This window comes from Chlorocebus sabaeus, chromosome 8 (assembly GCF_047675955.1).
Source record: "Chlorocebus sabaeus isolate Y175 chromosome 8, mChlSab1.0.hap1, whole genome shotgun sequence".
Taxonomy (NCBI): Eukaryota; Metazoa; Chordata; class Mammalia; order Primates; family Cercopithecidae; genus Chlorocebus; species Chlorocebus sabaeus.
In genome coordinates, this window is record NC_132911.1 from 47,838,823 (window position 1) to 47,909,381 (window position 70,559).

The window sequence follows — 70,559 nt, forward strand, 5'->3', positions numbered from 1 at the left end:
CTGGAAAGAAGCTTTGTGAGAAACTGCTCAGTGATCTCTTATTCATCTCACAGAGTTACATCTTCCCCATCGAGAAGCGTTTCGCTAAGACTGTTCTTCTGGAATTGGCAAAGGGATAATTGGAAGCCCATAGAGGGCTATGGTGAAAAAGGAAATATCTTCCGTTAAAAACTGGAAAGAAGCTTTCTGAGAAACTGCTCTGCGTTCTGTTAAATCATCTCACAGAGTTACATCTTCCCCATCGAGAAGCATTTCGCTAAGGCTGTTCTTCTGGAATTGGCAAAGGGATATTTGGAAGCCCATAGAGGGCTATGGTGAAAAAGGAAATATCTTCCGTTCAAAACTGGAAAGAAGCTTTCTGAGAAACTGCTCTGTGTTCTGTTAAATCATCTCTCAGAGTTACATCTTCCCCTTCAAGAAGCGTTTGGCTAAGGCTGTTCTTGTGGAATTGGCAAAGGGATATTTGGAAGCCCATAGAGGGCTATGGTGAAAAAGGAAATATCTTCCGTTCAAAACTGGAAAGAAGCTTTCTGAGAAACTGCTCTGTGTTCTGTTATTTCATCTCACAGAGTTACATCTTTCCCTTCAAGAAGCCTTTCGCTAAGTCTGTGCTTGTGGAATTGGCAAAGGGATATTTGGAAGCCCATAGAGGGCTATGGTGAAAAAGGAAATATCTTCCGTTCAAAAATGGAAAGAAGCTTTCTGAGAAACTGCTCTGTGTTCTGTTAAATCATCTCACAGAGTTACATCTTCCCCATCAAGAAGCGTTTCGCTAAGGCTGCTCTTGTGGAATTGGCAAAGGGATATTTGGAAGCCCATAGGGGGCTATGGTGAAAAAGGAAATATCTTCCGTTCAAAACTGGAAAGAGGCATTCTGAGAAACTGATCTGTGTTCTGTTAATTCATCTCACAGAGTTACATCTTTCCTTTCAAGAAGCCTTTCGCTAAGGCTGTTCTTGTGGAATTGGCAAAAGGATATTTGGAAGCCCATAGAAGGCTATGGTGAAAAAGGAAATATCTTCCGTTCAAAACTGGAAAGTAGCTTTCTGAGAAACTGCTCTGTGTTCTGTTAATTCATCTCACAGAGTTAAATCTTTCCCTTCAAGAAGCCTTTCTCTAAGGCTGTTCTTGTGGAATTGGCAAAGGGATATTTGGACGCCTAGAGTGGGCTATGGTGAAAAAGGAAATATCTTCCGTTCAAAACTGGAAAGAAGTTTTCTTAATAACTGCTCTGTGTTATGTTAATTCATCTCACAGAGTTACATCTTTCCCTTCAAGAAGCCTTTCGCTAAGGCTGTTGTTGTGGAATTGGCAAAGGGATAATTGGAAGCCCATAGAGGGCTATGGTGAAAAAGGAAATATCTTCCGTTAAAAACTGGAAAGAAGCTTTCTGAGAAACTGCTCTGTGTTCTGTTAAATCATCTCACAGAGTTACATCTTCCCCATCGAGAAGCGTTTCGCTAAGACTGTTCTTCTGGAATTGGCAAAGGGATATTTGGAAGTCCATAGAGGGCTATGGTGAAAAAGGAAATATCTTCCGTTGAAAACTGGAAAGAAGCTTTCTGAGAAACTGCTCTGTGTTCTGTTAATTCGTCTCACAGAGTTACATCTTTCCCTTCAAGAAAACTTTCGCTAAGGCTGTTCTTGTTTAATTGGGAAAGGGATATTTGGAAGCCCATAGAGGGCTATGGTGAAAAAGGAAATATCTTCCTTTCAAAACTGGAAAGAAGCTTTCTGAGAAACTGCTCTGTGTTCTGTTAAATCATCTCACAGAGTTACATCTTCCCCATCGAGAAGCGTTTCGCTAAGACAGTTCTTCTGGAATTGGCAAAGGGATATTTGGAAGCCCATAGAGGGCTAAGGTGAAAAAGGAAATATCTTCCCTTCAAAACTGGAAAGAAGTTTTCTGAGAAACTGCTCTGTGTTCTGTTAATTCATCTCACAGAGTTACATCTTTCCCTTCAAGAAGCCTTTCGCTAAGGCTGTTCTTGTGGAATTGGCAAAGGGATATTTCGAAGCCCATAGAGGGCAATGGTGAAAACGGAAATATCTTTCGTTCAAAACTGGAAAGAAGCTTTCTGAGAAACTGCTCTGTGTTCTGTTAATTCATCTCACGGAGTTACATCTTTCCTTTCAAGAAGCCTTTCTCTAAGGCTGTTCTTGTGGAATTGGCAAAGGGATATTTGGAAGCCCATAGAGGGCTATGGTGAAAAAGGAAATATCTTCCGTTCAAAACTGGAAAGAAGCTTTCTGAGAAACGGCTCTGTGTTCTGTTAATTCATCTCACAGAGTTACATCTTTCACTTCAAGAAGCCTTTCGCTAAGGCTGTTCTTGTGGAATTGGCAAAGGGATATTTGGACGCCCATAGTGGGCTATGGTGAAAAAGGAAATATCTTCCGTTCAAAACTGGAAAGAAGCTTTCTGAGAAACTGCTCTGTGTTATGTTAATTCATCTCACAGAGTTATATCTTTCCCTTCAAGAAGCCTTTCGCTAAGGCTGTTCTTGTGGAATTGGCAAAGGGATAATTGGAAGCCCATAGAGGGATATGGTGAAAAAGGAAATATCTTCCGTTAAAAACTGGAAATAAGCTTTCTGAGAAAATGCTCTGTGTTCTGTTAAATCATGTCACAGAGTTAAATCTTCCCCATCGAGAAGCGTTTCACCTAGACTGTTCTTCTGGAATTGGCAAAGGGATATTTGGAAGCCCATAGAGGGCTATGGTGAAAAAGGAAATATCTTCCGTTCAAAACTGGAAAGAAGCTTTCTGAGAAACTGCTCTGTGTTCTGTTAATTCGTCCCACAGAGTTACATCTTTCCCTTCAAGAAGCCTTTCGCTAAGGCTGTTCTTGTGGAATTGGCAAAGGGATATTTGGAAGCCCATAGAGGGCTATGATGAAAAAGGAAATATCTTCCGTTCAAAACTGGAAAGAAGCTTTCTGAGAAACTGCTCTGTGTTCTGTTAAATCATCTCACAGAGTTACATCTTCCCCATCGAGAAGCGTTTCGCTAAGACTGTTCTTCTGGAATTGGCAAAGGGATATTTGGAAGCCCATAGAGGGCTATGGTGAAAAAGGAAATATCTTCCGTTCAAAACTGGAAAGAAGCTTTCTGAGAAACTGCTCTGTGTTCTGTTAATTCGTCTCACAGAGTTACATCTTTCCCTTCAAGAAACCTTTCGCTAAGGCTGTTCTTGTGGAAATGGCAAAGGGATATTTGGAAGCCCATAGAGGGCTATGGTGAAAAAGGAAATATCTTCCGTCCAAAACTGGAAAGAAGCTTTCTGAGAAACTGCTCTGTGTTCTGTTAATTCATCTCACAGAGTTACATCTTTCCCTTCAAGAAGCCTTTCGCTAAGGCTGTTCTTGTGGAATTGGCAAAGGGATATTTGGAAGCCCATAGAGGGCTAAGGTGAAAAAGGAAATATCTTCCCTTCAAAACTGGAAAGAAGTTTTCTGAGAAACTGCTCTGTGTTCTGTTAATTCATCTCACAGAGTTACATCTTTCCCTTCAAGAAGCCTTTCGCTAAGGCTGTTCTTGTGGAATTGGCAAAGGGATATTTCGAAGCCCATAGAGGGCAATGGTGAAAACGGAAATATCTTTCGTTCAAAACTGGAAAGAAGCTTTCTGAGAAACTGCTCTGTGTTCTGTTAATTCATCTCACGGAGTTACATCTTTCCTTTCAAGAAGCCTTTCTCTAAGGCTGTTCTTGTGGAATTGGCAAAGGGATATTTGGAAGCCCATAGAGGGCTATGGTGAAAAAGGAAATATCTTCCGTTCAAAACTGGAAAGAAGCTTTCTGAGAAACGGCTCTGTGTTCTGTTAATTCATCTCACAGAGTTACATCTTTCACTTCAAGAAGCCTTTCGCTAAGGCTGTTCTTGTGGAATTGGCAAAGGGATATTTGGACGCCCATAGTGGGCTATGGTGAAAAAGGAAATATCTTCCGTTCAAAACTGGAAAGAAGCTTTCTGAGAAACTGCTCTGTGTTATGTTAATTCATCTCACAGAGTTATATCTTTCCCTTCAAGAAGCCTTTCGCTAAGGCTGTTCTTGTGGAATTGGCAAAGGGATAATTGGAAGCCCATAGAGGGATATGGTGAAAAAGGAAATATCTTCCGTTAAAAACTGGAAATAAGCTTTCTGAGAAAATGCTCTGTGTTCTGTTAAATCATGTCACAGAGTTACATCTTCCCCATCGAGAAGCGTTTCACCTAGACTGTTCTTCTGGAATTGGCAAAGGGATATTTGGAAGCCCATAGAGGGCTATGGTGAAAAAGGAAATATCTTCCGTTCAAAACTGGAAAGAAGCTTTCTGAGAAACTGCTCTGTGTTCTGTTAATTCGTCTCACAGAGTTACATCTTTCCCTTCAAGAACCCTTTCGCTAAGGCTGTTCTTGTGGAATTGGCAAAGGGATATTTGGAAGCCCATAGAGGGCTATGATGAAAAAGGAAATATCTTCCGTTCAAAACTGGAAAGAAGCTTTCTGAGAAACTGCTCTGTGTTCTGTTAAATCATCTCACAGAGTTACATCTTCCCCATCGAGAAGCGTTTCGCTAAGACTGTTCTTCTGGAATTGGCAAAGGGATATTTGGAAGCCCATAGAGGGCTATGGTGAAAAAGGAAATATCTTCCGTTCAAAACTGGAAAGAAGCTTTCTGAGAAACTGCTCTGTGTTCTGTTAATTCATCTCACAGAGTTACATCTTTCCCTTAAAGAAGCCTTTCGCTTAGGCTGTTCTTGTGGAATTGGCAAGGGGATATTTGGAAGCCCATAGAGGGCAATGGTGAAAACGGAAATATCTTTCGTTCAAAACTGGAAAGAAGCTTTCTGAGAAACGGCTCTGTGTTCTGTTAATTCATCTCACAGAGTTACATCTTTCCTTTCAAGAAGCCTTTCGCTAAGGCTGTTCTTGTGGAATTGGAAAAGGGATATTTGGAAGCCCCTAGAGGGCTATGGTGAAAAAGGAAATATCTTCCGTCCAAAACTGGAAAGAAGCTTTCTCAGAAACTGCTCTGTGTTCTGTTAATTCATCTCACAGAGTTACATCTTTCCCTTCAAGAAGCCTTTCGCTAAGGCTGTTCTTGTGGAATTCGCAAAGTGATATTTGGACGCACTTAGAGGGCTAAGGTGAAAAAGGAAATATCTTCGTTCAAAACTGGAAAGAAGCTCTCTGAGAAACTGCTCTGAGTTCTGTTAATTCATCTCACAGAGTTACATCTTTCCCTTCAAGAAGCCTTTCGCTAAGGCTGTTCTTGTGGAATTCCCAAAGGGATATTTGGACGCCCATAGAGGGCCATGGTGAAAAAGGAAATATCTTCCGTTCAAAATTGGAAAGAAGCTTTCTGAGAAACTGCTCCGTGTTCTGTTAATTCATCTCACAGTGTTACATCTTCTCCTTCAGGAAGCGTTTCGCTAAGGCAGTTCTTGTGGAATTGGCAAAGGGATATTTAGAAGCCCCTAGAGGGCTATGGTGAAAAAGGAAATATCTTCCGTTCAAAACTGGAAAGAAGCTTTCTGAGAAACTGCTCTGTGTTCTGTTAATTCATCTCACAGAGTTACATCTTCCCCTTCAGGAAGCGTTTCGCTAAGGCTGTTCTTGTGGAATTGGCAAAGGGATATTTAGAAGCCCCTAGAGGGCTATGGTGAAAAAGGAAATATCTTCCGTTCAAAACTGGAAAGAAGCTTTCTGAGAAACTGCTCTGTGTTCTGTTAATTCATCTCACAGAGTTACATCTTTCCCTTCAAAAAGCCTTTCGCTAAGCCTGTTCTTGTGGAATTGGCAAAGGGATATTTGGAGGCCCATAGAGGGCTATGGTGAAAAAGGAAATATCTTCCATTCAAAACTGGAAAGAAGCTTTCTGAGAAACAGCCCTGTGTTCTCTTATTCATCTCACAGAGTTACATCTTTCACTTCAGGAAGCCTTTCGCTAAGGCTGTTCTTGTGGAATTTTCAAAGTGATATTTGGAAGCCCATAGAGGGCCTCGGTGAAAAAGGAAGTATCTTCCGTTCAAAACTGGAAAGAAGCTTTCTGAGAAACTGCTCTGTGTTCTCTTAATTCATCTAACAGAGTTACATCTTTCCCTTCAAGAATGCTTTCGCTAAGGCTGTTCTTGAGGAATTGGCAAAGGGATATTTGGAAGCCCATTGAGGGCTATGGTGAAAAAGGAAATATCTTCCGTTCAAAACTGGAAAGAAGCTTTCTGAGAAACTGCTCTGTGTTCTGTTAAATCATCTCTCTGAGTTACATCTTCCCCTTCAAGAAGCGTTTGGCTAAGGCTGTTCTTGTGGAATTGGCAAAGGGATATTTGGAAGCCCATAGAGGGCTAATGTGAAAAAGAAAATATCTTCCGTTCAAAACTGGAAAGAAGTTTTCTGAGAAACTGCTCTGTGTTCTGTTAATTCATCTCACAGAGTTACATCTTTCCCTTCAAGAAGCCTTTCGCTAAGGCTGTTCTTGTGGAAATGGCAAAGGGATATTTGGAAGCCCATAGAGGGCTATGGTGAAAAAGGAAATATCTTCCGTTCAAAACTGGAAAGAAGCTTTCTGAGAAACTGCTCTGTGTTCTGTTAATTCATCTCACAGAGTTACATCTTTCACTTCAAGAAGCCTTTCGCTAAGGCTGTTCTTGTGGAATTGGCAAAGGGATATTTGGACGCCCATAGTGGGCTATGGTGAAAAAGGAAATATCTTCCGTTCAAAACTGGAAAGAAGCTTTCTGAGAAACTGCTATGTGTTATGTTAATTCATCTCACAGAGTTATATCTTTCCCTTCAAGAAGCCTTTCGCTAAGGCTGTTCTTGTGGAATTGGCAAAGGGATAATTGGAAGCCCATAGAGGGCTATGGTGAAAAAGGAAATATCTTCCGTTCAAAACTGGAAAGAAGCTTTCTGAGAAACTGCTCTGTGTTCTGTTAAATCATCTCACAGAGTTACATCTTCCCCATCGAGAAGCGTTTCGCTAAGACTGTTCTTCTGGAATTGGCAAAGGGATATTTGGAAGCCCATAGAGGGCTAAGGTGAAAAAGGAAATATCTTCCGTTCAAAATTGGAAGGAAGCTTTCTGAGAACCTGCTCTGTGTTCTGTTAATTCATCTCACAGAGTTACATCTTTCACTTCAAGAAGCCTTTCGCTAAGGCTGTTCTTGAGGAATTTTCAAAGTGATATTTGGAAGCCCATGGAGGGCCATGGTGAAAAAGGAAGTATCTTCCGTTCAAAACTGGAAAGAAGCTTTCTGAGAAACTGCTCTGTGTTCTGTTAATTCATCTCACAGAGTTACATCTTTCCCTTCAAGAATGCTTTCGCTAAGGCTGTTCTTGTGGAATTCGCAAAGTGATATTTGGACGCACTTAGAGGGCTAAGGTGAAAAAGGAAATATCTTCCGTTCAAAACTGGAAGGAAGCTTTCTGAGAACCTGCTCTGTGTTCTGGTAATTCATCTCACAGAGTTACATCTTTCCCTTCAAGAAGCCTTTCGCTAAGGGTGTTCTTGTGGAATTCTCAAAGGGATATTTGGACGACCATAGAGGGCTATGGTGAAAAAGGAAATATCTTCCGTTCAAAACTGGAAAGAAGCTTTGTGAGAAACTGCTTAGTGATCTCTTATTCATCTCACAGAGTTACATCTTCCCCATCGAGAAGCGTTTCGCTAAGACTGTTCTTCTGGAATTGGCAAAGGGATAATTGGAAGCCCATAGAGGGCTATGGTGAAAAAGGAAATATCTTCCGTTAAAAACTGGAAAGAAGCTTTCTGAGAAACTGCTCTGCGTTCTGTTAAATCATCTCACAGAGTTACATCTTCCCCATCGAGATGCGTTTCGCTAAGGCTGTTCTTCTGGAATTGGCAAAGGGATATTTGGAAGCCCATAGAGGGCTATGGTGAAAAAGGAAATATCTTCCGTTCAAAACTGGAAAGAAGCTTTCTGAGAAACTGCTCTGTGTTCTGTTAAATCATCTCTCAGAGTTACATCTTCCCCTTCAAGAAGCGTTTGGCTAAGGCTGTTCTTGTGGAATTGGCAAAGGGATATTTGGAAGCCCATAGAGGGCTAGGGTGAAAAAGGAAATATCTTCCGTTCAAAACTGGAAAGAAGCTTTCTGAGAAACTGCTCTGTGTTCTGTTAATTCATCTCACAGAGTTACATCTTTCCCTTCAAGAAGCCTTTCGCTTAGACTGTTCTTCTGGAATTGGCAAAGGGATATTTGGAAGCCCATAGAGGGCTATGGTGAAAAAGGAAATATCTTCCGTTCAAAACTGGAAAGAAGCTTTCTGAGAAACTGCTCTGTGTTCTGTTAATTCGTCTCACAGAGTTACATCTTTCCTTTCAAGAAACCTTTCGCTAAGGCTGTTCTTGTGGAATTGGCAAAGGGATAATTGGAAGCCCATAGAGGGCTATGGTGAAAAAGGAAATATCTTCCGTTCAAAACTGGAAAGAAGCTTTCTGAGAAACTGCTCTGTGTTCTGTTAAATCATCTCACAGAGTTACATCTTCCCCATCGAGAAGCGTTTGGCTAAGGCTGTTCTTGTGGAATTGGCAAAGGGATATTTGGAAGCCCATAGAGGGCTAGGGTGAAAAAGGAAATATCTTCCGTTCAAAACTGGAAAGAAGCTTTCTGAGAAACTGCTCTCTGTTCTGTTAATTCATCTCACAGAGTTACATCTTTCCCTTCAAGAAGCCTATCGCTAAGGCTGTTCTCGTGGAATTGGCAAAGGGATATTTGGACGCCCATAGTGGGCTATGGTGAAAAAGGAAATATCTTCCGTTCAAAACTGGAAAGAAGCTTTCTGAGAAACTGCTCTATGTTATGTTAATTCATCTCACAGAGTTACATCTTTCCCTTCAAGAAGCGTTTGGCTATGGCTGTTCTTGTGGAATTGGCAAAGGGATATTTGGAAGCCCATAGAGGGCTAGGGTGAAAAAGGAAATATCTTCCGTTCAAAACTGGAAAGAAGCTTTCTGAGAAACTGCTCTGTGTTCTGTTATATCATCTCACAGAGTTACATCTTCCCCATCGAGAAGCGTTTCGCTAAGACTGTTCTTCTGGAATTGGCAAAGTTATATTTGGAAGCCCATAGAGGGCTAAGGTGAAAAAGGAAATATCTTCCGTTCAAAACTGGAAAGAAGCTTTCTGAGAAACTGCTCTGTGTTCTGTTATTTCATCTCACAGAGTTACATCTTTCCCTTCAAGAAGCCTTTCGCTAAGTCTGTGCTTGTGGAATTGGCAAAGGGATATTTGGAAGCCCATAGAGGGCTATGGTGAAAAAGGAAATATCTTCCGTTCAAAACTGGAAAGAAGCTTTCTGAGAAACTGCTCTGTGTTCTGTTAAATCATCTCTCAGAGTTACATCTTCCCCTTCAAGAAGCGTTTGGCTAAGGCTGTTCTTGTGGAATTGGCAAAGGGATATTTGGAAGCCCATAGAGGGCTAGGGTGAAAAAGGAAATATCTTCCGTTCAAAACTGGAAAGAAGCTTTCTGAGAAACTGCTCTGTGTTCTGTTAATTCATCTCACAGAGTTACATCTTTCCCTTCAAGAAGCCTTTCGCTTAGACTGTTCTTCTGGAATTGGCAAAGGGATATTTGGAAGCCCATAGAGGGCTATGGTGAAAAAGGAAATATCTTCCGTTCAAAACTGGAAAGAAGCTTTCTGAGAAACTGCTCTGTGTTCTGTTAATTCGTCTCACAGAGTTACATCTTTCCTTTCAAGAAACCTTTCGCTAAGGCTGTTCTTGTGGAATTGGCAAAGGGATAATTGGAAGCCCATAGAGGGCTATGGTGAAAAAGGAAATATCTTCCGTTCAAAACTGGAAAGAAGCTTTCTGAGAAACTGCTCTGTGTTCTGTTAAATCATCTCACAGAGTTACATCTTCCCCATCGAGAAGCGTTTGGCTAAGGCTGTTCTTGTGGAATTGGCAAAGGGATATTTGGAAGCCCATAGAGGGCTAGGGTGAAAAAGGAAATATCTTCCGTTCAAAACTGGAAAGAAGCTTTCTGAGAAACTGCTCTCTGTTCTGTTAATTCATCTCACAGAGTTACATCTTTCCCTTCAAGAAGCCTATCGCTAAGGCTGTTCTCGTGGAATTGGCAAAGGGATATTTGGACGCCCATAGTGGGCTATGGTGAAAAAGGAAATATCTTCCGTTCAAAACTGGAAAGAAGCTTTCTGAGAAACTGCTCTATGTTATGTTAATTCATCTCACAGAGTTACATCTTTCCCTTCAAGAAGCGTTTGGCTATGGCTGTTCTTGTGGAATTGGCAAAGGGATATTTGGAAGCCCATAGAGGGCTAGGGTGAAAAAGGAAATATCTTCCGTTCAAAACTGGAAAGAAGCTTTCTGAGAAACTGCTCTGTGTTCTGTTATATCATCTCACAGAGTTACATCTTCCCCATCGAGAAGCGTTTCGCTAAGACTGTTCTTCTGGAATTGGCAAAGTTATATTTGGAAGCCCATAGAGGGCTAAGGTGAAAAAGGAAATATCTTCCGTTCAAAACTGGAAAGAAGCTTTCTGAGAAACTGCTCTGTGTTCTGTTATTTCATCTCACAGAGTTACATCTTTCCCTTCAAGAAGCCTTTCGCTAAGTCTGTGCTTGTGGAATTGGCAAAGGGATATTTGGAAGCCCATAGAGGGCTATGGTGAAAAAGGAAATATCTTCCGTTCAAAAATGGAAAGAAGCTTTCTGAGAAACTGCTCTGTGTTCTGTTAAATCATCTCACAGAGTTACGTCTTCCCCATCAAGAAGCGTTTCGCTAAGGCTGCTCTTGTGGAATTGGCAAAGGGATATTTGGAAGCCCATAGGGGGCTATGGTGAAAAAGGAAATATCTTCCGTTCAAAAATGGAAAGAGGCATTCTGAGAAACTGATCTGTGTTCTGTTAAATCATCTCACAGAGTTACATCTTTCCCTTCAAGAAGCCTTTCGCTAAGGCTGTTCTTGTGGAATTGGCAAAGGGATATTTGGAAGCCCATAGAGGGCTATGGTGAAAAAGGAAATATCTTCCGTTCAAAACTGGAAAGAAGCTTTCTGAGAAACTGCTCTGTGTTCTGTTAATTCATCTCACAGAGTTACATCTTTCCCTTCAAGAAGCCTTTCGCTAAGGCTGTTCTTGTGTAATTGGCAAAGGGATATTTGGAAGCCCATAGAGGGCTAGGTTGAAAAAGGAAATATCTTCCGTTCAAAACTGGCAGGAAGCTTTCTGAGAAATTGCTCTGTGTTCTCTTAATTCATCTCACAGAGTTACATATTTCCCTTCAAGAAGCCTTTCGCTAAGGCTGTTCTTGTGGAATTCGCAAAGGGATATTTGGACGCCCATAGAGGGCTATGCTGAAAAAGGAAATATCTTCCTTTCAAAATTGGAAAGAAGCTTTCTGAAAAACTGCTCTGTGTTCTGTTAATTCATCGTACAGGGTTACATCTTCCCCTTCAAGAAGCGTTTCGCTAAGGCTGTTCTTGTGGAATTGGCAAAGGGATATATGGAAGCCCATAGAGGGCTATGGTGAAAAAGTAAATATCTTCAGTTCAAAACTGGAAAGAAGCTTTCTGAGAAACTGCTCTGTGTTCTGCTAATTCATCTCCCAGAGTTACATCTTTCCCTTCAAGAAGCCTTTCGCTAAGGCTGTTCTTGTGGAATTGGCAAAGGGATATTTGGAAGCCCATAGAGGGCCATGGTGAAAAAGGAAGTATCTTCCGTTCAAAACTGGAAAGAAGCTTTCTGAGAAACTGCTCTGTGTTCTGTTAATTCATCTCACTGAGTTACATCTTTCCCTTCAAGAATGCTTTCGCTAAGGCTGTTCCTGAGGAATTGGAAAAGGGATATTTGGAAGCCCATTGAGGGCTAGGGTGAAAAAGGAAATATCTTCCGTTCAAAACTGGAAAGAAGCTTTCTGAGAAACTGCTCTGTGTTCTGTTAAATCATCTCTCAGAGTTACATCTTCCCCTTCAAGAAGCGTTTGGCTAAGGCTGTTCTTGTGGAATTGGCAAAGGGATATTTGGAAGCCCATAGAGGGCTAGGGTGAAAAAGGAAATATCTTCCGTTCAAAACTGGAAAGAAGCTTTCTGAGAAACTGCTCTGTGTTCTGTTAATTCATCTCACAGAGTTACATCTTTCCCTTCAAGAAGCCTTTCGCTTAGGCTGTTCTTGTGGAATTGGCAAGGGGATATTTGGAAGCCCATAGAGGGCAATGGTGAAAACGGAAATATCTTTCGTTCAAAACTGGAAAGAAGCTTTCTGAGAAACTGCTCTGTGTTCTGTTAATTCATCTCACAGAGTTACATCTTTCCTTTCAAGAAGCCTTTCGCTAAGGCTATTCTTGTGGAATTGGCAAAGGGATATTTGGAAGCCCATAGAGGGCTATGGTGAAAAAGGAAATATCTTCCGTTCAAAACTGGAAAGAAGCTTTCTGAGAAACTGCTCTCTGTTCTGTTAATTCATCTCAGAGAGTTACCTCTTTCCCTTCAAAAAGCCTTTCGCTAAGGCTGTTCTTGTGGAATTGGCAAAGGGATATTTGGCCGCCCATAGTGGCTATGGTGAAAAAGGAAATATCTTCCGTTCAAAACTGGAAAGAAGCTTTCTGAGAAACTGCTCTGTGTTATGTTAATTCAGCTCACAGAGTTACATCTTTCCCTTCAAGAAGCCTTTCGCTATGGCTGTTCTTGTGGAATTGGCAAAGGGATAATTGGAAGCCCATAGAGGGCTATGGTGAAAAAGGAAATATCTTCCGTTAAAAACTGGAAAGAAGCTTTCTGAGAAACTGCTCTGTGTTCTGTTAAATCATCTCACAGAGTTACATCTTCCCCATCGAGAAGCGTTCCGCTAAGACTGTTCTTGTGGAATTGGCAAAGGGATATTTGGAAGCCCATAGAGGGCTATGGTGAAAAAGGAAATATCTTCCGTTCAAAACTGGAAAGAAGCTTTCTGAGAAACTGCTCTGTGTTCTGTTAATTCGTCTCACAGAGTTACATCTTTCCCTTCAAGAAACCGTTCGCTAAGGCTGTTCTTGTGGAATTGGCAAAGGGATATTTGGAAGCCCATAGAGGGCTATGGTGAAAAAGGAAATATCTTCCGTTCAAAACTGGAAAGAAGCTTTCTGAGAAACTGCTCTGTGTTCTGTTAAATCATCTCACAGAGTTACATCTTCCCCATCGAGAAGCGTTTCGCTAAGACTGTTCTTCTGGAATTGGCTAAGGGATATTTGGAAGCCCATAGAGGGCTATGGTGAAAAAGGAAATATCTTCCGTTCAAAACTGGAAAGAAGCTTTCTGAGAAACTGCTCTGTGTTCTGTTAATTCGTCTCACAGAGTTATATCTTTCCCTTCAAGAAACCTTTCGCTAAGGCTGTTCTTGTGGAATTGGCAAAGGGATATTTGGAAGCCCATAGAGGGCTATGGTGAAAAAGGAAATATCTTCCGTCCAAAACTGGAAAGAAGCTTTCTGAGAAACTGCTCTGTGTTCTCTTATTCATCTCACAGAGTTACATCTTTCACTTCAAGAAGCCTTTCGCTAAGGCTGTTCTTGTGGAATTTACAAAGTGATATTTGGAAGCCCATAGAGGGCCATGGTGAAAAAGGAAGTATCTTCCGTTCAAAACTGGAAAGAAGCTTTCTGAGAAACTGCTCTGTGTTCTGTTAATTCATCTCACAGAGTTACATCTTTCCCTTCAAGAAGCCTTTCGCTAAGGCTGTTCTTGTGGAATTGGCAAAGGGATAATTGGAAGCCCATAGAGGGCTATGGTGAAAAAGGAAATATCTTCCGTTAAAAACTGGAAGGAAGCTTTCTGAGAAACTGCTCTATGTTCTGTTAAATCATCTCACAGAGTTACATCTTCCCCATCGAGAAGCGTTTCGCTAAGACTGTTCTTCTGGAATTGGCAAAGGGATAATTGGAAGCCCATAGAGGGCTATGGTGAAAAAGGAAATATCTTCCGTTAAAAACTGGAAAGAAGCTTTCTGAGAAACTGCTCTGCGTTCTGTTAAATCATCTCACAGAGTTACATCTTCCCCATCGAGAAGCGTTTCGCTAAGACTGTTCTTCTGGAATTGGCAAAGGGATATTTGGAAGCCCATAGAGGGCTATGGTGAAAAAGGAAATATCTTCTGTTCAAAACTGGAAAGAAGCTTTCTGAGAAACTGCTCTGTGTTCTGTTATTTCATCTCACAGAGTTACATCTTTCTCTTCAAGAAGCCTTTCGCTAAGTCTGTGCTTGTGGAATTGGCAAAGGGATATTTGGAAGCCCATAGAGGGCTATGGTGAAAAAGGAAATATCTTCCGTTCAAAAATGGAAAGAAGCTTTCTGAGAAACTGCTCTGTGTTCTGTTAAATCATCTCACAGAGTTACATCTTCCCCATCAAGAAGCGTTTCGCTAAGGCTGCTCTTGTGGAATTGGCAAAGGGATATTTGGAAGCCCATAGGGGGCTATGGTGAAAAAGGAAATATCTTCCGTTCAAAAATGGAAAGAGGCATTCTGAGAAACTGATCTGTGTTCTGTTAAATCATCTCACAGAGTTACATCTTTCCCTTCAAGAAGCCTTTCGCTAAGGCTGTTCTTGTGGAATTGGCAAAGGGATATTTGGAAGCCCATAGAGGGCTATGGTGAAAAAGGAAATATCTTCCGTTCAAAACTGGAAAGAAGCTTTCTGAGAAACTGCTCTGTGTTCTGTTAATTCATCTCACAGAGTTACATCTTTCCCTTCAAGAAGCCTTTCGCTTAGGCTGTTCTTGTGGAATTGGCAAGGGGATATTTGGAAGCCCATGGAGGGCAATGGTGAAAACGGAAATATCTTTCGTTCAAAACTGGAAAGAAGCTTTCTGAGAAACTGCTCTGTGTTCTGTTAATTCATCTCACAGAGTTACATCTTTCCTTTCAAGAAGCCTTTCGCTAAGGCTATTCTTGTGGAATTGGCAAAGGGATATTTGGAAGCCCATAGAGGGCTATGGTGAAAAAGGATATATCTTCCGTTCAAAACTGGAAAGAAGCTTTCTGAGAAACGGCTCTCTGTTCTGTTAATTCATCTCAGAGAGTTACATCTTTCCCTTCAAAAAGCCTTTCGCTAAGGCTGTTCTTGTGGAATTGGCAAAGGGATATTTGGACGCCCATAGTGGGCTATGGTGAAAAAGGAAATATCTTCCGTTCAAAACTGGAAAGAAGCTTTCTGAGAAACTGCTCTGTGTTATGTTAATTCAGCTCACAGAGTTACATCTTTCCCTTCAAGAAGCCTTTCGCTATGGCTGTTCTTGTGGAATTGGCAAAGGGATAATTGGAAGCCCATAGAGGGCTATGGTGAAAAAATAAATATCTTCCGTTAAAAACTGGAAAGAAGCTTTCTGAGAAACTGCTCTGTGTTCTGTTAAATCATCTCACAGAGTTACATCTTCCCCATCGAGAAGCGTTCCGCTAAGACTGTTCTTGTGGAATTGGCAAAGGGATATTTGGAAGCCCATAGAGGGCTATGGTGAAAAAGGAAATATCTTCCGTTCAAAACTGGAAAGAAGCTTTCTGAGAAACTGCTCTGTGTTCTGTTAATTCGTCTCACAGAGTTACATCTTTCCCTTCAAGAAACCTTTCGCTAAGGCTGTTCTTGTGGAATTGGCAAAGGGATATTTGGAAGCCCATAGAGGGCTATGGTGAAAAAGGAAATATCTTCCGTTCAAAACTGGAAAGAAGCTTTCTGAGAAACTGCTCTGTGTTCTGTTAAATCATCTCACAGAGTTACATCTTCCCCATCGAGAAGCGTTTCGCTAAGACTGTTCTTCTGGAATTGGCTAAGGGATATTTGGAAGCCCATAGAGGGCTATGGTGAAAAAGGAAATATCTTCCGTTCAAAACTGGAAAGAAGCTTTCTGAGAAACTGCTCTGTGTTCTGTTAATTCGTCTCACAGAGTTATATCTTTCCCTTCAAGAAATCTTTCGCTAAGGCTGTTCTTGTGGAATTGGCAAAGGGATATTTGGAAGCCCATAGAGGGCTATGGTGAAAAAGGAAATATCTTCCGTCCAAAACTGGAAAGAAGCTTTCTGAGAAACTGCTCTGTGTTCTCTTATTCATCTCACAGAGTTACATCTTTCACTTCAAGAAGCCTTTCGCTGAGGCTGTTCTTGTGGAATTTTCAAAGTGATATTTGGAAGCCCATAGAGGGCCATGGTGAAAAAGGAAGTATCTTCCGTTCAAAACTGGAAAGAAGCTTTCTGAGAAACTGCTCTGTGTTCTGTTAATTCATCTCACAGAGTTACATCTTTCCCTTCAAGAGTGCTTTCGCTAAGGCTGTTCCTGAGGAATTGGAAAAGGGATATTTGGAAGCCCATTGAGGGCTACGGTGAAAAAGGAAATATCTTCCGTTCAAAACTGGAAAGAAGCTTTCTGAGAAACTGCTCTGTGTTCTGTTAAATCATCTCTCAGAGTTACATCTTCCCCTTCAAGAAGCGTTTGGCTAAGGCTGTTCTTGTGGAATTGGCAAAGGGGTATTTGGAAGCCCATAGAGGGCTAGGGTGAAAAAGGAAATATCTTCCGTTCAAAACTGGAAAGAAGCTTTCAGAGAAACTGCTCTGTGTTCTGTTATATCATCTCACAGAGTTACATCTTCCCCATCGAGAAGCGTTTCGCTAAGACTGTTCTTCTGGAAATGGCAAAGGGATATTTGGAAGCCCATAGAGGGCTATGGTGAAAAAGGAAATATCTTCCGTTCAAAACTGGAAAGAAGCTTTCTGAGAAACTGCTCTGTGATCTGTTATTTCATCTCACAGAGTTACATCTTTCCCTTCAAGAAGCCTTTCGCTAAGGCTGTGCTTGTGGAATTGGCAAAGGGATATTTGGAAGCCCATAGAGAGCTATGGTGAAAAAGGAAATATCTTCCGTTCGAAACTGGAAAGAAGCTTTCTGAGAAACTGCTCTGTGTTCTGTTAATTCATCTCACAGAGTTACATCTTTCCCTTCAAGAAGCCTTTCGCTAAGGCTGTTCTTGTGGAATTGGCAAAGGGATATTTGGAAGCCCATAGTGGGCTATGGTGAAAAAGGAAATATCTTCCATTCAAAACTGGAAAGAAGCTTTCTGAGAAACTGCTCTGTGTTCTGTTAATTCATCTCACAGAGTTACATCTTTCCTTTCAAGAAGCCTTTCGCTAAGGCTATTCTTGTGGAATTGGCAAAGGGATATTTGGAAGCCCATAGAGGGCTATGGTGAAAAAGGATATATCTTCCGTTCAAAACTGGAAAGAAGCTTTCTGAGAAACGGCTCTCTGTTCTGTTAATTCATCTCAGAGAGTTACATCTTTCCCTTCAAAAAGCCTTTCGCTAAGGCTGTTCTTGTGGAATTGGCAAAGGGATATTTGGACGCCCATAGTGGGCTATGGTGAAAAAGGAAATATCTTCCGTTCAAAACTGGAAAGAAGCTTTCTGAGAAACTGCTCTGTGTTATGTTAATTCAGCTCACAGAGTTACATCTTTCCCTTCAAGAAGCCTTTCGCTATGGCTGTTCTTGTGGAATTGGCAAAGGGATAATTGGAAGCCCATAGAGGGCTATGGTGAAAAAATAAATATCTTCCGTTAAAAACTGGAAAGAAGCTTTCTGAGAAACTGCTCTGTGTTCTGTTAAATCATCTCACAGAGTTACATCTTCCCCATCGAGAAGCGTTCCGCTAAGACTGTTCTTGTGGAATTGGCAAAGGGATATTTGGAAGCCCATAGAGGGCTATGGTGAAAAAGGAAATATCTTCCGTTCAAAACTGGAAAGAAGCTTTCTGAGAAACTGCTCTGTGTTCTGTTAATTCGTCTCACAGAGTTACATCTTTCCCTTCAAGAAACCTTTCGCTAAGGCTGTTCTTGTGGAATTGGCAAAGGGATATTTGGAAGCCCATAGAGGGCTATGGTGAAAAAGGAAATATCTTCCGTTCAAAACTGGAAAGAAGCTTTCTGAGAAACTGCTCTGTGTTCTGTTAAATCATCTCACAGAGTTACATCTTCCCCATCGAGAAGCGTTTCGCTAAGACTGTTCTTCTGGAATTGGCTAAGGGATATTTGGAAGCCCATAGAGGGCTATGGTGAAAAAGGAAATATCTTCCGTTCAAAACTGGAAAGAAGCTTTCTGAGAAACTGCTCTGTGTTCTGTTAATTCGTCTCACAGAGTTATATCTTTCCCTTCAAGAAATCTTTCGCTAAGGCTGTTCTTGTGGAATTGGCAAAGGGATATTTGGAAGCCCATAGAGGGCTATGGTGAAAAAGGAAATATCTTCCGTCCAAAACTGGAAAGAAGCTTTCTGAGAAACTGCTCTGTGTTCTCTTATTCATCTCACAGAGTTACATCTTTCACTTCAAGAAGCCTTTCGCTGAGGCTGTTCTTGTGGAATTTTCAAAGTGATATTTGGAAGCCCATAGAGGGCCATGGTGAAAAAGGAAGTATCTTCCGTTCAAAACTGGAAAGAAGCTTTCTGAGAAACTGCTCTGTGTTCTGTTAATTCATCTCACAGAGTTACATCTTTCCCTTCAAGAGTGCTTTCGCTAAGGCTGTTCCTGAGGAATTGGAAAAGGGATATTTGGAAGCCCATTGAGGGCTACGGTGAAAAAGGAAATATCTTCCGTTCAAAACTGGAAAGAAGCTTTCTGAGAAACTGCTCTGTGTTCTGTTAAATCATCTCTCAGAGTTACATCTTCCCCTTCAAGAAGCGTTTGGCTAAGGCTGTTCTTGTGGAATTGGCAAAGGGGTATTTGGAAGCCCATAGAGGGCTAGGGTGAAAAAGGAAATATCTTCCGTTCAAAACTGGAAAGAAGCTTTCAGAGAAACTGCTCTGTGTTCTGTTATATCATCTCACAGAGTTACATCTTCCCCATCGAGAAGCGTTTCGCTAAGACTGTTCTTCTGGAAATGGCAAAGGGATATTTGGAAGCCCATAGAGGGCTATGGTGAAAAAGGAAATATCTTCCGTTCAAAACTGGAAAGAAGCTTTCTGAGAAACTGCTCTGTGATCTGTTATTTCATCTCACAGAGTTACATCTTTCCCTTCAAGAAGCCTTTCGCTAAGGCTGTGCTTGTGGAATTGGCAAAGGGATATTTGGAAGCCCATAGAGAGCTATGGTGAAAAAGGAAATATCTTCCGTTCGAAACTGGAAAGAAGCTTTCTGAGAAACTGCTCTGTGTTCTGTTAATTCATCTCACAGAGTTACATCTTTCCCTTCAAGAAGCCTTTCGCTAAGGCTGTTCTTGTGGAATTGGCAAAGGGATATTTGGAAGCCCATAGTGGGCTATGGTGAAAAAGGAAATATCTTCCATTCAAAACTGGAAAGAAGCTTTCTGAGAAACTGCTCTGTGTTCTGTTAATTCATCTCACAGAGTTACATCGTTCACTTCAAGAAGCCTTTCGCTAAGGCTGTTCTTGTGTAATTGGCAAAGGGATATTTGGAAGCCCCTAGAGGGCAATGGTGAAAACGGAAATATCTTTCGTTCAACACTGGAAAGAAGCTTTCTGAGAAACTGCTCTGTGTTCTGTTAATTCATCTCACAGTGTTACATCTTTCCCTTCAAGAAGCCGTTCGCTAAGGCTGTTCTTGTGGAATTGGCAAAGGGATATTTGGAAGCCCATAGAGGGCTACGGTGAAAAAGGAAATATCTTCCGTTCAAAACTGGAAAGAAGCTTTCTGAGAAACTGCTCTGTGTTCTGTTAATTCATCTCACAGAGTTACATCTTTCCCTTCAAGAAGCCTTTCGCTAACGCTGTTCTTGTGGAATTGGCAAAGGAATATTTGGACGCCCATAGTTGGCTATGGTGAAAAAGGAAATATCTTCCGTTCAAAACTGGAAAGAAGCTTTCTGAGAAACTGCTCTGTGTTCTCTTAATTCATCTCACAGAGTTACATCTTTCCCTTCAAGAAGCCTTTCGCTAAGGCTGTTCTTGTGGAATTGGCAAAGGGATATTTGGAAGCCCATAGAGGGCTATGGTGAAAAAGGAAATATCTTCCGTTCAAAACTGGAAAGAAGCTTTCTGTGAAACTGCTCTGTGTTCTGTTAAATCATCTCACAGAGTTACATCTTCCCCATCAAGAAGCGTTTCGCTAAGGTTGCTCTTGTGGAATTGGCAAAGGGATATTTGGAAGCCCATAGGGGGCTATGGTGAAAAAGGAAATATCTTCCGTTCAAAACTGGAAAGAAGCATTCTGAGAATCTGATCTGTATTCTGTTAAATCATCTCACAGAGTTACATCTTTCCCTTCAAGGAGCCTTTCGCTAAGGCTGTTCTTGTGGAATTGGGAAAGGGATATTTGGAAGCCCATAGAGGGCTATGGTGAAAAAGGAAATATCTTCCGTTCAAAACTGGAAAGAAGCTTTCTGAGAAACTGCTCTGTGTTCTGTTAATTCATCTCACAGAGTTACATCTTTCCCTGCCAGAAGCCTTTCGCTAAGGCTGTTCTTTTTTAATTGGCAAAGGGATATTTGGACGCCCATAGAGGGCTATGGTGAAAAAGGAAATATCTTCCGTTCAAAACTGGAAAGAAGCTTTCTGAGAAACTGCTCTGTGTTCTGCTAATTCATCTCACAGAATTACATTTTTCTCTTCAAGAAGCCTTTCGCTAAGGCTGTTCTTTTGGAATTGGCAAAGGGATATTTGGACGCCCATAGAGGGCTATGATTAAGAAGGAAATATCTTCTTTCAAAACTGGAAAGAAACTTTCTGAGAAACTGCTCTGTGTTCTGTTAATTCATCTCACAAAGTTACATTTTTCCTTTGAAGAAGCCTTTCGCTAAGGCTGTTCTTGTGGAATTGGGAAAGGGATATTTGGAAGCCCATAGAGATCTACGGTGAAAAAGAAAATATCTTCCGTTCAAAACTGGAAAGAAACTTTCTGAGAAACTGCTCTGTGTTCTGTTAATTCATCTCACAGAGTTACATGTTTCCCTTCAAGAAACCTTTCGCTAAGGCTGTTCTTGTGGAATTGGCAAAGGGATATTTGGACGCCCATAGAGGGCTATGGTGAAAAAGGAAATAACTTCCGTTCAAAACTGGAAAGAAGCTTTCTGAGGAACTGCTCTGTGTTCTGTTAATTCATCTCACAGAGTTACATCTTTCCCTTCAAGAAGCCTTTCGCTAAGGCTGTTCTTGGGGAATTGGTAAAGGGATATTTGGAAGCCCATAGAGGTCTATGGTGAAAAAGGAAATATCTTCCGTTAAAAACTGGAAAGAATCTTTCTGGGACACTGCTTTATGTTCTGTTAATACATCTCACAGAGTTACATCTTTCCCTGCTAGAAGCCTTTCGCTAAGGCTCTTCTTGTGGAATTGGAAAAGTGATATTTTGAAGCCCATAGAGGACTATGGTGAAAAAGGAAATATCTTCCGTGAAAAACTGTAAAGAAGCTTTCTGAGAAACTGCTTTGTGTTCTGTTAATACATCTCACAGAGTTACATCTTTCCCTTCAAGAAGCCTTTCGCTAAGGCTGTTTTTGTGGAATTGGAAAAGTGATATTTGGAAGCCCATAGAGGGCAGTGGTGAAAAAGGAAATATCTTCCGTTAAAAACTAGAAACAAGCTTTCTGAAAAACTACTATGTGTTCTGTTAATACATCTCACAGAGTTACAGCTTTCCCTTCAAGAAGCCTTTCGCTAAGCCTGTTCTTGTGGAATTGGCAAAGTGATATTTGCAAGACCATACAGGGCTATGGTGAAAAAGGAAATATCTTCCTTTAAACCGGAAAGAAGCCTTCTGAGAAACTGCTTCGTTTTCTCTGAATTCATCTCACAGTGTTACAGCTTTCCCTTCAAGAATCCTTTCGCTAAGGCTGTTCTTGTGGAATTTAGAAAGTGATATTTGGAAGTCCATAGAGGGATATGGTGAAAAAGGAAATATCTTCCTTTAAAAACTGGAAAGAAGTTTTCTGAGAAAATGATTAGTGTTCTGTTAATACATCTCACAGATTTACAGCTTTCCCTTCAAGAAGCCTTTCACTAAGGCTATTCTTGTGGAATTGGAAAAGGGATATTTGGACCCCATATTGGACTATGGTGAAAAAGGAAATATCTTCCGTTAAAAACTGGAAAGAAGCTTTCTGAGAAACTGCTCTGTGTTCTGTTAATTCATCTCACAGAGTTACATCTTTCCCTTCAAGAAGCCGTTCGCTAAGGCTGTTCTTGTGGAATTGGCAAAGGGATATTTGGAAGCCCATAGAGGGCTACGGTGAAAAAGGAAATATCTTCCGTTCAAAACTGGAAAGAAGCTTTCTGAGAAACTGCTCTGTGTTCTGTTAATTCATCTCACAGAGTTACATCTTTCCCTTCAAGAAGCCTTTCGCTAACGCTGTTCTTGTGGAATTGGCAAAGGAATATTTGGACGCCCATAGTTGGCTATGGTGAAAAAGGAAATATCTTCCGTTCAAAACTGGAAAGAAGCTTTCTGAGAAACTGCTCTGTGTTCTCTTAATTCATCTCACAGAGTTACATCTTTCCCTTCAAGAAGCCTTTCGCTAAGGCTGTTCTTGTGGAATTGGCAAAGGGATATTTGGAAGCCCATAGAGGGCTATGGTGAAAAAGGAAATATCTTCCGTTCAAAACTGGAAAGAAGCTTTCTGAGAAACTGCTCTGTGTTCTGCTAATTCATCTCACAGAATTACATTTTTCTCTTCAAGAAGCCTTTCGCTAAGGCTGTTCTTTTGGAATTGGCAAAGGGATATTTGGACGCCCATAGAGGGCTATGGTGAAGAAGGAAATATCTTCTTTCAAAACTGGAAAGAAACTTTCTGAGAAACTGCTCTGTGTTCTGTTAATTCATCTCACAAAGTTACATTTTTCCTTTGAAGAAGCCTTTCGCTAAGGCTGTTCTTGTGGAATTGGGAAAGGGATATTTGGAAGCCCATAGAGATCTACGGTGAAAAAGAAAATATCTTCCGTTCAAAACTGGAAAGAAACTTTCTGAGAAACTGCTCTGTGTTCTGTTAATTCATCTCACAGAGTTACATGTTTCCCTTCAAGAAACCTTTCGCTAAGGCTGTTCTTGTGGAATTGGCAAAGGGATATTTGGACGCCCATAGAGGGCTATGGTGAAAAAGGAAATAACTTCCGTTCAAAACTGGAAAGAAGCTTTCTGAGGAACTGCTCTGTGTCTGTTAATTCATCTCACAGAGTTACATCTTTCCCTTCAAGAAGCCTTTCGCTAAGGCTGTTCTTGGGGAATTGGTAAAGGGATATTTGGAAGCCCATAGAGGTCTATGGTGAAAAAGGAAATATCTTCCGTTAAAAACTGGAAAGAATCTTTCTGGGACACTGCTTTATGTTCTGTTAATACATCTCACAGAGTTACATCTTTCCCTGCTAGAAGCCTTTCGCTAAGGCTCTTCTTGTGGAATTGGAAAAGTGATATTTTGAAGCCCATAGAGGACTATGGTGAAAAAGGAAATATCTTCCTTGAAAAACTGTAAAGAAGCTTTCTGAGAAACTGCTTTGTGTTCTGTTAATACATCTCACAGAGTTACATCTTTCCCTTCAAGAAGCCTTTCGCTAAGGCTGTTTTTGTGGAATTGGAAAAGTGATATTTGGAAGCCCATAGAGGGCAGTGGTGAAAAAGGAAATATCTTCCGTTAAAAACTAGAAACAAGCTTTCTGAAAAACTACTATGTGTTCTGTTAATACATCTCACAGAGTTACAGCTTTCCCTTCAAGAAGCCTTTCGCTAAGCCTGTTCTTGTGGAATTGGCAAAGTGATATTTGCAAGACCATACAGGGCTATGGTGAAAAAGGAAATATCTTCCTTTAAACCTGGAAAGAAGCCTTCTGAGAAACTGCTTCGTTTTCTCTGAATTCATCTCACAGTGTTACAGCTTTCCCTTCAAGAATCCTTTCGCTAAGGCTGTTCTTGTGGAATTTAGAAAGTGATATTTGGAAGTCCATAGAGGGATATGGTGAAAAAGGAAATATCTTCCTTTAAAAACTGGAAAGAATTTTTCTGAGAAAATGATTAGTGTTCTGTTAATACATCTCACAGATTTACAGCTTTCCCTTCAAGAAGCCTTTCACTAAGGCTATTCTTGTGGAATTGGAAAAGGGATATTTGGACCCCATATTGGACTATGGTGAAAAAGGAAATATCTTCCGTTCAAAACTGGAAAGAAGCTTTCTGAGAAACTGCTCTGTGTTCTCTTAATTCATCTCACAGAGTTACATCTTTCCCTTCAAGAAGCCTTTCGCTAAGGCTGTTCTTGTGGAATTGGCAAAGGGATATTTGGAAGCCCATAGAGGGCTATGGTGAAAATGAAATATCTTCCGTTCAAAACTGGAAAGAAGCTTTCTGAGAAACTGCTCTGTGTTCTGTTATATCATCTCACAGAGTTACATCTTCCCCATTGAGAAGCGTTTCGCTAAGACTGTTCTTCTGGAATTGGCAAAGGGATATTTGGAAGCCCATAGAGGGCTATGGTGAAAAAGGAAATATCTTCCGTTCAAAACTGGAAAGAAGCTTTCTGAGAAACTGCTCTGTGTTCTGTTATTTCATCTCACAGAGTTACATCTTTCCCTTCAAGAAGCCTTTCGCTAAGGCTGTGCTTGTGGAATTGGCAAAGAGATATTTGGAAGCCCATAGAGGGCTATGGTGAAAAAGGAAATAACTTCCGTTCAAAACTGGAAAGAAGCTTTCTGTGAAACTGCTCTGTGTTCTGTTAAATCATCTCACAGAGTTACATCTTCCCCATCAAGAAGCGTTTCGCTAAGGCTGCTCTTGTGGAATTGGCAAAGGGATATTTGGAAGCCCATAGGGGGCTATGGTGAAAAAGGAAATATCTTCCGTTCAAAACTGGAAAGAAGCATTCTGAGAAACTGATCTGTGTTCTGTTAAATCATCTCACAGAGTTACATCTTTCCCTTCAAGGAGCCTTTCGCTAAGGCTGTTCTTGTGGAATTGGCAAAGGGATATTTGGAAGCCCATAGAGGGCTATGGTGAAAAAGGAAATATCTTCCGTTCAAAACTGGAAAGAAGCTTTCTGAGAAACTGCTCTGTGTTCTGTTAATTCATCTCACAGAGTTACATCTTTCCCTTCAAGAAGCCTTTCGCTAAGGCTGTTCTTGTGTAATTAGCAAAGGGATATTTGGAAGCCCATAGAGGGCTAGCTAGAAAAAGGAAATATCCTCCGTTCAAAACTGGAAAGAAGCTTTCTGAGAAACTGCTCTGTGTTCTCTTAATTCATCTCACAGAGTTACATATTTCACTTCAAGAAGCCTTTCGCTAAGGCTGTTCTTGTGGAATTCGCAAAGGGATATTTGGACGCCCTTAGAGGGCTATGGTGAAAAAGGAAATATCTTCCTTTCAAAATTGGAAAGAAGCTTTCTGAGAAACTGCTCTGTGTTCTGTTAATTCATCTCACAGGGTTACATCTTCCTCTTCAAGAAGCGTTTCGCTAAGGCTGTTCTTGTGGAATTGGCAAAGGGATATTTGGAAGCCCATAGAGGGCTATGGTGAAAAAGGAAATATCTTCCGTTCAAAACTGGAAAGAAGCTTTCTGAGAAACTGTTCTGTGTTCTGTTAATTCATCTCCCAGAGTTACATCTTTCCCTTCAAGAAGCCTTTCGCTAAGGCTGTTCTTGTGGAATTGGCAAAGGGATATTTGGAAGCCCATAGAGGGCTATGGTGAAAAAGGAAATATCTTCCGTTCAAAACTGGAAAGAAGCTTTCTGAGAAACTGCTCTGTGTTTTGTTATATCATCTCACAGAGTTACATCTTCCCCATTGAGAAGCGTTTCTCTAAGACTGTTCTTCTGGAATTGGCAAAGGGATATTTGGAAGCCCATAGAGGGCTATGGTGAAAAAGGAAATATCTTCCGTTCAAAACTGGAAAGAAGCTTTCTGAGAAACTGCTCTCTGTTCTGTTATTTCATCTCACAGAGTTACATCTTTCACTTCAAGAAGCCTTTCGCTAAGGCTGTGCTTGTGGAATTGGCAAAGGGATATTTGGAAGCCCATAGTGGGCTATGGTGAAAAAGGAAATATCTTCCGTTCAAAACTGGAAAGTAGCTTTCTGTGAAACTGCTCTGTGTTCTGTTAAATCATCTCACAGAGTTACATCTTCCCCATCAAGAAGCGTTTCGCTAAGGCTGCTCTTGTGGAATTGGCAAAGGGATATTTGGAAGCCCATAGGGGGCTATGGTGAAAAAGGTAATATCTTCCGTTCAAAACTGGAAAGAAGCATTCTGAGAATCTGATCTGTATTCTGTTAAATCATCTCACAGAGTTACATCTTTCCCTTCAAGGAGCCTTTCGCTAAGGCTGTTCTTGTGGAATTGGCAAAGGGATATTTGGAAGCCCATAGAGGGCTATGGTGAAAAAGGAAATATCTTCCGTTCAAAACTGGAAAGAAGCTTTCTGAGAAACTGCTCTGTGTTCTGTTAATTCATCTCACAGAGTTACATCTTTCCCTTCCAGAAGCCTTTCGCTAAGGCTGTTCTTTTTTAATTGGCAAAGGGATATTTGGACGCCCTGAGAGGGCTATGGTGAAAAAGGAAATATCTTCCGTTCAAAACTGGAAAGAAGCTTTCTGAGAAACTGCTCTGTGTTCTGCTAATTCATCTCACAGAATTACATTTTTCTCTTCAAGAAGCCTTTCGCTAAGGCTGTTCTTTTGGAATTGGCAAAGGGATATTTGTACGCCCATAGAGGGCTATGGTGAAGAAGGAAATATCTTCTTTCAAAACTGGAAAGAAACTTTCTGAGAAACTGCTCTGTGTTCTGTTAATTCATCTCACAAAGTTACATTTTTCCTTTGAAGAAGCCTTTCGCTAAGGCTGTTCTTGTAGAATTGGGAAAGGGATATTTGGAAGCCCATAGAGGGCTATGGTGAAAAAGGAAATATCTTCCGTTCAAAACTGGAAAGAAGCTTTCTGAGAAACTGCTCTGTGTTCCTTTGATTCATCTCACAGAGTTACATCTTTCCCTTCAAGAAGCCTTTCGATAAGGCTGTTCTTCTGGAATTGGCAAAGGGATATTTGGAAGCCCATAGAGGGCTATGGTGAAAAAGGAAATATCTTCCGTTCAAAACTGGAAAGAAGCTTTCTGAGAAACTGCTCTGTGTTCTGTTAATTCATCTCACTGAGTTACATCTTTCCCTTCAAGAAGCCTTTCGCTAAGGCTGTTCTTGTGGAATTCGCAAAGTGATATTTAGAAGCCCATTGAGGGCTCTGGTGAAAAAGGAAATACGTTCCGATCAAAATTGGAAAGAAGCTTTCTGAGAAACTGCTCTGTGTTCTGTTAATTCATCTCACAGAGTTACATCTTTCCCTTCAAGAAGCCTTTCACTAAGGCTGTTCTTGTGGAATTCGCAAAGTGATATTTGGAAGCCCATACAGGGCTATGGTGAAAAAGGAAATAGCTTCCGTTCAAAACTGGAAAGAAGCTTTCTGAGAAACTGCTCTCTGTTCTGTTAATTCATCTCACAGAGTTACATCTTTCCCTTCAAGAAGCCTTTCGCTAAGACTGTTCTTGTGGAATTGGCAAAGGGATATTTGGAAGCCCCTAGAGGGCTATGGTGAAAAAGGAAATAACTTCCATTCAAAACTGGAAAGAAGCTTTATGAGAAACTGCTTTGTGTTCTGTTAATACATCTCACAGAGTTACATCTTTCCCTTCTAGAAGCCTTTCGCTAAGGTTGTTATTGTGGAATTGTCAAAGTGATATTTGGAAGCCCATAGAGGGCTATGGTGAAAAAGGAAATATCTTCCGTTCAAAACTGCAAAGAAGCTTTCTGAGAAACTGCTTTGTGTTCTGTTAATACATCTCACAGAGTTACATCTTTCCCTTCAAGAAGCCTTTCGCTAAGGCTGTTCTTGTGGAATTGGAAAAGTGATATTTGGAAGCCCATAGAGGGCAGCGGTGAAAAAGGAAATATCTTCCGTTAAAAACTGGAAACAAGCTTTCTGAAAAACTGCTTTGTGTTCTGTTAATTCATCTCCCAGAGTTACATCTTTCCCTTCAAAAAGCCTTTCGCTAAGGCTGTTCCTGAGGAATTGGAAAAGGGATATTTGGAAGCCCATTGAGGGCTATGGTGAAAAAGGAAATATCTTCCGTTCAAAACTGGAAAGAAGCTTCCTGAGAAACTGCTCTGTGTTATGTTAATTCATCTCACAGAGTTACATCTTTCCCTTCAAGAAGCTTTTCGCTAAGGCTGTTCTTGTGGAATTGGCAAAGGGATAATTGGAAGCCCATAGAGGGCTATGGTGAAAAAGGAAATATCTTCCGTTAAAAACTGGAAAGAAGCTTTCTGAGAAACTGCTCTGTGTTCTGTTAAATCATCTCACAGAGTTACATCTTCCCCATCGAGAAGCGTTTCGCTAAGACTGTTCTTGTGGAATTGGCAAAGGGATATTTGGAAGCCCATAGAGGGCTAAGGTGAAAAAGGAAATATCTTCCGTTCAAAACTGTAAAGAAGCTTTCTGAGAAACTGCTCTGTGTTCTGTTAATTCGTCTCACAGAGTTACATCTTTTCCTTCAAGAAACCTTTCGCTAAGGCTGTTCTTGTGGAATTGGCAAAGGGATATTTGGAAGCCCATAGAGGTCTATGGTGAAAAAGGAAATATCTTCCGTTCAAAACTGGAAAGAAGCTTTCTGAGAAACTGCTCTGTGTTCTGTTAAATCATCTCACAGAGTTACATCTTCCCCATCGAGAAGCGTTTCGCTAAGACTGTTCTTCTGGAATTGGCAAAGGGATATTTGGAAGCCCAGAGAGGGCTATGGTGAAAAAGGAAATATCTTCCATTCAAAACTGGAAAGAAGCTTTCTGAGAAACTGCTCTGTGTTCTGTTAATTCGTCTCACAGAGTTATATCTTTCCCTTCAAGAAACCTTTCGCTAAGGCTGTTCTTGTGTAATTGGCAAAGGGATATTTGGAAGCCCATAGAGGGCTATGGTGAAAAAGGAAATATCTTCCGTCCAAAACTGGAAAGAAGCTTTCTGAGAAACTGCTCTGTGTTCTCTTATTCATCTCACAGAGTTACATCTTTCACTTCAAGAAGCCTTTCGCTAAGGCTGTTCTTGTGGAATTTTCAAAGTGATATTTGGAAGCCCATAGAGGGCCATGGTGAAAAAGGAAGTATCTTCCGTTCAAAACTGGAAAGAAGCTTTCTGAGAAACTGCTCTGTGTTCTGTTAATTCATCTCACAGAGTTACATCTTTCCCTTCAAGAATGCTTTTGCTAAGGCTGTTCCTGAGGAATTGGAAAAGGGATATTTGGAAGCCCATTGAGGGCTACGGTGAAAAAGGAAATATCTTCCGTTCGAAACTGGAAAGAAGCTTTCTGAGAAACTGCTCTGTGTTCTGTTAAATCATCTCTCAGAGTTACATCTTCCCCTTCAAGAAGCGTTTGGCTAAGGCTGTTCTTGTGGAATTGGCAAAGGGATATTTGGAATCCCATAGAGGGCTATGGTGAAAAAGGAAATATCTTCCGTTCAAAACTGGAAAGAAGCTTCCTGAGAAACTGCTCTGTGTTCTGTTAATTCATCTCACAGAGTTACATCTTTCCCTTCAAGAATCCTTTCGCTAAGGCTGTTCTTGTGGAATTGGCAAAGGGATATTTGGAAGCCCATAGAGGGCCATGGTGAAAAAGGAAGAATCTTCCGTTCAAAACTGGAAAGAAGCTTTCTGAGAAACTGCTCTGTGTTCTGTTAATTCATCACACAGAGTTACATCTTTCCCTTCAAGAATCCTTTCGCTAATGCTGTTCTTGAGGAATTGGCAGAGGGATATTTGGAAGCCCATTGAGGGCTACGGTGAAAAAGGAAATATCTTCCGTTCAAAACTGGAAAGAAGCTTTCTCAGAGACTGCTCTGTGTTCTGTTAATTCATCTCACAGAGTTACATCTTTCCCTTCAAGAAGCCTTTCGCTAAGGCAGTTCTTGTGGAATTGGCAAAAGGATATTTGGAAGCCCATAGAGGGCAATGGTGAAAACGGAAATAACTTTCGTTCAAAACTGGAAAGAAGCTTTCTGAGAAACTGCTCTGTGTTCTGTTAATTCATCTCACAGAGTTACATCTTTCCCTTCAAGAATGCTTTCGCTAAGGCTGTTCCTGAGGAATTGGAAAAGGGATATTTGGAAGCCCATTGAGGGGTATGGTGAAAAAGAAATAACTTCCGTTCAAAACTGGAAAGAAGCTTTCTGAGAAACTGCTCTGTGTTCTGTTAAATCATCTCTCAGAGTTACATCTTCCCCTTCAAGAAGCGTTTGGCTAAGGCTGTTCTTGTGGAATTGGCAAAGGGATATTTGGAAGCCCATAGAGGGCTAGGGTGAAAAAGGAAATATCTTCGGTTCAAAACTGGAAAGAAGCTTTCTGAGAAACTGCTCTGTGTTCTGTTAATTCATCTCACAGAGTTACATCTTTCCCTTCAAGAAGCCTTTCGCTATGTCTGTTCTTGTGGAATTGGCAAAGGGATAATTGGAAGCCCATAGAGGGCTATGGTGAAAAAGGAAATATCTTCCGTTAAAAACTGGAAAGAAGCTTTCTGAGAAACTGCTCTGTGTTCTGTTAAATCATCTCACAGAGTTACATCTTCCCCATCGAGAAGCGTTTCGCTACGACTGTTCTTCTGGAATTGGCAAAGGGATATTTGGAAGCCCATAGAGGGCTATGGTGAAAAAGGAAATATCTTCCGTTCAAAACTGGAAAGAAGCTTTCTGAGAAACTGCTCTGTGTTCTGTTAATTCGTCTCACAGAGTTACATCTTTCCCTTCAAGAAACCTTTCGCTAAGGGTGTTCTTGTGGAATTGGCAAAGGGATATTTGGAAGCCCATAGGGGGCTATGGGGAAAAAGGAAATATCTTCCGTTCAAAACTGGAAAGAAGCATTCTGAGAAACTGCTCTGTGTTCTCTTAAATCATCTCACAGAGTTACATCATTCCCTTCAAGGAGCCTTTCGCTAAGGCTGTTCTTGTGGAATTGGCAAAGGGATATTTGGAAGCGCATAGAGGGCTATGGTGAAAAAGGAAATATCTTCCGTTCAAAACTGGAAAGAAGCTTTCTGAGAAACTGCTCTGTGTTCTGTTAATTCACCTCACAGAGTTACATCTTTCCCTTCAAGAATGCTTTCGCTAAGGCTGTTCCTGAGGAATTGGAAAAGGGATATTTGGAAGCCCATTGAGGGGTATGGTGAAAAAGAAATAACTTCCGTTCAAAACTGGAAAGAAGCTTTCTGAGAAACTGCTCTGTGTTCTGTTAAATCATCTCTCAGAGTTACATCTTCCCCTTCAAGAAGCGTTTGGCTAAGGCTGTTCTTGTGGAATTGGCAAAGGGATATTTGGAAGCCCATAGAGGGCTAGGGTGAAAAAGGAAATATCTTCGGTTCAAAACTGGAAAGAAGCTTTCTGAGAAACTGCTCTGTGTTCTGTTAATTCATCTCACAGAGTTACATCTTTCCCTTCAAGAAGCCTTTCGCTATGTCTGTTCTTGTGGAATTGGCAAAGGGATAATTGGAAGCCCATAGAGGGCTATGGTGAAAAAGGAAATATCTTCCGTTAAAAACTGGAAAGAAGCTTTCTGAGAAACTGCTCTGTGTTCTGTTAAATCATCTCACAGAGTTACATCTTCCCCATCGAGAAGCGTTTCGCTACGACTGTTCTTCTGGAATTGGCAAAGGGATATTTGGAAGCCCATAGAGGGCTATGGTGAAAAAGGAAATATCTTCCGTTCAAAACTGGAAAGAAGCTTTCTGAGAAACTGCTCTGTGTTCTGTTAATTCGTCTCACAGAGTTACATCTTTCCCTTCAAGAAACCTTTCGCTAAGGGTGTTCTTGTGGAATTGGCAAAGGGATATTTGGAAGCCCATAGGGGGCTATGGGGAAAAAGGAAATATCTTCCGTTCAAAACTGGAAAGAAGCATTCTGAGAAACTGCTCTGTGTTCTCTTAAATCATCTCACAGAGTTACATCATTCCCTTCAAGGAGCCTTTCGCTAAGGCTGTTCTTGTGGAATTGGCAAAGGGATATTTGGAAGCCCATAGAGGGCTATGGTGAAAAAGGAAATATCCTCCGTTCAAAACTGGAAAGAAGCTTTCTGAGAAACTGCTCTGTGTTCTGTTAATTCACCTCACAGAGTTACATCTTTCCCTTCAAGAAGCCTTTCGCTAACGCTGTTCTTGTGGAATTGGCAAAGGGATATTTGGAAGCCCATAGTGGGCTGTGGTGAAAAAGGAAATATCTTCCGTTCAAAACTGGAAAGAAGCTTTCTGAGAAACTGCTCTGTGTTCTCTTAATTCATCTCACAGAGTTACATCTTTCCCTTCAAGAAGCCTTTCGCTAAGGCTGTTCTTGTGGAATTGGCAAAGGGATATTTGGAAGCCCATAGAGGGCTATGGTGAAAAAGGAAATATCTTCCGTTCAAAACTGGAAAGAAGCTTTCTGAGAAACTGCTCTGTGTTCTGTTATATCATCTCACAGAGTTACATCTTCCCATCGAGAAGCGTTTCGCTAAGACTGTTCTTCTGGAATTGGCAAAGGGATATTTGGAAGCCCATAGAGGGCTATGGTGAAAAAGGAAATATCTTCCGTTCAAAACTGGAAAGAAGCTTTCTGAGAAACTGCTCTGTGTTCTGTTATTTCATCTCACAGAGTTACATCTTTCCCTTTAAGAAGCCTTTCGCTAAGGCTGTGCTTGTGGAATTGGCAAAGGGATATTTGGAAGCCCATAGAGGGCTATGGTGAAAAAGGAAATATCTTCCGTTCAAAACTGGAAAGAAGCTTTCTGTGAAACTGCTCTGTGTTCTGTTAAATCATCTCACAGAGTTACATCTTCCCCATCAAGAAGCGTTTCGTTAAGGCTGCTCTTGTGGAATTGGCAAAGGGATATTTGGAAGCCCATAGGGGGCTATGGTGAAAAAGGAAATATCTTCCGTTCAAAACTGGAAAGAAGCATTCTGAGAAACTGATCTGTATTCTGTTAAATCATCTCACAGAGTTACATCTTTCCCTTCAAGGAGCCTTTTGCTAAGGCTGTTCTTGTGGAATTGGCAAAGGGATATTTGGAAGCCCATAGAGGGCTATGGTGAAAAAGGAAATATCTTCCGTTCAAAACTGGAAAGAAGCTTTCTGAGAAACTGCTCTGTGTTCTGTTAATTCATCTCACAGTGTTGCATCTTTCCCTTCAAGAAGCCTTTCGCTAAGGCTGTTCTTGTGTAATTGGCAAAGGGATATTTGGAAGCCCATAGAGGGCTACGTAGAAAAAGGAAATATCTTCCGTTCAAAACTGGAAAGAAGCTTTCTGAGAAACTACTCTGTGTTCTCTTAATTCATCTCACAGAGTTACATCTTTCCCTTCAAGAAGCATTTCGCTAAGGCTGTTCTTGTGGAATTCGCAAAGGGATATTTGGACGCCCATAGAGGGCTATGGTGAAAAAGGAAATATCTTCCTTTCAAAATTAGAAAGAAGCTTTCTGAGAAACTGCTCTGTGTTCTGTTAATTCATCTCACAGGGTTACATCTTCCCCTTCAAGAAGCGTTTCGCTAAGGCTGTTCTTGTGGAATTGGCAAAGGGATATTTGGAAGCCCATAGAGGGCTATGGTGAAAAAGGAAATATCTTCCTTTCAAAACTGTAAAGAAGCTTTCTGAGAAACTGCTCTGTGTTCTGTTAATTCATCTCCCAGAGTTACATCTTTCCTTTCAAGAAGCCTTTCGCTAAGGCTGTTGTTGTGGAATTGGCAAAGGGATATTTGGAATCCCATAGAGGGCTATGGTGAAAAAGGAAATATCTTCCGTTCAAAAATGGAAAGAAGCTTTCTGAGAAACTGCTCTGTGTTCTGTTAATTCATCTCACAGAGTTACATCTTTCCCTTCAAGAATGCTTTCGCTAATGCTGTTTTTGAAGAATTGGCAGAGGGATATTTGGAAGCCCATTGAGGGCTACGGTGAAAAAGGAAATATCTTCCGTTCAAAACTGGAAAGAAGCTTTCTGAGAAACTGCTCTGTGTTCTGTTAAATCATCTCTCAGAGTTACATCTTCCCCTTCAAGAAGCGTTTGGCTAAGGCTGTTCTTGTTTAATGGGCAAAGGGATATTTGGAAGCCCATAGAGGGCTAGGGTGAAAAAGGAAATATCTTCCGTTCAAAACTGGAAAGAAGCTTTCTCAGAGACTGCTCTGTGTTCTGTTAATTCATCTCACAGAGTTACATCTTTCCCTTCAAGAAGCCTTTCGCTAAGGCTGTTCTTGTGGAATTGGCAAAAGGATATTTGGAAGCCCATAGAGGGCAATGGTGAAAACGGAAATAACTTTCGTTCAAAACTGGAAAGAAGCTTTCTGAGAAACTGCTCTGTGTTCTGTTAATTCATCTCACAGAGTTACATCTTTCCCTTCAAGAATGCTTTCGCTAAGGCTGTTCCTGAGGAATTGGAAAAGGGATATTTGGAAGCCCATAGAGGGCTAGGGTGAAAAAGGAAATATCTTCGGTTCAAAACTGGAAAGAAGCTTTCTGAGAAACTGCTCTGTGTTCTGTTAATTCGTCTCACAGAGTTACATCTTTCCCTTCAAGAAACCTTTCGCTAAGGGTGTTCTTGTGGAATTGGCAAAGGGATATTTGGAAGCCCATAGGGGGCTATGGGGAAAAAGGAAATATCTTCCGTTCAAAACTGGAAAGAAGCATTCTGAGAAACTGCTCTGTGTTCTCTTAAATCATCTCACAGAGTTACATCATTCCCTTCAAGGAGCCTTTCGCTAAGGCTGTTCTTGTGGAATTGGCAAAGGGAATTTGGAAGCCCATAGTGGGCTATGGTGAAAAAGGAAATATCTTCCGTTCAAAACTGGAAAGAAGCTTTCTGAGAAACTGCTCTGTGTTCTGTTAATTCATCTCACAGATTTACATCGTTCACTTCAAGAAGCCTTTCGCTAAGGCTGTTCTTGTGTAATTAGCAAAGGGATATTTGGAAGCCCATAGAGGGCTAGGTAGAAAAAGGAAATATCTTCCGTTCAAAACTGGAAAGAAGCTTTCTGAGAAACTGCTCTGTGTTCTCTTAATTCATCTCACAGAGTTACATATTTCACTTCAAGAAGCCTTTCGCTAAGGCTGTTCTTGTGGAATTCGCAAAGGGATATTTGGACGCCCATAGAGGGCTAAGGTGAAAAAGGAAATATCTTCCTTTCAAAATTGGAAAGAAGCTTTCTGAGAAACTGCTCTGTGTTCTGTTAATTCATCTCACAGGGTTACATCTTCCCCTTCAAGAAGCGTTTCGCTAAGGCAGTTCTTGTGGAATTGGCAAAGGGATATTTGGAAGCCCATAGAGGGCTATGGTGAAAAAGGAAATATCTTCCGTTCAAAACTGGAAAGAAGTTTTCTGAGAAACTGTTCTGTGTTCTGTTAATTCATCTCCCAGAGTTACATCTTTCCCTTCAAGAAGCTTTTCGCTAAGGCTTTTCTTGTGGAATTGGCAAAGGGATATTTGGAAGCCCATAGAGGGCTATGGTGAAAAAGGAAATATCTTCCGTTCAAAACTGGAAAGAAGCTTTCTGAGAAACTGCTCTGTGTTCTGTTAATTCATCTCACAGGGTTACATCTTCCCCTTCAAGAAGCGTTTCGCTAAGGCTGTTCTTGTGGAATTGGCAAAGGGATATTTGGAAGCCCATAGAGGGCTATGGTGAAAAAGGAAATATCTTCCGTTCAAAACTGGAAAGAAGCTTTCTGAGAAACTGCTCTGTGTTCTGTTAATTCATCTCCCAGAGTTACATCTTTCCCTTCAAGAAGCCTTTCGCTAAGGCTGTTCTTGTGGAATTGGCAAAGGGATATTTGGAAGCCCATAGAGGGCTATGGTGAAAAAGGAAATATCTTCCGTTCAAAACTGGAAAGAAGCTTTCTGAGAACCTGCTCTGTGTTCTGTTAATTCATCTCACAGAGTTACATCTTTCCCTTTAAGAATCCTTTCGCTAAGGCTGTTCTTGTGGAATTGGCAAAGTGATATTTGGAAGCCCATAGAGGGCCATGGTGAAAAAGGAAGTATCTTCCGTTCAAAACTGGAAAGAAGCTTTCTGAGAAACTGCTCTGTGTTCTGTTAATTCATCACACAGAGTTACATCTTTCCCTTCAAGAATCCTTTCGCTAATGCTGTTCTTGAGGAATTGGCAGAGGGATATTTGGAAGCCCATAGAGGGCTATGGTGAAAAAGGAAATATCTTCCGTTCAAAACTGGAAAGAAGCTTTATGAGAAACTGCTCTGTGTTCTGTTAAATCATCTCTCAGAGTTACATCTTCCCCTTCAAGAAGCGTTTGGCTAAGGCTGTTCTTGTGGAATGGGCAAAGGGATATTTGGAAGCCCATAGAGGGCTAGGGTGAAAAAGGAAATATCTTCCGTTCAAAACTGGAAAGAAGCTTTCTCAGAGACTGCTCTGTGTTCTGTTAATTCATCTCACAGAGTTACATCTTTCCCTTCACGAAGCCTTTCGCTAAGGCTGTTCTTGTGGAATTGGCAAAAGGATATTTGGAAGCCCATAGAGGGCAATGGTGAAAACGGAAATATCTTTCGTTCAAAACTGGAAAGAAGCTTTCTGAGAAACTGCTCTGTGTTCTGTTAATTCATCTCACAGAGATACATCTTTCCCTTCAAGAAGCCTTTCGCTAAGGCTGTTCTTGTGTAATTGGCAAAGGGATATTTGGAAGCCCATAGAGGGCTATGGTGAAAAAGGAAATATCTTCCGTTCAAAACTGGAAAGAAGCTTTCTGAGAAACTGCTCTGTGTTCTGTTAATTCATCTCACAGAGTTACATCTTTCCCTTCAAGAAGCCTTTCGCTAACGCTGTTCTTGTGGAATTGGCAAAGGGATATTTGGACGCCCATAGTGGGCTGTGGTGAAAAAGGAAATATCTTCCGTTCAAAACTGGAAAGAAGCTTTCTGAGAAACTGCTCTGTGTTCTCTTAATTCATCTCACAGAGTTACATCTTTCCCTTCAAGAAGCCTTTCGCTAAGGCTGTTCTTGTGGAATTGGCAAAGGGATATTTAGAAGCCCATAGAGGGCTATGGTGAAAAAGGAAATATCTTCCGTTCAAAACTGGAAAGAAGCTTTCTGAGAAACTGCTCTGTGTTCTGTTATATCATCTCACAGAGTTACATCTTCCCCATCGGGAAGCGTTTCGCTAAGACTGTTCTTCTGGAATTGGCAAAGGGATATTTGGAAGCCCATAGAGGGCTATGGTGAAAAAGGAAATATCCTTCGTTCAAAACTGGAAAGAAGCTTTCTGAGAAACTGCTCTGTGTTCTGTTATTTCATCTCACAGAGTTACATCTTTCCCTTCAAGAAGCCTTTCGCTAAGGCTGTGCTTTTGGAATTGGCAAAGGGATATTTGGAAGCCCATAGAGGGCTATGGTGAAAAAGGAAATATCTTCCGTTCAAAACTGGAAAGAAGCTTTCTGTGAAACTGCTCTGTGTTCTGTTAAATCATTTCACAGAGTTACATCTTCCCCATCAAGAAGCGTTTCGCTAAGGCTGCTCTTGTGGAATTGGCAAAGGGATATTTGGAAGCCCATAGGGGGCTATGGTGAAAAAGGAAATATCTTCCGTTCAAAACTGGAAAGAAGCTTTCTGAGAAACTGCTCTGTGTTCTGTTAATTCATCTCCCAGAGTTACATCTTTCCCTTCAAGAAGCCGTTCGCTAAGGCTGTTCTTGTGGAATTGGCAAAGGGATATGTGGAAGCCCTTAGAGGGCTATGGTGAAAAAGGAAATATCTTCCGTTCAAAACTGGAAAGAAGCTTTCTGAGAAACTGCTCTGTGTTCTGTTAATTCATCTCACAGAGTTACATCTTTCCCTTCAAGAATCCTTTCGCTAAGGCTGTTCTTGTGGAATTGGCAAAGTGATATTTGGAAGCCCATAGAGGGCCATGGTGAAAAAGGAAGTATCTTCCGTTCAAAACTGGAAAGACGCTTTCTGAGAAACTGCTCTGTGTTCTGTTAATTCATCACACAGAGTTACATCTTTCCCTTCAAGAAGCCTTTCGCTAACGCTGTTCTTGTGGAATTGGCAAAGGGATATTTGGACGCCCATAGTGGGCTGCGGTGAAAAAGGAAATATCTTCCGTTCAAAACTGGAAAGAAGCTTTCTGAGAAACTGCTCTGTGTTCTGTTAATTCATCTCACAGAGTTACATCTTTCCCTTCAAGAAGCCTTTCGCTAAGGCTGTTCTTGTGGAATTGGCAAAGGGATATTTAGAAGCCCATAGAGGGCTATGGTGAAAAAGGAAATATCTTCCGTTGAAAACTGGAAAGAAGCTTTCTGAGAAACTGCTCTGTGTTCTGTTATATCATCTCACAGAGTTACATCTTCCCCATCTGGAAGCGTTTCGCTAAGACTGTTCTTCTGGAATTGGCAAAGGGATATTTGGAAGCCCATAGAGGGCTATGGTGAAAAAGGAAATATCTTCCGTTCAAAACTGGAAAGAAGCTTTCTGAGAAACTGCTCTGTGTTCTGTTAATTCATCTCACAGAGTTACATCTTTCCTTTCAAGAAGCCTTTCGCTAAGGCTGTTCTTGTGGAATTGGCAAAGGGATATTTGGAAGCCCATAGAGGGCTATGGTGAAAAAGGAAATATCTTCCGTTCAAAACTGGAAAGAAGCTTTCTGAGAAACTGCTCTGTGTTCTGTTAATTCAGCTCACAGAGTTACATCTTTCCCTTCAAGAAGCCTTTCGCTAAGGCTGTTCTTGTGGAATTGGCAAAGGGATATTTGGACGCCCATAGTGGGCTATGGTGAAAAAGGAAATATCTTCCGTTCAAAACTGGAAAGAAGCTTTCTGAGAAACTGCTCTGTGTTCTGTTAAATCATCTCACAGAGTTACATCTTCCCCATTGAGAAGCGTTTCGCTAAGACTGTTCTTCTGGAATTGGCAAAGGGATATTTGGAAGCCCATAGAGGGCTATGGTGAAAAAGGAAATATCTTCCGTTCAAAACTGGAAAGAAGCTTTCTGAGAAACTGCTCTGTGTTCTGTTAATTCATCTCACAGAGTTACATCTTTCCCTTCAAGAATCCTTTCGCTAAGGCTGTACTTGTGGAATTCGCAAAGGGATATTTGGAAGCCCATAGTGGCCTATGGTGAAAAAGGAATTATCTTCCGTTCAAAACTGGAAAGATGATTTCTGAGAAACTGCTCTGTGTTCTGTTAATTCATCTCACAGAGTTACATCTTTCCCTTCAAGAAGCCTTTCGCTAAGGCTGTTCTTGTGGAATTGGAAAAGGGATATTTGGAAGCCCTTAGAGGGCTATGGTGGAAAAGGAAATATCTTCCGTTCAAAACTGGAAAGAATCTTTCCGAGAAACTACTCTGTGTTCTGTTAATTCATCTCACAGAGTTACATCTTTCCCTTCAAGAAGCCTTTCGCTAAGGCCGTTCTTGTGGAATTGGCAAAGTGATATTTGGAAGCCCATAGAGGGCTATGGTGAAAAAGGAATTACCTTCCGTTCAAAACTGGAAAGAAGCTTTCTGGGAAACTGCTCTGTGTTCTGTTAATTCAGCTCACAGAGTTACATCTTTCACTTCATGAAGCCTTTCGCTAAGGCTGTTCTTGTGGAATTGGCAAAGTGATATTTGGAAGCCCATAGAGGGCTATGGTGAAAAAGGAAATATCTTCCGTTCAATACTGGAAAGAAGCTTTCTGAGAAACTGCTCTGGGTTCTGTTAACTCATCTCACAGAGTTACATCTTTCCCTTCAAGAAGACTTTCGCTAAGGCTGTTCTTTTGGAATTGTCAAAGTGATATTTGGAAGCCCATAGAGGATTACGGTGAAAAAGGAAATATCTTCAGTTCAAAAGTGGAAAGAAGCTTTCTGAGAAACTGCTCTGTGTTCTGTTAATTCATCTCACAGAGTTACATCTTTCCCTTCAAGAATCCTTTCCCTAAGGCTGTTCTTGTGGAACTGGCAAAGGGATATTTGGAAGCCCATAGAGGGCTATTTTTAAAAAGGAAATACCTTCCGTTCAAAACTGGTAAGAAGCTTTCTGAGAAACTGCTCTGTGTTCTGTTAACTCATCTCACAGATTTACATCTTTCGCTTCAAGAAGCCTTTTGCTAAGGCTGTTCTTTTGGAATTGGCAAAGTGATATTTGGAAGCCGATAGAGGACTACGGTGAAAAAGGAAATATCTTCAGTTCAAAATTGGAAAGAAGCTATCTGAGAAACTGCTCTGTGTTCTGTTAATTCATCTCACAGAGTTACATCTTTCCCTTCAAGAAACCTTTCGCTAAGGCTGTTCTTGTGGAATTGGCCAAGTGATATTTGGAAGCCCATATAGGGCTATGGTGAAAAAGGAAATATCTTCCGTTCAAAACTGGAAAGAAGCTTTCTGAGAAAATGCTCTGTGTTCTGTTAATTCATCTCACAGAGTTACATCTTTCCCTTCAAGAAGCCTTTCACTAAAGTTGTTCTTGTGGCATTGGCAAAGGGATATTTGGAAGCCCATAGAGGGCTATGGTGAAAAAGGAAATATCTTCCGTTCAAAACTGGAAAGAAGCTTTCTGAGAAACTGCTCTGTGTTCTGTTAATTCATCTCACAGAGTTACATCTTTGCCTTCAAGAAGCCTTTCGCTAAGGCTGTTCTTGTGGAATTGGAAAAGGGATATTTGGGAGCCCATAGTGGGCTATGGTGAAAAAGGAAATATCTTCCGTTCAAAAGTGGAAAGAAGCTTTCTGAGAAACTGCTCTGTGTTCTGTTAATTCATCTCACAGAGTTACATCTTTTCCTTCAAGCAGCCTTTCGCTAAGGCTGTTCTTGTGGAATTGGCAAAGAGATATTTGGAAGCCCATGGAAGGCTATGGTGAAAAAGGAAATATCTTCCGTTCAAAACTGGAAAGAAACTTTCTGAGAAGCTTATCTGTGTTCTGTTAGTTCATCTCACAGAGTTACATCTTTCCCTTCAAGAAGCCTTTCGCTAAGGCTGTTCTTGTGGAATTGGCAAAGGAATATTTGGAAGCCCATAACGGGCTATGGTGAAAAAGGAAATATCTACCGTTCAAAACTGGAAAGAAGCTTTCTGAGAAACTGCTCTGTGTTCTGTTAACTCATCTCACAGAGTTACATCTTTCCCTTCAAGAAGCCTTTCGCTAAGGCTGTTCTTTTGGAATTGGCAAAGTGATATTTGGAAGCCCATAGAGGACTACGGTGAAAAAGGAAATATCTTCAGTTCAAAAGTGGAAAGAAGCTTTCTGAGAAACTGCTCTGTGTTCTGTTATTTCATCTCACATAGTTACATCTTTCCCTTCAAGAATCCTTTCGCTAAGGCTGTTCTTGTGGAACTGGCAAAGGGATATTTGGAAGCCCATGGAGGGCTATGGTGAAAAAGGAAATATCTTACGTTCAAAACAGGAAAGATGCTTTCTGAGAAACCGCTCTGTGTTCTGTTAATTCATCTCACAGAGTTACATCTTTCCCTTCAAGAAGTCTTTCGCTAAGGCTGTTCTTGTGGAATTGGCAAAGGGATATTTGGAAGCCCATAAATTCCTATGGTGGAAAAGGAAATATCTTCCGTTCAAAACTGGAAAGATGCTTTCTGAGAAACTGCTCTGTGTTCTGTTAATTCATCTCACAGAGTTAAATCTTTCCCTTCAAGAAGCCATTCGCTAAGGCCGTTCTTGTGGAATTGGCAAAGTGATATTTGGAAGCCCATAGAGGGCTATGGTGAAAAAGGAAATATCTTCCGTTCAATACTGGAAAGAAGCTTTCTGAGAAACTTCTCTGGGTTCTGTTAACTCATCTCACAGAGTTACATCTTTCCCTTCAAGAAGACTTTCGCTAAGGCTGTTCTTTTGGAATTGTCAAAGTGATATTTGGAAGCCCATAGAGGACTACGGTGAAAAAGGAAATATCTTCAGTTCAAAAGTGGAAAGAAGCTTTCTGAGAAACTGCTCTGTGTTCTGTTAATTCATCTCACAGAGTTACATCTTTCCCTTCAAGAATCCTTTCCCTAAGGCTGTTCTTGTGGAACTGGCAAAGGGATATTTGGAAGCCCATAGAGGGCTATTTTGAAAAAGGAAATACCTTCCGTTCAAAACTGGAAAGAAGCTTTCTGAGAAACTGCTCTGTGTTCTGTTAACTCATCTCACAGATTTACATCTTTCGCTTCAAGAAGCCTTTTGCTAAGGCTGTTCTTTTGGAATTGGCAAAGTGATATTTGGAAGCCGATAGAGGACTACGGTGAAAAAGGAAATATCTTCAGTTCAAAATTGGAAAGAAGCTATCTGAGAAACTGCTCTGTGTTCTGTTAATTCATCTCACAGAGTTACATCTTTCCCTTCAAGAAACCTTTCGCTAAGGCTGTTCTTGTGGAATTGGCCAAGTGATATTTGGAAGCCCATATAGGGCTATGGTGAAAAAGGAAATATCTTCCGTTCAAAACTGGAAAGAAGCTTTCTGAGAAACTGCTCTGTGTTCTGTTAATTCATCTCACAGAGTTACATCTTTCCCTTCAAGAAGCCTTTCGCTAAGGCTGTTCTTGTGGAATTGGCAAAGTGATATTTGGAAGCCCATAGATGGCTATGGTGAAAAAGGAAATATCTTCCGTTCAATACTGGAAAGAAGCTTTCTGAGAAACTGCTCTGTGTTCTGTTAATTCATCTCACAGAGTTACATCTTTCCCTTCAAGAAGCCTTTCGCTAAGGTTGTTCTTGTGGAATTGGCAAAAGGATATTTGGAAGCCCGTAGAGGGCTATGGTGAAAAAGGAAATATTTTCCCATCAAAACTGGAAAGAAGCTTTCTGAGAGACTGCTCTGTGTTCTGTTAATTCATCTCACAGAGATTCATCTTTCCCTTCAAGAAGTCTTTCACTAAGGCTGTTCTTGTGGAATTGTCAAAGGGATATTTGGAAGCCCATAGTGGACTATGGTGAAAAAGGAAATATCTTCCGTTCAAAAGTGGAAGGAAGCTTTCTGAGAAACTGCTCTGTGTTCTGTTTATTCATCTCACAGAGTTCCATCTTTCCCTTCAAGAAGCATTTCGCTAAGGCTGTTCTTGTGGAATTGGCAAAGGGATATTTGGAAGCCCATATAGGGGTATGGTGAAAAAGGAAGTATCTTCCGTTCAAAACTGGAAAGAAGCTTTCTGAGAAACTGCTCTGTGTTCTGTTAATTCATCTCACAGAGTTACATCTTTCCCTTCAAGAAGTCTTTCACTAAGGCTGTTCTTGTGGAATTGTCAAAGGGATATTTGGAAGCCCATAGTGGACTATGGTGAAAAAGGAAATATCTTCCGATCAAAAGTGGAAGGAAGCTTTCTGAGAAACTGCTCTGTGTTCTGTTTATTCATCTCACAGAGTTACATCTTTCACTTCAAGAAGCCTTTCGCTAAGGCTGTTCTTGTGGAATTGGCAAAGGGATATTTGGAAGCCAGTATAGGGGTATGGTGAAAAAGGAAGTATCTTCCGTTCAAAACTGGAAAGAAGCTTTCTGAGAAACTGCTCTGTGTTCTGTTAATTCATCTCACAGAGTTACATCTTTCCCTTCAAGAAGCCTTTCGCTAAGGCTGTTCTTGTGGAATTGGGAAAGGGATATTTGGAAGCCCATAGAGGGCCATGGTGAAAAAGGAAATATCTTCCGTTCAAAACTGGAAAGAAGCTTTCTGGGAAACTGCTCTGTGTTCTGTTAATTCATCTCACAGAGTTACATTTTGCCTTCAAGAAGCCTTTCGCTAAGGCTGTTCTTGTGGAATTGGCAAAGGGATATTTGGAAGCCAATAGAGGGCTATGGTGAAAAAGGAAATATCTTCCGTTCAAAACTGGAAATAATCTTTCTGAGAAACTCCTCTGTGTTCTGTTAATTCACCTCACAGAGTTACATCTTTCCCTTCAAGAAGCCTTTCGCTAAGGCTGTTCTTGTGGAATTGGCAAAGGGATATTTGGAAGCCCATAGAGGGCTATGGTGAAAAAGGAAATATCTTCCGTTCAAAACTGGAAAGAAGCTTTCTGAGAAACTGCTCTGTGTTCTGTTAATTCATCTCACAGTGTTACATCTTTCCCTTCAAGAAGCCTTTCGCTAAGGCTGTTCTTGTGGAATTAGCAAAGTGATATTTGGAAGCCCATAGAGGGCTATGGTGAAGAAAAATACCTTCCCTTCAAAACTGGAAAGAAGCTTTCTGAGAAACTGCTCTGTGTTCTGTTAATTCATCTCACAGAGTTACATCTTTCCCTTCAAGAAGCCTTTCGCTAAGGTTGTTCTTGTGGAATTGGCAAAGGGATATTTGGAAGCCCATAGACGGCTATGGTGAAAAAGGAAATATTTTCCGATCAAAACTGGAAAGAAGCTTTCTGAGCAACTGCTCTGTGTTCTGTTAATTTATCTCACAGTGTTACATCTTTCCCTTCAAGAGGCCTTTCGCTAAGGCTGTTCTTGTGGAATTGGCAAAGGGATATTTGGAAGCCCATAGTGGGCTATGGTGAAAAAGGAAATATCTTCCGTTCAAAAGTGGAAGGAAGCTTTCTGAGAAACTGCTCTGTGTTCTGTTAATTCATCTCACAGAGTTACATCTTTCACTTCAAGAAGCCTTTCGCTAAGGCTGTTCTTGTGGAAATGGCAAAGTGATATTTGGAAGCCAATAGTGGGCAATGGTGAAAAAGGAAATATCTTCCGCTCAAAAGCGGAAGGAAGCTTTCTGAGAAACTGCTCTGTGTTCTGCTAATTCATCTCACAGAGTTACATCTTTCACTTCAAGAAGCCTTTCGCTAAGCCTGTTCTTGTGGAATTGGCAAAGGGATATTTGGAAGCCCATATAGTGGTATGGTGAAAAAGGAAGTATCTTCCGTTCAAAACTGGAAAGAAACTTTCTGAGAAACTGCTCTGTGTTCTGTTAATTCATCTCACAGAGTTACGTCTTTCCCTTCAAGAAGCCTTTCGCTAAGGCTGTTCTTGTGGAATTGGGAAAGGGATATTTGGAAGCCCATAGAGGGCTACGGTGAAAAAGGAAATATCTTCCGTTAAAAATTGGAAAGAAGCTTTCTGAGAAACTGCTCTGTGTTCTGTTAATTCATCTCACAGAGTTACATCTTTCCCTTCAAGAAGCCTTTCGCTAAGGCTGTTCTTGTGGAATTGGCAAAGGGATATTTGGAAGCCCATAGAAATCTCTGGTGAAAAAGGAAATATCTTCCGTTCAAAACTGGAAAGAAGCTTTCTGAGAAACTGCTCTGTGTTCTGTTAATTCATCTCACAGAGTTACATCTTTCCCTTCAAGAAGCCTTTCGCTAAGGCTGTTCTTGTGGAATGGGCAAGAGGATATTTGGAAGCCCATAGAGGTCTATGGTGAAAAAGGAAATAGCTTCCGTTCAAAAATGGAAAAAAGCTGTCTGAGAAACTGCTCTGTGTTCTGTTAATTCATGTCACAGAGTTACATCTTTCCCTTCAAGAAGCCTTTCGCTAAGGCTGTTCTTGTGGAATTGGCAAAGGGATATTTGGAAGCCCATAGAGGGATATGGTCAAAAAGGAAATATCTTCCGTTCAAAATTGGAAAGAAGCTTTCTGAGAAACTTCTCTGTGTTCAGTTAATTCGTCTCACAGAGTTACATCTTTCCCTTCAAGAAGCCTTTCGCTAAGGCTGTTCTTGTGGAATTGGCAAAGCGATATTTGGAAGCCCGTAGAGGGCTATGGTGAAAAAGGAAATATCTTCCGTTCAAAACTGGAAAGAAACTTTCTGAGAAACTGCTCTGTGTTCTGTTAATTCATCTCACAGAGTTACATCTTTCCCTTCAAGAAGCCTTTCGCTAAGGCTGTTCTTGTGGAATTGGCAAAGGGATATTTGGAAGCCCATAGAGGGCTATGTTGAAAAAGGAAATATCTTCCGTTCAAAACTGGAAAGAAGCTGTCTGAGAAACTGCTCTGTGTTCTGTTAATTCATGTCACAGAGTTACATCTTTCCCTTAAAGAAGCCTTTCGCTAAGGCTGTTCTTGTGGAATTGGCAAAGGGATATTTGGAAGCCCATAGAGGGCTATGGTGAAAAAGGAAACATCTTCCGTTAAAAACTCGAAAGAAGCTGTCTGAGAAACTGCTCTGTGTTCTGTTAATTCATGTCACAGAGTTACATCTTTCCCTTCAAGAAGCCTTTCGCTAAGGCTGTTCTTGTGGAATAGGCAAAGAGATATTTGGAAGCCCATAGAGGGCTATGGTGAAAAAGTAAATATCTTCCGTTCAAAACTGGAAAGCAGCTTTCTGAGAAATTTCTCTGAGTTCTGCTAATTCATCTCACAGAGTTACATCTTTCCCTTCAATAAGCCCTTCGCTAAGGCTATTCTTGTGGAATTGGCAAAGTGGTATTTGGAAGCCCATAGAGGGCTATGGTGGAAAAGGAAATATCTTCCGTTCAAAACTCTAAAGAAGCTTTCTGAGAAACTGCTCTGTGTTCTGTTAATTCATCTCACAGGGTCACATCTTTCCCTTCAAGAAGCCTTTCGCAAAGGCTATTCTTGTGGAATTGGCAAAGGGATATTTGGAAGCCCATAGAGGGCTATGGTGAAAAAGGAAATATCTTCCGTTCAAAGCTGGAAAGAAGCTTTCTGAGAAACTGCTTTGTGTTCTGTTAATTCATCTCACAGAGTTACATCTTTCCCTTCAAGAAGCCTTTCGCTAAGGCTGTTCTTGTGGAATTGGCAAAGTGATATTTGGAAGCCCATGGAAAGCTATGGTGAAAAAGGAAATATCTTAAGTTCAAAACTGGAAAGAAGCTTTCTGAGAAACTGCTCTCTGTTCTGTTAATTCATCTCACAGAGTTACATCTTTCCCTTCAAGAAGCCTTTCGCTAAGGCTGTTGTTGTGGAATTGGCAAAGTGATATTTGGAAGCCCATAGAGGGCTCTGGTGAAAAAGGAAATATCTTCCGTTCAAAACTGGAAAGAAACTTTCTGAGAAACTGCTCTGTGTTCTGTTAATTCATCTCACAGCGTTACATCCTTCCCTTCAAGAAGCCTTTCGCTAAGGCTGTTCTTGTGGAATTCGCAAAGTGATATTTGGAAGCACATAGAGGGCTATGGTGAAGAAAGAAATATCTTCCCTTCAAAACTGGAAAGAAGCTTTCTGAGAAACTGCTCTGTGTTCTGTTAATTCATCTCACAGAGTTGCAACTTTCCCTTCAAGAAGCCTTTCGCTAAGGTTGTTCTTGTGTAATTGGCAAAGGGATATTTGGAAGCCCATAGAGGGCTATTTTGAAAAAGGAAATATTTTCCAATCAAAACTGGAAAGAAGCTTTCTGAGAATCTGCTCTGTGTTCTGTTAATTCATCTCACAGAGTTACATCTTTCCCTTCAAGAAGCCTTTCGCTAAGGCTGTTCTTGTGGAATGGTCAAAGGGATATTTGGAAGCCCATAGTGGGCTATGGTGAAAAAGGAACTATCTTCCGTTCAAAACTGGAAAGAAGCTTTCTGAGAAACTGCTCTGTGTTCTGTTAATTCATCTCACAGAGTTACATCTATCCCTTCAAGAAGCCTTTCGCTAAGGCTGTTCTTGTGGAATTGGGAAAGGGATATTTGGAAGCCCATAGAGGGCCATGGTGAAAAAGGAAATATCTTCCGTTCAAAACTGGAAAGAAGCTTTCTGGGAAGCTGCTCTGTGTTCTGTTAATTCATCTCACAGAGTTACATCTTTCACTTCAAGAAGCCTTTCGCTAAAGCTGTTCTAGTGGAATTGGCAAAGGGATATTTGGAAGCCAATAGAGGGCTATGGTGAAAAAGGAAATATCTTCCGTTCAAAACTGGAAATAATCTTTCTGAGAAACTCCTTTGTGTTCTGTTAATTCATCTCACAGAGTTACATCTTTCCCTTCAAGAAGCCTTTCGCTAAGGCTGTTCTTGTGGAATTGGCAAAGGGATATTTGGAAGCCCATGGAGGGCTATGGTTAAAAAGGAAATATCTTCCGTTCAAAACTGGAAAGAAGCTTTCTGAGAAACTGCTCTGTGTTCTGTTAATTCATCTCACAGAGTTACATCTTTCCCTTCAAGAAGCCTTTCGCTAAGGCCGTTCTTGTGGCATTGGCAAAGTGATATTTGGGAGCCCATAGAGGGCTATGGTGAAAAAGGAAATATCTTCCGTTGAAAAGCGGAAGGAAGCTTTCTGAGAAACTGCTTTGTGTTCTGTTAATTCATCTCGCAGAGTTACATCTTTCACTTCAAGAAGCCTTTCCCTAAAGCTCTTGTTGTGGAATTGGGAAAGGGATATTTGGAAGCCCATAGAGGGCTAGGGTGAAAAAGGAAATATCTTCCGTTCAAAACTGGAAAGAAGCTTTCTGAGAAACTGCTCTGTGTTCTGTTAATTCATCTCACAGACTTACATCTTTCCTTTCAATAAGTCTTTCGCTAAGGCTGTTCTTGTAGAATTGGCAATGGGATATTTGGAAGCCCATAGAGGGCTCTGGTGAAAAAGGAAATATCTTCTGTTCAAAACTGGAAAGAAGCTTTCTGAGAAACTGCTCTGTGTTCTTTTAATTCATCTCACAGAGTTACATCTTTCCCTTCAAGAGGCCTTTCGCTAAGGCTGTTCTTGTGGAATTAGCAAAGTGATATTTGGAAGCCCATAGAGGGCTACGGTGAAGAAAGAAATATCTTCCCTTCAAAACTGGAAAGAAGCTTTCTGAGAAACTGCTCTGTGTTCTGTTAATTCATCTCACAGAGTTACATCTTTCCCTTCAAGAAGCCTTTCGCTAAGGTTGTTCTTGTGGAATTGGCAAAGGGATATTTGGAAGCCCCCAGAGGGCTATGGTGAAAAAGGAAATATTTTCCGATCAAAACTGGAAAGAAGCTTTCTGAGAAACTGCTCTGTGTTCTGTTAATTCATCTCACAGTGTTACATCTTTCCTTTCAAGAGGCCTTTCGCTAAGGCTGTTCTTGTGGAATTGTCAAAGGGATATTTGGAAGCCGATAGTGAGCTATGGTGAAAAAGGAAATATCTTCCGTTCAAAAGTGGAAGGAAGCTTTCTGAGAAACTGCTCTGTGTTCTGTTAATTCATCTCACAGAGTTACAGCTTTCACTTCAAGAAGGCTTTCGCTAAGGCTGTTATTGTGGAATTGGCAAAGGGATATTTGGAAGCCCACAGAGGGCTACGGTGAAAAAGGAAATATCTTCCGTTCAAAACTGGAAAGAAGCTTTCTGAGAAACTGCTCTGTGTTTTGTTAATTCATCTCACAGAGTTACATCTTTCCCTTCAAGAAGCCTTTCGCTAAGGCTGTTCTTGTGGAATTGGCAAAGTGATATATTGAAGCCCATAGAGGGCAAAGGTGAAAAGGAAATATCTTCCGTTCAAAACTGGAAAGAAGCTTTCTGAGAAACCGCTCTGTGTTCTGTTAATTCGTCTCACAGAGTTACATCTTTCCCTTCAAGAAGCCTTTCGCTAAGGCCGTTCTTGTGGAATTGGCAAAGGGATATTTGGAAGCCCATAGAGGGCTATGGTGAAGAGGAAATATCTTCCGTTGAAAACTGGAAAGAAGTTTTCTGAGAAACTGATCTGTGTTCTGTTAATTCATCTCACAGAGTTACATCTTTCCCTTCAAGAAGCCTTTCGCTAAGGCTGTTCTTGTGGAATGGGCAAGAGGATATTTGGAAGCCCATAGAGGTCTATGGTGAAAAAGGAAATAGCTTCCGTTCAAAAATGGAAAAAAGCTGTCTGAGAAACTGCTCTGTGTTCTGTTAATTCATGTCACAGAGTTACATCTTTCCCTTCAAGAAGCCTTTCGCTAAGGCTGTTCTTGTGGAATTGGCAAAGGGATATTTGGAAGCCCATAGAGGGATATGGTCAAAAAGGAAATATCTTCCGTTCAAAATTGGAAAGAAGCTTTCTGAGAAACTTCTCTGTGTTCTGTTAATTCGTCTCACAGAGTTACATCTTTCCCTTCAAGAAGCCCTTCGCTAAGGCTATTCTTGTGGAATTGGCAAAGTGGTATTTGGAAGCCCATAGAGGGCTATGGTGGAAAAGGAAATATCTTCCGTTCAAAACTCTAAAGAAGCTTTCTGAGAAACTGCTCTGTGTTCTGTTAATTCATCTCACAGGGTCACATCTTTCCCTTCAAGAAGCCTTTCGCAAAGGCTATTCTTGTGGAATTGGCAAAGGGATATTTGGAAGCCCATAGAGGGCTATGGTGAAAAAGGAAATATCTTCCGTTCAAAGCTGGAAAGAAGCTTTCTGAGAAACTGCTTTGTGTTCTGTTAATTCATCTCACAGAGTTACATCTTTCCCTTCAAGAAGCCTTTCGCTAAGGCTGTTCTTGTGGAATTGGCAAAGTGATATTTGGAAGCCCATGGAAAGCTATGGTGAAAAAGGAAATATCTTAAGTTCAAAACTGGAAAGAAGCTTTCTGAGAAACTGCTCTCTGTTCTGTTAATTCATCTCACAGAGTTACATCTTTCCCTTCAAGAAGCCTTTCGCTAAGGCTGTTGTTGTGGAATTGGCAAAGTGATATTTGGAAGCCCATAGAGGGCTCTGGTGAAAAAGGAAATATCTTCCGTTCAAAACTGGAAAGAAACTTTCTGAGAAACTGCTCTGTGTTCTGTTAATTCATCTCACAGCGTTACATCCTTCCCTTCAAGAAGCCTTTCGCTAAGGCTGTTCTTGTGGAATTCGCAAAGTGATATTTGGAAGCACATAGAGGGCTATGATGAAGAAAGAAATATCTTCCCTTCAAAACTGGAAAGAAGCTTTCTGAGAAACTGCTCTGTGTTCTGTTAATTCATCTCACAGAGTTGCAACTTTCCCTTCAAGAAGCCTTTCGCTAAGGTTGTTCTTGTGTAATTGGCAAAGGGATATTTGGAAGCCCATAGAGGGCTATTTTGAAAAAGGAAATATTTTCCAATCAAAACTGGAAAGAAGCTTTCTGAGAATCTGCTCTGTGTTCTGTTAATTCATCTCACAGAGTTACATCTTTCCCTTCAAGAAGCCTTTCGCTAAGGCTGTTCTTGTGGAATTGTCAAAGGGATATTTGGAAGCCCATAGTGGGCTATGGTGAAAAAGGAACTATCTTCCGTTCAAAACTGGAAAGAAGCTTTCTGAGAAACTGCTCTGTGTTCTGTTAATTCATCTCACAGAGTTACATCTATCCCTTCAAGAAGCCTTTCGCTAAGGCTGTTCTTGTGGAATTGGGAAAGGGATATTTGGAAGCCCATAGAGGGCCATGGTGAAAAAGGAAATATCTTCCGTTCAAAACTGGAAAGAAGCTTTCTGGGAAACTGCTCTGTGTTCTGTTAATTCATCTCACAGAGTTACATCTTTCACTTCAAGAAGCCTTTCGCTAAAGCTGTTCTAGTGGAATTGGCAAAGGGATATTTGGAAGCCAATAGAGGGCTATGGTGAAAAAGGAAATATCTTCCGTTCAAAACTGGAAATAATCTTTCTGAGAAACTCCTTTGTGTTCTGTTAATTCATCTCACAGAGTTACATCTTTCCCTTCAAGAAGCCTTTCGCTAAGGCTGTTCTTGTGGAATTGGCAAAGGGATATTTGGAAGCCCATGGAGGGCTATGGTTAAAAAGGAAATATCTTCCGTTCAAAACTGGAAAGAAGCTTTCTGAGAAACTGCTCTGTGTTCTGTTAATTCATCTCACAGAGTTACATCTTTCCCTTCAAGAAGCCTTTCGCTAAGGCCGTTCTTGTGGCATTGGCAAAGTGATATTTGGGAGCCCATAGAGGGCTATGGTGAAAAAGGAAATATCTTCCGTTCAAAAGCGGAAGGAAGCTTTCTGAGAAACTGCTTTGTGTTCTGTTAATTCATCTCGCAGAGTTACATCTTTCACTTCAAGAAGCCTTTCCCTAAAGCTCTTGTTGTGGAATTGGGAAAGGGATATTTGGAAGCCCATAGAGGGCTAGGGTGAAAAAGGAAATATCTTCCGTTCAAAACTGGAAAGAAGCTTTCTGAGAAACTGCTCTCTGTTCTGTTAATTCATCTCACAGACTTACATCTTTCCTTTCAATAAGTCTTTCGCTAAGGCTGTTCTTGTAGAATTGGCAATGGGATATTTGGAAGCCCATAGAGGGCTCTGGTGAAAAAGGAAATATCTTCTGTTCAAAACTGGAAAGAATCTTTCTGAGAAACTGCTCTGTGTTCTTTTAATTCATCTCACAGAGTTACATCTTTCCCTTCAAGAGGCCTTTCGCTAAGGCTGTTCTTGTGGAATTAGCAAAGTGATATTTGGAAGCCCATAGAGGGCTACGGTGAAGAAAGAAATATCTTCCCTTCAAAACTGGAAAGAAGCTTTCTGAGAAACTGCTCTGTGTTCTGTTAATTCATCTCACAGAGTTACATCTTTCCCTTCAAGAAGCCTTTCGCTAAGGTTGTTCTTGTGGAATTGGCAAAGGGATATTTGGAAGCCCCCAGAGGGCTATGGTGAAAAAGGAAATATTTTCCGATCAAAACTGGAAAGAAGCTTTCTGAGAAACTGCTCTGTGTTCTGTTAATTCATCTCACAGTGTTACATCTTTCCTTTCAAGAGGCCTTTCGCTAAGGCTGTTCTTGTGGAATTGTCAAAGGGATATTTGGAAGCCGATAGTGAGCTATGGTGAAAAAGGAAATATCTTCCGTTCAAAAGTGGAAGGAAGCTTTCTGAGAAACTGCTCTGTGTTCTGTTAATTCATCTCACAGAGTTACAGCTTTCACTTCAAGAAGGCTTTCGCTAAGGCTGTTATTGTGGAATTGGCAAAGGGATATTTGGAAGCCCACAGAGGGCTACGGTGAAAAAGGAAATATCTTCCGTTCAAAACTGGAAAGAAGCTTTCTGAGAAACTGCTCTGTGTTTTGTTAATTCATCTCACAGAGTTACATCTTTCCCTTCAAGAAGCCTTTCGCTAAGGCTGTTCTTGTGGAATTGGCAAAGTGATATATTGAAGCCCATAGAGGGCAAAGGTGAAAAGGAAATATCTTCCGTTCAAAACTGGAAAGAAGCTTTCTGAGAAACCGCTCTGTGTTCTGTTAATTCGTCTCACAGAGTTACATCTTTCCCTTCAAGAAGCCTTTCGCTAAGGCCGTTCTTGTGGAAATGGCAAAGGGATATTTGGAAGCCCATAGAGGGCTATGGTGAAGAGGAAATATCTTCCGTTGAAAACTGGAAAGAAGTTTTCTGAGAAACTGATCTGTGTTCTGTTAATTCATCTCACAGAGTTACATCTTTCCCTTCAAGAAGCCTTTCGCTAAGGCTGTTCTTGTGGAATTGGCCAAGGGATATTTCGAAGCCCATAGAGGGCTATGTTGAAAAATAAAATATCTTCCGTTCAAAACTGGAAAGAAGCTTTCTGAGAAACTGCTCTGTGTTCTGTTAATTCATCTCACAGAGTTACATCTTTCCCTTCAAGAAGCCTTTCGCTAAGGTTGTTCTTGTGGAATTGGCAAAGGGATATTTGGAAGCCCGTAGAGGGCTATGGTGAAAAAGGAAATATTTTCCGATCAAAACTGGAAAGAAACTTTCTGAGAGACTGCTCTGTGTTCTGTTAATTCATCTCACAGAGATACATCTTTCCCTTCAAGAAGTCTTTCACTAAGGCTGTTCTTGTGGAATTGTCAAAGGGATATTTGGAAGCCCATAGTGGACTATGGTGAAAAAGGAAATATCTTCCGTTCAAAACTGGAAGGAAGCTTTCTGAGAAACTGCTCTGTGTTCTGTTTATTCATCTCACAGAGTTCCATCTTTCCCTTCAAGAAGCATTTCGCTAAGGCTGTTCTTGTGGAATTGGCAAAGGGATATTTGGAAGCCCATATAGGGGTATGGTGAAAAAGGAAGTATCTTCCGTTCAAAACTGGAAAGAAGCTTTCTGAGAAACTGCTCTGTGTTCTGTTAATTCATCTCACAGAGTTACATCTTTCCCTTCAAGAAGCCTTTCGCTAAGGCTGTTCTTGTGGAATTGGGAAAGGGATATTTGGAAGCCCATAGGGGGCCATGGTGAAAAAGGAAATATCTTCCGTTCAAAACTGGAAAGAAGCTTTCTGGGAAACTGCTCTGTGTTCTGTTAATTCATCTCACAGAGTTTCATTTTGCCTTCAAGAAGCCTTTCGCTAAGGCTGTTCTTGTGGAATTGGCAAAGGGATATTTGGAAGCCAATAGAGGGCTATGGTGAAAAAGGAAATATCTTCCGTTCAAAACTGGAAATAATCTTTCTGAGAAACTCCTCTGTGTTCTGTTAATTCATCTCACAGAGTTACATATTTCCCTTCAAGAAGCCTTTCGCTAAGGCTGTTCTTGTGGAATTGGCAAAGGGATATTTGGAAGCCCATAGAGGGCTATGGTGAAAAAGGAAATATCTTCCGTTCAAAACTGGAAAGAAGCTTTCTGAGAAACTGCTCTGTGTTCTGTTAATTCATCTCACATTGTTACATCTTTCCCTTCAAGAAGCCTTTCGCTAACGCCGTTCTTGTGGCATTGGCAAAGTGATATTTGGGAGCCCATAGAGGGCTATGATGAAAAAGGAAATATCTTCCGTTCAAAACTGGAAAGAAGCTTTCTGAGAAACTGCTCTGTGTTCTGTTAATTCATCTCTCAGACTTACATCTTTCCCTTCAAGAAGCCTTTCGCGAAGGCTGTTCTTGTGGAATTAGCAAAGTGATATTTGGAAGCCCATAGAGGGCTACGGTGAAGAAAGAAATACCTTCCCTTCAAAACTGGAAAGAAGCTTTCTGAGAAACTGCTCTGTGTTCTGTTAATTCATCTCACAGAGTTACATCTTTCCCTTCAAGAAGCCTTTCGCTAAGGCTGTTCTTGTGGAATTGGGAAACGGATATTTGGAAGCCCATAGAGGGCCATGGTGAAAAAGGAAATATCTTCCGTTCAAAACTGGAAAGAAGCTTTCTGGGAAACTGCTCTGTGTTCTGTTAATTCATCTCGCAAAGTTACATCTTTCACTTCAAGAAGCATTTCGCTAAGGCTCTTCTTGTGGAATTGGGAAAGGGATATTTGGAAGCCCATAGAGGGCTATGGTGAAAAAGGAAATATCTTCCGTTCAAAACTGGAAAGAAGCTTTCTGAGAAACTGCTCTGTGTTCTGTTAATTCATCTCACAGACTTACTTCTTTCCTTTCAATAAGCCTTTCGCTAAGGCTGTTCTTGTAGAATTGGCAAAGGGATATTTGGAAGCCCATAGAGGGCTCTGGTGAAAAAGGAAATATCTTCTGTTCAAAACTGGAAAGAAGCTTTCTGAGAAACTGCTCTGTGTTCTTTTAATTCATCTCACAGAGTTACATCTTTCCCTTCAAGAGGCCTTTCCCTAAGGCTGTTCTTGTGGAATTAGCAAAGTGATATTTGGAAGCCCTTAGAGGGCTATGGTGAAGAAAGAAATATCTTCCCTTCAAAACTGGAAAGAAGCTTTCTGAGAAACTGCTCTGTGTTCTGTTAATTCATCTCACAGAGTTACATCTTTCCCTTCAAGAAGCCTTTCGCTAAGGTTGTTCTTGTGGAATTGGCAAAGGGATATTTGGAAGCCCCCAGAGGGCTATGGTGAAAAAGGAAATATTTTCCGATCAAAACTGGAAAGAAGCTTTCTGAGAAACTGCTCTGTGTTCTGTTAATTCATCTCACAGTGTTACATCTTTCCTTTCAAGAGGCCTTTCGCTAAGGCTGTTCTTGTGGAATTGTCAAAGGGATATTTGGAAGCCGATAGTGAGCTATGGTGAAAAAGGAAATATCTTCCGTTCAAAAGTGGAAGGAAGCTTTCTGAGAAACTGCTCTGTGTTCTGTTAATTCATCTCACAGAGTTGCAGCTTTCACTTCAAGAAGGCTTTCGCTAAGGCTGTTATTGTGGAATTGGCAAAGGGATATTTAGAAGCCCATGAAGGGCTGCGGTGAAAAAGGAAATATCTTCCGTTCAAAACTGGAAAGAAGCTTTCTGAGAAACTGCTCTGTGTTTTGTTAATTCATCTCACATTGTTACATCTTTCCCTTCAAGAAGCCTTTCGCTAAGGCTGTTCTTGTGGAATTGGCAAAGTGATATTTGGATGCCCATAGAGGGCAATGGTGAAAAGGAAATATCTTCCGTTCAAAACTGGAAAGAAGCTTTCTGAGAAACCGCTCTGTGTTCTCTTAATTCGTCTCACAGAGTTACATCTTTACCTTCAAGAAGCCTTTCGCTAAGGCCGTTCTTGTGGAATTGGCAAAGGGATATTTGGAAGCCCATAGAGGGCTATGGTGAAGAGGAAATATCTTCCGTTGAAAACTGGAAAGAAGTTTTCTGAGAAACTGCTCTGTGTTCTGTTAATTCATCTCACATTGTTACATCTTTCCCTTCAAGAAGCCTTTCGCTAAGGCTGTTCTTGTGGAATTGGCAAAGTGATATTTGGAAGCCCATAGAGGGCAATGGTGAAAAGGAAATATCTTCCGTTCAAAACTGGAAAGAAGCTTTCTGAGAAACCGCTCTGTGTTCTCTTAATTCGTCTCACAGAGTTACATCTTTCCCTTCAAGAAGCCTTTCGCTAAGGCTGTTCTTGTGGAATTGGCAAAGGGATATTTGGAAGCCCATAGTGGGCTATGGTGAAAAAGGAAATATCTTCCGTTCAAAAGTGGAAGGAAGCTTTCTGAGAAACTGCTCTGTGTTCTGTTAATTCATCTCACAGAGTTACATCTTTCACTTCAAGAAGCCTTTCGCTAAGGCTGTTCTTGTGGAATTGGCAAAGGGATATTTGGAAGCCCATAGAGTTCTCTGGTGAAAAAGGAAATATCTTCCGTTCAAAACTGGAAAGAAGCTTTCTGAGAAACTGGTCTGTGTTCTGTTAATTCATCTCACAGAGTTACATCTTTCCCTTCAAGAAGCCTTTCGCTAAGGCTGTTCTTGTGAAATTGGCAAAGTGATATTTGGAAGCCCATAGAGGGCTATGGTGAAGAAAGAAATATCTTCCCTTCAAAACTGGAAAGAAGCTTTCTGAGAAACTGCTCTGTGTTCTGTTAATTCATCTCACAGACTTACATCTTTCCCTTCAAGAATCCTTTCGCTAAGGTTGTTCTTGTGGAATTGGCAAAGGGATATTTGGAAGCCCATAGAGGGCTATGGTGAAAAAGGAAATATTTTCCGATCAAAACTGTAAAGAAGCTTTCTGAGAAACTGCTCTGTGTTCTGTTAATTCATCTCAGAGAGCGACATCTTTCCCTTCAAGAAGCCTTTCGCTAAGGCTGTTCTTGTGGAATTGTCAAAGGGCTATTTGGAAGCCCATAGTGGGCAATGGTGAAAAAGGAAATATCTTCCGCTCAAAAGCGGAAGGAAGCTTTCTGAGAAACTGCTCTGTGTTCTGCTAATTCATCTCACAGAGTTACATCTTTCACTTCAAGAAGCCTTTCGCTAAGCCTGTTCTTGTGGAATTGGCAAAGGGATATTTGGAAGCCCATATAGGGGTATGGTGAAAAAGGAAGTATCTTCCGTTCAAAACTGGAAAGAAGCTTTCTGAGAAACTGCTCTGTGTTCTGTTAATTCATCTCACAGAGTTACGTCTTTCCCTTCAAGAAGCCTTTCGCTAAGGCTGTTCTTGTGGAATTGGGAAAGTGATATTTGGAAGCCCATAGAGGGCTACGGTGAAAAAGGAAATATCTTCCGTTAAAAAATGGAAAGAAGCTTTCTGAGAAACTGCTCTGTGTTCTGTTAATTCATCTCACAGAGTTACATCTTTCCCTTCAAGAAGCCTTTCGCTAAGGCTGTTCTTGTGGAATTGGCAAAGGGATATTTGGAAGCCCATAGAAATCTCTGGTGAAAAAGGAAATATCTTCCGTTCAACACTGGAAAGAAGCTTTCTGAGAAACTGCTCTGTGTTCTGTTAATTCATCTCACAGAGTTACATCTTTCCCTTCAAGAAGCCTTTCGCTAAGGCTGTTCTTGTGGAATTGGCAAAGGGATATTTGGAAGCCCTTAGAGGGCTATGGTGAAAAACTAAATATCTTCCTTTCAAAACTGGAAAGAAGCTTTCTGAGAAACTGTTCTGTGTTCTGTTAATTCAGCTCACAGAGTTACATCTTTCCCTTCAAGAAGCCTTTCGCTAAGGCTGTTCTTGTGGAATTGGCAAAGGGATATTTGGAAGCCAATAGAGGGCTCTGGTGAAAAAGAAAATATCTTCTGTTCAAAACTGGAAAGAAGCTTTCTGAGAAACTGCTCTGTGTTCTGTTAATTCATCTCACAGAGATACACCTTTCCCTTCAAGAAGCCTTTCGCTAAGGCTGTTCTTGTGGAAATGGCAAAGTGATATTTGGAAGCCCATACAGGGCTATGGAGAAAAAGGAAATATCTTCCGTTCAAAACTGTAAAGAAGCTTTCTGAGAAACTGATCTGTGTTCTGATAATTCATCTCACAGAGTTACATCTTTCCCTTCAAGACGCCTTTCGCTAAGGCTGTTCTTGTGGAATTGGCAAAGTGATATTTGGAAGCTCCTAGAGGGCTATGGTGAAAAAGGAAATATCTTCCGTTCAAAACTGGAAAGAACCTTTCTGAGGATCGGCTCTGTGTTCTGTTAATTCATCTCACAGAGTTACATCTTTCCCTTCAAGAAGCCTTTCGATAAGGCTGTTCTTTTGGAATTGGCAAGGTGATATTTGGAAGCCCATAGAGGTCTATGGTGAAAAAGGAAATAACTTCCGTTCAAAACTGGAAAGAAGCTTTCTGGGAAACTGCTCTGTGATTTTTTAATTCATCTCACAGAGTTACATATTTCCCTTCAAGAAGCCTTTCGCTAAGGCTGTTCTTGTGTAATTGGCAAAGTAATATTTGGAAGCCCATAGAGGGCTATGGTGAAAAAGGAAATATCTTCCATTCAAAACTGGAAAGAAGCTTTCTGAGAAACTGCTCTGTGTTCTGTTAATTCATCTCACAGAGTTACATCTTTCCCTTCAAGAAGCCTTTCCCTTAGGCCGTTCTTGTGGAATTGGCAAAGGGATATTTAGAAGCCCATAGAGGGCTATGGTGAAAAAGGAAATATCTTCCGTTGAAAACTGGAAAGAAGCTTTCTGAGAAACTGCTCTGTGTTCTGTTAATTCATCTCACAGAGTTACATCTTTCCCTTCAAGAAGCCTTTCCCTTAGGCCGTTCTTGTGGAATTGGCAAAGGGATATTTAGAAGCCCATAGAGGGCTATGGTGAAAAAGGAAATATCTTCCGTTCAAAACTGGAAAGAAGCTTTCTGAGAAACTGCTCTGTGTTCTGTTAATTCATCTCACAGAATTGCATCTTTCCCTTCAAAAAGCCTTTCGCTAAGGCTGTTCTTGTGGAATTGGCAAAGGGATATTTGGAAGCCCATAGAGGGCTCTGGTAAAAAAGGAAATATCTTCCGTTTTAAAATGGAAAGAAGCTTTCTGAAAAACTGCTCTGTGTTCTGTTAATTCATCTCACACAGTTACATCTTTCCCTTCAAGAAGCCTTTCGCTAAGGCTGTTCTTGTGGAATTGGCAAAGGAATATTTGGAACCCCTAGAGGGCTATGCTGAAAAAGGAAATATCTTCCGTTCAACACTGGAAAGAAGCTCTCTGAGAAACTGCTCTGTGTTCTGTTAATTCATCTCACAGAGTTACATCTTTCCCTTCAAGAAGCCTTTCGCTAAGGCTGTTCTTGTGGAATTGGCAAAGGGATATTTGGAAGCCCATAGAGGGCTATGGTGAAAAAGGAAATATCTTCCGTTCAAAACTGGAAAGAAGCTTTCTGAGAAACTGCTCTGTGTTCTGTTAATTCATCTCACAGAGTTACATCTTTCCCTTCAAGAAGCCTTTCGCTAAGGCTGTTCTTGTGGAAATGGCAAAGGGATATTTGGAAGCCCATAGAGGGCTATGGTGAAAAAGGAAATATCTTCCGTTCAAAACTGGAAACAAGCTTTCTGAGAAACTGCTCTGTGTTCTGTTAATTCATCTCACAGAGTTACATCTTTCCCTTCAAGAAGCCTTTCCCTGAGGCCGTTATTGTGGAATTGGCAAAGGGATATTTGGAAGCCCATAGAGGGCTATGGTGAAAAGGGAAATATCTTCCGTTGAAAACTGGAAAGAAGCTTTCTGAGAAACTCCTCTGTGTTCTGTTAATTCATCTCACAGAGTTACATCTTTCCCTTCAAGAAGCCTTTCGCTAAGGCTGTTCTTGTGGAATTGGCAAAGGGATATTTGGAAGCCCATAGAGGGCTATGGTGAAAAAGGAAATATCTTCCGTTCAAAACTGGAAAGAAGCTTTCTGAGAAACTGCTCTGTGTTCTGTTAATTCATCTCACAGAGTTACATCTTTCCCTTAAAGAAGCCTTTCGCTAAGGCTGTTCTTGTGGAATTAGCAAAGTGATATTTGGAAGCCCATAGAGGGCTATGGTGAAGAAAGAAATATCTTCCGTTCAAAACTGGAAAGAAGCTTTCTCAGAAACTGCTCTGTGTTCTGTTAATTCATCTCACAGAGTTACATCTTTCCCTTCAAGAAGCCTTTCGCTAAGGTTGTTCTTGTGGAATTGGCAAAGGGATATTTGGAAGCCCTTAGAGGGCTATGGTGAAAAAGGAAATATTTTCCGATCAAAACTGGAAAGAAGCTTTCTGAGAAACTGCTCTGTGGTCTGTTAATTCATCCCACAGAGTTACATCTTTCCCTTCAAGAACCCTTTCGCTAAGGCTGTTCTTGTGGAATTGTCAAAGGGATATTTGGAAGCCCATAGTGGGCTATGGTGAAAAAGGAAATATCTTCCGTTCAAAAGTGGAAAGAAGCTTTCTGAGAAACTGCTCTGTGTTCTGTTAATTCATCTCACAGAGTTACATCTTTCACTTCAAGAAGCCTTTCGCTAAGGCTGTTCTTGTGGAATTGGGAAAGGGATATTTGGAAGCCCATAGAGGGCTTTGGTGAAAAAGGAAATATCTTCCGTTCAATACTGGAAAGAAGCTTTCTGCGAAACTGCTCTTTGTTCTGTTAATTCATCTCACTGAGTTACATCTTTGCCTTCAAGAAGCCTTTCGCTAAGGCTGTTCTTGTGGAATTGGCAAAGGGATATTTGGAAGCCCATAGAGGGCTATGGTGAGAAAGGAAATATCTTCCGTTCAAAACTGGAAAGAAGCTTTCTGAGAAACTGCTCTGTGTTCTGTTAATTCATCTCACAGAGTTACATCTTTCCCTTCAAGAAGCCTTTCGCTAAGGCTGTTCTTGTGGAATTGGCAAAGGGATATTTGGAAGCCCATAGAGGGCTATGGTAAAAAAGGAAATATCTTCCGTTCTAAACTGGAAAGAAGCTTTCTGAAAAACTGCTCTGTGTTCTGTTAATTCATCTCACACAGTTACATCTTTCCCTTCAAGAAGCCTTTCGCTTAGGCTGTTCTTGTGGAATTGGCAAAGGGATATTTGGAACCCCTAGAGGGCTATGGTGAAAAAGGAAATATCTTCCGTTCAACACTGGAAAGAAGCTTTCTGAGAAACTGCTCTGTGTTCTGTTAATTCATCTCACAGAGTTACATCTTTCTCTTCAAGAAGCCTTTCGCTAAGGCTGTTCTTGTGTAATTGGCAAAGGGATATTTGGAAGCCCATAGAGGGCTATGTTGAAAAAGGAAATATCTTCCGTTCAAAACTGGAAAGAAGCTTTCTGAGAAACTGCTCTGTGTTCTGTTAATTCATCTGACAGAGTTACATCTTTCCCTTTAAGAAGCCTTTCGCTAAGGCTGTTCTTGTGGAAATGGCAAAGGGATATTTGGAAGCCCATAGAGGGCTATGGTGAAAAAGGAAATATCTTCCGTTAAAAACTTGAAAGAAACTTTCTGAGAAACTGCTCTGTGTTCTGTTAATTCATCTCACAGAGTTACATCTTTCCCTTCAAGAAGCCTTTCGCTAAGGCTGTTCTTGTGGAATTGGCAAAGTGATATTTGGAAGCCCTTAGAGGGCTATGGTGAAGAAAGAAATATCTTCCGTTCAAAACCTGAAAGAAGCTTTCTTAGAAACCGCTCTGTGTTCTGTTAATTCATCTCACAGAGTTACATCTTTCCCTTCAAGAAGCCTTTCGCTATGTCTGTTCTTGTGGAATTGGCCAAGTGATATTTGGAAGCCCATAGAGGGCTATGGTGAAAAAGAAAATATCTTCCGTTCAAAACTGGAAAGAAGCTTTCTGAGAAACTGCTCTGTGTTCTGTGAATTCATCTCACAGAGTTATATCTTTCCCTTCAAGAATAATTTTACTAAGGCTGTTGTTGTGGATTGGGCAAAGGGATATTTGGAAGCCCATAGAGGGCTATTTATGAAAAAGGAAATATCTTAAGTTCAAAACTAGAAAGAAACTTTCTGAGAAACTGCTCTGTGTTCTGTTAACTCATCTCACAGAGTTACATCATTCCCTTCAAGAAGCCTTTCGCTAAGGCTGTTCTTGTGGAATTGGCAAAGGGATATTTGGAAGCCCATAGAGGGCTCTGGGGAAAAGGAAATATCTTCCGTTCAAAACTGGAAAGAAGCTTTCTGAGAAACTGCTCTGTGTTCTGTTAATTCATCTCACAGAGATACATCTTTCCCTTCAAGAAGCCTTTCGCTAAGGCGGTTCTTGTGGAAATGGCAAAGTGATATTTGGAAGCCCATACATGGCTATGGAGAAAAAGGAAATATCTTCCGTTCAAAACTGGAAAGAAGCTTTCTGAGAAACTGCTCTGTGTTCTGTTAATTCATCTCACAGAGTTACATCTTTCCCTTCAAGACGCCTTTCGCTAAGGCTGTTCTTGTGGAATTGGCAAAGTGATATTTGGAAGCTCCTAGAGGGCTATGGTGAAAAAGGAAAAATCTTCCGTTCAAAACTGGAAAGAACCTTTCTGAGGAACTGCTCTGTGTTCTGTTAATTCATCTCACAGAGTTACATCTTTCCCTTCAAGAAGCCTTTCGATAAGGCTGTTCTTGTGGAATGGGCAAAGGGATATTTGGAAGCCCAGAGAGGTCTATGGTGAAAAAGGAAATAACTTCCGTTCAAAACTGGAAAGAACCTTTCTGAGAAACTGCTCTGTGATTTGTTAATTCATCTCACAGAGTTACATCTTTCCCTTCAAGAAGCCTTTCCCTGAGGCCGTTCTTGTGGAATTGGCAAAGGGATATTTGGAAGCCCATAGAGGGCTATGGTGAAAAAGGAAATATCTTCCGTTCAAAACTGGAAAGAAGCTTTCTGAGAAACTGCTCTGTGTTCTGTTAATTCATCTCAGAGAGTTACATCTTTCCCTTCAAGAATCCTTTCGCTAAGGCTGTTCTTGTGGAATTGGCAAAGGGATATTTGGAAGCCCATAGAGGGCTCTGGTGAAAAAGGAAATATCTTCCGTTCAAAACTGGAAAGAATCTTTCTGAGAAAGTGATGTGTGTTCTGTTAATTCATCTCACAGAATTGCATCTTTCCCTTCAAAAAGCCTTTCACTAAGGCTGTTCTTGTGGAATTGGTAAAGTGATATTTGGAAGCCCATAGAGGGCTATGGTGAAAAAGGAAATATCTTCCGTTCAGAACTGGAAAGAAGCTTTCTGAGAAACTGCTCTGTGTTCTGTTAATTCATCTCACAGAGTTACATCTTTCCCTTCAAGAAGAATTTTACTAAGGCTGTTCTTGTGGAATGGGCAAAGGGATATTTGGAACCCCATAGAGGTCTACGGTGAAAAAGGAAATAACTTCCGTTCAAAACTGGAAAGAAGCTTTCTGAGAAACTGCTCTGTGTTCTCTTAATTCATCTCACAGAGTTACATCTTTCCCTTCAAGAACCCTTTCGCTAAGGCTGTTTTTGTGGAATTGGCAAAGTGATATTTGGAAGCCCATAGAGGGCTATGGTGAAAAAGGAAATATCTTCCGTTCAAAACTGGAAAGAAGCTTTCTGAGAAACTGCTCTGTGTTCTGTTAATTCATCTGACAGAGTTACATCTTTCCCTTTAAGAAGCCTTTCGCTAAGGCTGTTCTTGTGGAAATGGCAAAGGGATATTTGGAAGCCCATAGAGGGCTATGGTGAAAAAGGAAATATCTTCCGTTAAAAACTTGAAAGAAACTTTCTGAGAAACTGCTCTGTGTTCTGTTAATTCATCTCACAGAGTTACATCTTTCCCTTCAAGAAGCCTTTCGCTAAGGCTGTTCTTGTGGAATTGGCAAAGGGATATTTGGAAGCCCATAGAGGGCTATGGTGAAAAAGGAAATATATTCCGTTCAAAACTGGAAAGAAGCTTTCTGAGAAACTGCTCTGTGTTCTGTTAATTCATCTCACAGAGTTACATCTTTCCCTTCAAGAAGAATTTTACTAAGGCTGTTCTTGTGGAATGGGCAAAGGGATATTTGGAAGCCCATAGAGGTCTACGGAGAAAAAGGAAATAACTTCCGTTCAAAACTGGAAAGAAGCTTTCTGAGAAACTGCTCTGTGTTCTCTTAATTCATCTCACAGAGTTACATCATTCCCTTCAAGAAGCCTTTCGCTAAGGCTGTTCTTGTGGAAATGGCAAAGTGATATTTGGAAGCCCATAGAGGGCTATGGTGAAAAAGGAAATATCTTCCGTTCAAAACTGGAAAGAAGCTTTCTGAGAAACTGTTCTGGGTTCTGTTAATTCAGCTCACAGAGTTACATCTTTCCCTTCAAGAAGCCTTTGGCTAAGGCTGTTCTTGTGGAAATGGCAAAGTGATATTTGGAAGCCCATACAGGGCTATGGTGAAAAAGGAAATATCTTCCGTTCAAAAGTGGAAAGAAGCTTTCTGAGAAACTGCTCTGTGTTCCGTTAATTCATCTCACAGAGTTACATCTTTCCCTTCAAGACGCCTTTCGCTAAGGCTGTTCTTGTGGAATTGGCAAAGGGATATTTGGAAGCCCATAGAGGGCTATGGTGAAAAAGGAAATATCTTCCGTTCAAAACTGGAAAGAAGCTTTCTGAGAAACTGTTCTGTGTTCTGTTAATTCATCTCACAGAGTTACATCTTTCCCTTCAAGAAGCCTTTCGCTAAGGCTGTTCTTGTGGAATTGGCAAAGGGATATTTGGAAGCCCATAGTGGGCTCTGGGGAAAAGGAAATATCTTCCGTTCAAAACTGGAAAGAAGCTTTCTGAGAAACTGCTCTGTGTTCTGTTAATTCATCTCACAGACTTACATCTTTCCCTTCAAGAAGCCTTTCGCTAAGGCGGTTCTTGTGGAAATGGCAAAGTGATATTTGGAAGCCCATACAGGGCTATGGAGAAAAAGGAAATATCTTCCGTTCAAAACTGGAAAGTAGCTTTCTGAGAAACTGCTCTGTGTTCTGTTAATTCATCTCACAGAGTTACATCTTTCCCTTCAAGACGCCTTTCGCTAAGGCTGTTCTTGTGGAATTGGCAAAGTGATATTTGGAAGCTCCTAGAGGGCTATGGTGAAAAAGGAAATATCTTCCGTTCAAAACTGGAAAGAACCTTTCTGAGGAACTGCTCTGTGTTCTGTTAATTCATCTCACAGAGTTACATCTTTCCCTTCAAGAAGCCTTTCGATAAGGCTGTTCTTGTGGAATGGGCAAAGGGATATTTGGAAGCCCAGAGAGGTCTATGGTGAAAAAGGAAATAACTTCCGTTCAAAACTGGAAAGAACCTTTCTGAGAAACTGCTCTGTGATTTGTTAATTCATCTCACAGAGTTACATCTTTCCCTTCAAGAAGCCTTTCCCTGAGGCCGTTCTTGTGGAATTGGCAAAGGGATATTTGGAAGCCCATAGAGGGCTATGGTGAAAAAGGAAATATCTTCCGTTCAAAACTGGAAAGAAGCTTTCTGAGAAACTGCTCTGTGTTCTGTTAATTCATCTCAGATAGTTACATCTTTCCCTTCAAGAAGAATTTTACTAAGGCTGTTCTTGTGGAATGGGCAAAGGGATATTTGGAAGCCCATAGAGGTCTACGGAGAAAAAGGAAATAACTTCCGTTCAAAACTGGAAAGAAGCTTTCTGAGAAACTGCTCTGTGTTCTCTTCATTCATCTCACAGAGTTACATCTTTCCCTTCAAGAAGCCTTTCGCTAAGGCTGTTCTTTTGGAATTGGCAAAGGGATATTTGGAAGCCCATAGAGGGCTATGGTGAAAAAGGAAATATCTTCCGTTCAACACTGGAAAGAAGCTTTCTGAGAAACTGCTCTGTGTTCTGCTAATTCAACTCACAGAGTTACATCTTTCCCTTCAAGAAGCCTTTCGCTAAGGCTGTTCTTGTGGAATTGGCAAAGGGATATTTGGAAGCCCATAGAGGGCTATGGTGAAAAAGCAATTATCTTCCGTTCAAAACTGGAAAGAAGCTTTCTGAGAAACTGCTCTGTGTTCTGTTAATTCATCTCACAGAGTTACATCTTTCCCTTCAAGAAGCCTTTCGCTAAGGCTGTTCTTGTGGAATTGGCAAAGTGATATTTGGAAGCCCTTAGAGGGCTATGGTGAAGAAAGAAATATCTTCCGTTCAAAACTGGAAAGAAGCTTTCTGAGAAACTGCTCTGTGTTCTGTTAATTCATCTCACAGAGTTACATCTTTCCCTTCAAGAAGCCTTTCGCTAAGGCTGTTCTTGTGGAATTGGCCAAGTGATATTTAGAAGCCCTTAGAGGGCTATGGTGAAAAAGGAAATATCTTCCGTTCAAAACTGGAAAGAAGCTTTCTGAGAAACTGCTCTGTGTTCTGTTAATTCATCTCACAGAGTTACATCTTTCCCTTCAAGAAGCCTTTCGCTAAGGCTGTTCTTGCGGAATGGACAAAGGGATATTTGGAAGCCCGTAGAGTTCTATGGTGAAAAAGGAAATAACTTCCGTTCAAAACTGGAAAGAAGCTTTCTGAGAAACTGCTCTGTGTTCTGTTAATTCATCTCACAGAGTTACATCTTTCCCTTCAAGAAGCCTTTGGCTAAGGCTGTTCTTGTGGAATTGGAAAAGGGATATTTGGAAGCCCATAGAGGGCTATGGTGAAAAAGGAAATATCTTCCGTTCAAAATTGGAAAGAAGCTTTCTGAGAAACTTCTGTGTGTTCTGTTAATTCATCTCACAGAGTTACATCTTTCCCTTCAAGAAGCCTTTCGCTAAGGCTGTTCTTGTGGAATTGGCAAAGGGATATTTGGAAGCCCATAGAGGGCTATGATGAAAAAGGAAATATCTTCCGTTCAAAACTGGAAAGAAGCTTTCTGAGAAACTGCTCTGTGTTCTGTTAATTCATCTCACAGAGTTACATCTTTCCCTTCAAGAAGCCTTTCGCTAAGGCTGTTTTTGTGGAATTGGGAAAGTGATATTTGGAAGCCCATGGAAGGCTATGGTGAAAAAGGAAATATCTTCCGTTCAAAACTGGAAAGAAGCTTTGTGAGAAACCGCTCTGTTTTCTGTTAATTCATCTTACAGACTTACATCTTTCCCTTCAAGAAGCTTTCGGTAAGCCTGTTCTTGGGGAATTGGAAAAGGGGATATTTGGAAGCCCATAGAGGGCTATGGTGAAAAAGAAAATATCTTCCGTTCAAAACTGGAAAGAAGCTTTCTGAGAAACTGCTCTGTGTTCTGTTAATTCATCTCACAGAGTTACATCTTTCCCTTCAAGAAGAATTTTACTAAGGCTGTTCTTGTGGAATGGGCAAAGGGATATTTGGAAGCCCATAGAGGTCTACGGTGAAAAAGGAAATAACTTCCGTTCAAAACTGGAAAGAAGCTTTCTGAGAAACTGCTCTGTGTTCTCTTAATTCATCTCACAGAGTTACATCTTTCCCTTCAAGAAGCCTTTCGCTAAGGCTGTTCTTGTGGAATTGGCAAGGGGATATTTGGAAGCCCATAGAGGGCTATGGTGAAAAAGGAAATATCTTCCGTTCAACACTGGAAAGAAGCCTTCTGAGAAACTGCTCTGTGTTCTGCTAATTCAACTCACAGAGTTACATCTTCCCCTTCAAGAAGCCTTTCGCAAAGGCTGTTCTTGTGGAATTGGCAAAGTGATATTTGGAAGCGGATAGAGGGCTATGGTGAAAAAGGAAATATCTTCCGTTCAAAACTGGAAAGAATCTTTCTGAGAAACTGCTCTGTGTTCTGTTAATTCATCTCACAGACTTACATCTTTCCCTTCAAGAAGCCTTTCGCTAAGGCTGTTTTGTGGAATTGGCAAAGGGATATTTGGAAGCCCATACAGGGCTCTGGTGAAAAAGGAAATATCTTCCGTTCAAAACTGGAAAGAAGCTTTCTGAGCAACTGCTCTGTGTTCTGTTAATTCATCTCACAGAGTTACATCTTTCACTTCAAGAAGCCTTTCGCTAAGGCTGTTCTTGTGGAAATGGCAAAGTGATATTTGGAAGCCCATAGAGGGCTATGGTGAAAAAGGAAATACCTTACGTTCCAAACTGGAAAGAAGCTTTCTGAGAAACTGCTCTGTGTTCTGTTAATTCATCTCACAGAGTTACATCTTTCCCTTCAAGAAGCCTTTCGCTAAGGCTGTTCTTGCGGAATGGACAAAGGGATATTTGGAAGCCCGTAGAGGTCTATGGTGAAAAAGGAAATAACTTCCGTTCAAAACTGGAAAGAAGCTTTCTGAGAAACTGCTCTGTGTTCTGTTAATTCATCTTACAGAGTTACATCTTTCACTTCAAGAAGCCTTTCGCTAAGGCCGTTCTTGTGGAATTGGCACAGTGATATTTGGAAGCCCATAGAGGGCTATGGTGAAAAAGGAAATATCCTCCGTTCAAAACTGGAAAGAAGCTTTCTGAGAAACTGCTCTGTGTTCTGTTAATTCATCTCACAGAGTTACATCTTTCCCTTCAAGAAGCCTTTGGCTAAGGCTGTTCTTGTGGAATTGGAAAAGGGATATTTGGAAGCCCATAGAGGGCTATGGTGAAAAAGGAAATATCTTCCGTTCAAAATTGGAAAGAAGCTTTCTGAGAAACTGCTCTGTGTTCTGTTAATTCATCTCACTGAGTTACATCTTTCCCTTCAAGAAGCCTTTCGCTAAGGCTGTTCTTGTGGAATTGGCAAAGGGATATTTGGAAGCCCATAGAGGGCTATGATGAAAAAGGAAATATCTTCCGTTCAAAACTGGAAAGAAGCTTTCTGAGAAACTGCTCTGTGTTCTGTTATTTCATCTCACAGAGTTACATCTCTCCCTTCAAGAAGCCTTTCGCTAAGGCTGTTTTTGTGGAATTGGGAAAGTGATATTTGGAAGCCCATGGAAGGCTATGGTGAAAAAGGAAATATCTTCCGTTCAAAACTGGAAAGAAACTTTCTGAGAAACTGATCTGTGTTCTGTTAATTCATCTCACAGAGTTACATCTTTCCCTTCAAGAAGCCTTTCGCTAAGGCTGTTCTTGTGGAATTGGCAAAGGGATATTTGGAAGCCCATAGAGGGCTACGGTGAAAAAGGAAATATCTTCCGTTCAAAACTGGAAAGAAGCTTTCTGAGAAACCGCTCTGTGTTCTGTTAATTCATCTTACAGACTTACATCTTTCCCTTCAAGAAGCTTTCGGTAAGCCTGTTCTTGGGGAATTGGAAAAGGGGATATTTGGAAGCCCATAGAGGGCTATGGTGAAAAAGAAAATATCTTCCGTTCAAAACTGGAAAGAAGCTTTCTGAGAAACTGCTCTGTGTTCTGTTAATTCATCTCATAGAGTTACATCTTTCCCTTCAAGAAGCCTTTCGCTAAGGCTGTTCTTGTGGAATTGGCAAAGTGATATTTGGAAGCCCATACAGGGCGATGTTGAAAAAGGAAATATCTTAAGTTCAAAACTGGAAAGAAGCTTTCTGAGAAACTGCTCTGTGTTCTGTTAACTCATCTCACAGAGTTACATCTTTCCCTTCAAGAAGCCTTTCGCTAAGGCTGTTCTTGTGGAATTGGCAAAGTGATATTTGGAAGCCAATAGAGGACTACGGTGAAAAAGGAAATATCTTCAGTTCAAAATTGGAAAGAAGCTATCTGAGAAACTGCTCTGTGTTCTGTTAATTCAGCTCACAGAGTTACACCTTTACCTTCAAGAAGCCTTTCGCTAAGGCTGTTCTTGTGGAATTGGCAAAGGGATATTTGGAAGTCCCTAGAGGGCTATGGTGAAAAAGGAAATATCTTCCGTTGAAAACTGGAAAGAAGCTTTCTGGGAAACTGCTCTGTGTTCTGTTAATTCATCTCACAGAGTTACATCTTTCCCTTCAAGAAGCCTTTCGCTAAGGCTGTTCTTGTGGAATTGGCAAAGGGATATTTGGAAGCCCATGGAGGGCTCTCTTGAAAAACGAAATATCTTCCGTTCAAAACTGGAAAGAAGCTTTCTGAGAAACTGCTCTGTGTTCTGTTAATTCATCTCACAGAGTTACATCTTTCCCTTCAAGAAGCCTTTCGCTAAGGCTGTTCTTGTGGAAATGGCAAAGTGATATTTGGAAACCCATAGAGGGCTATGGTGAAAAAGGAAATACCTTACGTTCCAAACTGGAAAGAAGCTTTCTGAGAAACTGCTCTGTGTTCTGTTAATTCATCTCACAGAGTTACATCTTTCCCTTCAAGAAGCCTTTCGCTAAGGCCGTTGTTGTGGAATTGGCACAGTGATATTTGGAACCCCATAGAGGGCTATGGTGAAAAAGGAAATATCCTCCGTTCAAAACTGGAAAGAAGCTTTCTGAGAAACCGCTCTGTGTTCTGTTAATTCATCTTACAGACATACATCTTTCCCTTCAAGAAGCTTTCGGTAAGCCTGTTCTTGGGGAATTGGAAAAGGGGATATTTGGAAGCCCATAGAGGGCTATGGTGAAAAAGAAAATATCTTCCGTTCAAAACTGGAAAGAAGCTTTCTGAGAAACTGCTCTGTGTTCTGTTAATTCATCTCACAGAGTTACATCTTTCCCTTCAAGAA